Raw genomic sequence first — 72,089 nt, 5'->3', positions numbered from 1 at the left:
CTTTAGTAATGCTTTCCGAATTTTGTAAAATATCATCCTGGAGATGCAATGTTACGCAACCAGATTGAATGTGCATAGCGCACACCTTTAAAGGTGTGAAAAAGTTTACAGTGTAGCTTTGCCATCGAATTAAAAAAAGAAGAAGACGACCGAGAAACCAGTCACGGACGGCCGACACAATGCTCTTGTGACGTGGTGAAGGCTGCGTGCCTTGTTTATTCGTTGTCTTTTTTTTTCTTCGCAGCACATGCGCCGCTTATGCCTGTTTGAGCTGTGCCGCTGTACGTCACTGGTCACGTGAGGGGAATAGAATACGTCAAGACGTCCTCTCGTTCTGCGATGCGCTCTTTTTACAATGAGAGGGTTTTTCAAAGGCGTGCGGAACAGAGCCCTCGCCGTTGACTGTGACGCACTCTTTGCTTTCCTCTATGGAACAGGACTACTACATCGAGTGTGAGAAGGTGTAGAACGTGTTGGATGGTACATTGAAACACCATGAAGAAACGCGAAGGATACACGGACAGCGCTGTTCCTGTGTGTCATCTGTCCGTGTCTCCGTCGAGTTGCCTAATCATGTTTCAAAATAACATATCCAGAAGTAAATAATGCCACAATCGCTCATCACAGCGCTGCTAGTCCTGGACAGGAATACTTACTGGACAGGCATAAACTTTGTACTGGTCGTAAGTCTTCACTATGAGCCTGCAATAGTATTCCACTGTGTTGTATATACTCCCGGGTAGTAGCCTTAGGAATTTGTTGTTCACGGAAGACGTGAAGCTCCTGTTGAAGCAGTCTCCACTGTTGGAACAAGAGTTCAACGCATAAGACTACGATCAAATATTTATAATTTGCTGATGGCTTCTCCGGGAAGCGGAGTCCACATCAAATTCATAGTACATAAACTACTCAGCTGAATCGTAACTTACGCGAAGAGCCTCCATAAGTGTTCTTCCGGTTTATTTCTAGCAGTTGTCAGGTGGCATGTTATGATTGTGTAACTTACTTCAACTGGTAAACTGGCTTATAGCCTTCGTGCTACCTAGATAGTGAGGTATGGGAATACCGGGTGTATCATTTCCTGGAGTTCTCTTACTGGTGCGGGAGCACATTTGCGCTCTATAGCCGCCGGTTTTGTAAATACCTTCGGTACTTAGGCGGTGACAATTTTTTTTCGATCACACATCATAGTTAGGTATCAAAATAAGTAATATAAGTGCTCATGGTGTACTTATCGTAAGCAATCTCGTTTTCACGTCACCGCGATTTTGCAGAACTTGTCACCGCAGACGTTTTACCTGAATTTTGCGAGCAAATTAAAAGTATTAAGCATTCTCTGTCACCCTTGCGACGTGTTGCGCAGGGTTTAAATGCAACAAGTTCTTAAAATACATCTTCAACATCAGATCCCTGACTACTGCTCTACGGTACCTTTATACATTGATTTTCTATCGTGCAGTCTACTGGCGTTGCGGCGCCTCTATCAAAATTAAACTTTCGAAACGGCACCCTTCCATGGACGAGAAGACTATCACCAAAAAGTACTTCTTCATATCTCGCCGTTTCTCTCTGGAAACCGGCAGTCATACCTAGACCACGGAATTTGAGGCACGAAAGAAACTTGTTTAAGGCGCCTGTAAAGCGTTCTAAAAATACCGTTTCAGGTACTAAAAATGGCACTATAGTCACTATGCATTTTTCTTTTCTTTTTGATTTCCGCCTCTACCTCAGAGAGTGAAAGGACAAAGTGAACAAATCAGTTTCGTCTGCAAGAACAATACCGTAAATGGTAGTTTAATTGCTTTTCAAATCTCTTGGCTGCACGGAATGCAAAACTTATCCATCCTACTACGGTCAAAAGGCTATTGGCTTAGCCACCAATTGGAATTGGTGACACAATATGGAAGCTAAGTTTAACATTCCAACATGACACAAATTTAATTAATCAGTTTCTTTTTAAGTGAATAGCGCAGACATATGGAAATAATTCGAACCAACACGATCAACAGATACCATTAATATAGAACCAAACCGACATATCCTTCAACAATTGGATCTACGTTTATGTGTGACCTGTGCTGATCTGCTTATTATAATTAAGATAACATACCTTCCATTGTGTTTATGCATAATGCTCATCTTCATTGTACATTGGTTAAAGGGACCGAAAAGTGAAAAATAACCCCATATTTTCGCCCACTGTCGTGCACAACATCATTGTTTGATAAGACACAGAAAGCATTACTTCTCAATTCGGCATATTTTTTACGTATAAATATTTTGAACATTGCCGGAACATGGACGGTGCTGCCAACAAACGGCGAAAAAGAGAAACTTGGGTTTCGGCGGTTTCCGGTCCAGGGATCCCAGGGATTGGTCAATCCTTACCACGTGAGAGATAATTTTATAGAGAGCAAAGTTGACGCACAGGATCTTACAGCTAAACGACATTTTAAAAATGACGCTCACTTCCATGGTTTCTACGTTAATAAAGCATTCAGCTACTTCGCCGCTACGGGCTACGATCCACCGGGCCATCTGCAAGGCCGTCTGTGTTATCGCGTTTATTGTTTACGTCGTGGGTGGTCATGTTGGTCTCGCTAAATAGTAAGTGGAAGTGGATGACATGTTCGTGGCTGCCGTGTCACGTATTCAGGATATCTACATCTGCCTGGTGTAGTTTTGGTGTTCGGGGATGCTAAAATCATGTTCGTTCATCTTCGTTTTCTGCCACAAGAGGAGTGAGCGCGAGAACGAATGTGGTTCGAAACACTCGGCTATTAGACACAGCAGTCGTGTCGTGTGTGCTGAGCTTATTTTGCTGCCGATGACTACGACGAAGATGCCGTAGACGTCGAATTGCGAAGGCGTCCGAAGCAAACTGCCGTTCAGTAACCAGTGGTTTTGCTTCACCGAAGTGACGAGTTCAACACAACTCTTAGGTATGTACAGACGTCACACATGTATAAATTATAATATAACGATGACGTATTCCATTTAACTTATGTTATCCTACTTGTCCCGTACTCAATATTGTCGACATCAACAAATTTAATTTCCGGGGCCGTCCAGTGTTGAAGTGGCGCCAGAGTACTACGTATTGCGTGATCCAGGCACTCAAGTTGACATGACAGAAATAGCTGAAAGCAGGTATGCAAAGTCCAGATGTGGAAGCAGTAGATTTGTTAGGTGTTGCAGACTTTGTGACATTTATGGAGTCTTTGGACAGGTGCAGAACATTAGTACGACGTCAACAGTAGGAGAAGAAACTGATGAGAACTGCTAGCTTGTTTGAATGGTAGAAGAATACTTCCTGTGTGAAGAGGTGTAGTTATGCGACTAAGGAACGCGAATTAATTTTCTAGAGATGCATCCTCTCCGCTTGAATGACCATTGAAACAGTGAAAGTTCATTGTCTTTTAAGCCCCACTACTGGAATTGTTCAGTGTGTGTCACTGCTGTAGTGAGCCATGCAAGGTTACCACATCATATTGGTCCTAAATTTGTAGGATCTGCTGTGTAGTCACTGTTGGATCATTATTGTCCCTGTAATCTTTCACCAACAGAGATTACAAAACTGTACAAATGGTAAAATATAACTAGCTTGTTGAATTCAAAAGGGAAAGACGAAACTGTTTATACTTCTCTTGTTTATTTTGTTGCAGGTTTTACAACTCTATCAAGTACGTGAAAACATCAGAGGGCAGGAAGTCCTACTCTGTTTCCTAAATCCCTGGACAATAAAAAAGAGAGATATAGTTTGAGTTGTGACACAATGTTGCTTCTACTCTTATATTATGTTTCAATTAAATGTTACGATGCATTTGTAGTGTACACTGAAACCAGTTTCGCTGTCAAAAGTACTTTACAAAAGTACATCTCAATTACAGTAACAGAGAACTTATGCTATAAATTATTTAGCCATTTTGGAGTACTATGCACACCAATGGTGTATGATTAACTTTGAACCGAGATCAAGGGTTAATAATACTTGAAGTCAGCCCTCAAGTCCTTCTTTACAAATGTTAGTTGGTGACGTGATAATGAATCAGTTACTCCGTTTACCAAAACAGAGCTAATTAAGTGTTAAATCCCAATCTTGGTTTAAATATTAATTGACATTTGGAAACGTAGTCACTAAGAAGTATACTAAAAGGTTATGAGCACAGTTCAGCTGAATGACACTGATGAAAATTATCTTACTTACTCCTCACATATACAATTGAGACTTGAGTATAACCTACAAATACATCTATGCCCACAGGTTACTTAACCCTCCAGGAACAAACTAGTAATTATAATATGCTGTGACAGCAAAGAAAAAGCAATGAGAAAAGTCAGCGCACTGATGAGAAAGCATCCCTAATAGCATGAATGACGCAGATCGAGGTCCAGTGGAGTACTTTCTATTGTATTTTCTCGGAGCACCACATATCCATCTTGTGAATGGCCGACAGGTGGTATAACGGAATTTCCTGCAGAAATAAGGGTTTTCCGTCCAGTTTGCCGTTCAAGTAGCGCGTGAAGACCACACGGCGCTGCCGTGTATGTTGCCATGCTCTTCGGTTTCTCGGATGTATGTAAATGACACTTGCAGTACTTCGGTGTCAAGGCACAGTATTTCGAAATATACGGTAGTTCTGATGCAATTGTCTGTCTGCTTTTCACACGCATTCTCTACCTCTCGGCAGCAAAAACCGTAGTATCCGTCGGTTTGCATTTCACACATGAACACCTGCACGGCGAAAAAACAGCGCTTGCTGCGGCTTACACAAGTGCTTCTCCCTGATACATGGAAATTTCACAAAGCAGTCGATGTTCACGGCACGGTGAGCTACTGCTGAGGACGAATGTGACTCCGATTAATCTCTGGACGAGGAATCTTCTGCTGCGAAGAACACACTTTCCAGCACGTTAACGCACGAACCACAGTTCTGTGTGAGCGACAGTTCTCGAATGCGGAATTCCAGCGCACTCATGTTCAAGAGGCTCCACTTTCTCGACGTAGAAATTGGTCACAAATGCCCACCGCCATTTTCGTTTTCGCCGGATTAGTGCCCGGAAGTGCGCGTATTACATGCGTCCTTGACAGATGGCGTGGGGTCATGCAATTATGGAAAATTCGATTATAGAAAAACTAAAGCGATTTCAGCGGAGTTCTTTGATATTTGAATTTTTGAAGGTTCAAGCTTTTCGCTGAACATAAAGTTTCGATAGGTTTATATTCACTTTTCGGTCCCTTTAAGCATTTCTGATGACAGTTGTGTGATCCGCTTCTCCCAAAATCTGATTGCCACATAGAATTTATTTCATATACGTTTGTGTGCTGTATGTTACGAAAATTACGTGGTTAGAAATGTAGACTTCGCCTGCACATCATGCTTGTCAAATCCTCCATTTGCACCGCGGCACTCGATAATGGAATCCTTTCAACATATATTGTCAAAAGATGTTATAGCACAGTTTGAATTATACATTTGCCGTTTGCTCATGCATAAGAGGTCTAGTCCAGCTGTTTGAGAAATATACATGCGTTGTGGAATTTTATTCATGAAATATGATACGTTTTCACAAAATATTAGTGATCTTTTTGTTATCGTAGACTGATGTATCATGCCTCAAATTTCAATGACCGAGCCTTCTCCGGCAATTCTATCCTTCGGGAGTTCAAGTTGTACAGAGTGTAGTGGAGTAAAACCTATTTGATGGTCAGCTCTGATTCCATATGAGAATTGTTACACACAGTGTGGAGTATTCCGTTTCCTTAGCGATCATTGTTCTCAATCTAGCCATGCTAAATGCAAAGTGTTTTTAATTGTGATGCACTGATGACAAAGATTACATTTATTACAAATATTACATTAATTATTTCAGTTATATGCTTGTTTATTCCGATAAATTACAATTGTCCTATTCCAAACTCTGAAGCTTTCGTTTGTTGTCTTGATTGATGAAATTAAAATGCATTACATAATGATGTCTTATTATTGGTCGCTTGAATCCATCGTTGATTAATACAGTCGATACGCTGTCGCCGCCTTTGTATCGCTTCAGCAACTTGCACTTTGTTGCGACGAACTTGCACAATCTCTTATTGATGTTTCCTTTCGTTTTATGAAGATTCTTGAATGGCGTACAAGACAGTATTAGATGAAAATCGTCCGGTGGTCCACCGCACTTGATATGTTCGTTGAGTTTCAATAAGTGGCGATACATCAAACCTTGTACAACAATATTGAACTTCTGCTCATTCGACATCGTTGCAAGAACTGGTAGAAGAAAATAATTGCGTTGCCGAGGTAGTGGGACATATCATGTGATAAGATTTTTGTCTACTTTCCATCTCAATAGTTAGATGTAATTTCAACAAATCCGTGATGAATCGCGATATAGACCGCTTGTATATGATAATTTGATCTCGTTGCGTTCTTGATGAATGCAATACCCATTGCAATGATTACAATTACACCTGGTCTAGTGTATTTCAATTCTTCGTTAGCAAACCTCAAAAACTCCGCCATCAATCCCAGTGGTCCTTCCGACGTTGATGTGCAGATATTGTAGATTCGGCATACAAAAATTCTTGCACCTTCAATTCTGTAGTTTGTACCATATTGCCACGTATCATCTTTGGGGCGACCGCACGCAACAACAACAACAGGCAACGACGGCGACGAACGACGGGCTGGGGCCCGCGACACGTCGCGCTACATGGCAAGCGATCCTTCTGGAAGCATCTGCTCCTTCGCTCACATGAATCTCAAGGACGGGCCGACGACCTTGGAGAGGCTTCTGTATTTCCTTCTCTCCACCGACGCGCGCTTTCTACAATGTTCGCCGCTGTGCATAAAAGCTTGTAAGCTCCCAGTCGGAGCATTATTCCTTTACCTTAGTTCTGTCCTAAAGCTACCGTTGTTGTGTTAGCCAGCTAAGCAGCTGAATAAAGTGTTCGCCGATTATTCGCCGTCCCTCTGTTTTCATCCGTGACAATATCTCCGAATACGACAATGGCTAGGACGTATTGAAATGCGGCGATAATTGAATCGTTTCGAGGCTCTTCCTTTTCGAAGCAGTTTTTGATCACATCCTCCCAACACTTAAATTAATGAGTACAAAATCCGTCCATCTCTCCAATGTAGAACAATTGTCTGTTCTGTTTTCCATTGTGCCTCTACACTTAATTAAAAGCATATCTATGGTCATTTTATTGATTAAAAATTTATTATCTGGTTTAGAGTGCTGTTGAAAATCCACCTGTCGTGAGACTTATGGAAAATGATTTACAAAAGGACATGATGAGTAAGAAACAAGCGTGCGCTTTCAATAATTCTATGTACAAGACCACGCTAGAATCCTCCCTTCCATAACTTGATATTGGTGTTGGGGCTGTCGGCTTTCATCACTCACTTTATCGCTTGAACCCACTAGTTGATCTTGTTTATTCATTGAAATGACAAGTTTCTGTACAGATTCTGACACTCTTCTTCTCTCGTGCAACACGGACGTCCTTCGTTCTTCAGCTCCCTCAAATACAACCACAGAGCACTATCTGGGACGGGGTATTCTACCTCGTATGGCAGCGACCCAGAACCCCCTTCCCGCTGCCGGAAAGCAGGATACATCGCCGCCCCATCGCAGCCGGTCGCCGATAGCCCGTCGCCCCCAAGAGGGTGACGACGGGAAGGCTTCGCAGCGCCAGGACGACTGCCCTCCTGCTGACTGGGCTTCGGAGACAGTTATCCTGGACATGAACGATACGAACGAGGACAACGACATGAACGAGGACTACCTTGATGGCAACCCCTTCACCCTGGTGACATATAAGAAGAAGCGCTCGGAAGGTATTCCGGTCGTCTTCACACCCACGTCTCCTGGGGCATCCTTCTGGCGCGTTAATCCAAACGTCGTTGCGTGTGACATCTGCGCCGCTGCCCAGGAGCCTATACGAAAACATCGGTTCAATAAGGACGGAAGTATGTGTGTGTTCCTATCATCTGAGGGTGCTGTTGCCAAATTGCTTGGCCTGGTGACTGTCGCGGGTGTGGGTGTGCAAGTGAGCATCGCCAAGTCCTATGTTGAGAACATGGGGAAGATCAGCGACGTCCCTCTGCCTTATGCTAACGAAGAAATTGCCTCCTACCTAGAGGGCTTCGGGGTGGTGTCGGCTCGTCGGCAAGTCCGACGTATCTCCACGCAGGATGGTCAGGATAAGCTCATCCCCCTCAGGTCGGTCATTCTTACATTCAAGACCAACGTCAAACTGCTGCACAGTGTGACATTGGGTTTCACCGACTACGCTGTGCGCGAGTATGTTGGGGCTCCCGTCCAGTGCTTCAAGTGCCAGCGTGCCAAGTGGCCACATTGCTCGCAACTGCCGGGGTTCAACCACATGCAAGATATGTGCGGGGCCGCACATGCAGATGGACTGCACTGTGAAGCGACAACCCAAGTGTGCAAACTGCAGGGCCCTCATGTGGCTTCGGACTCGCGGTGTATCTAGAAGAACATAGCCACTCGGCGCTATCGAGACGCCGTTTTGCCAAAGTCTGGCAGCTCCGACAGAAACCAAGCGGGTTTTGGCGTCCCGCCTGCTCGTCCCGCACCTAAGCCTGCTAAGCCCGCCAAGCCTGCTAAGAGATCTTCGAGGTGTCCCCGTGCCCCCCAGGGCGTTACACTTCCTACGTGGCAATTCCCTCCAATGGTCAGCTGCGGCACAGCGGCGTCTGCCACAGACTCAACACACCCTTTGAAGGCGGACACTGATAATTTGCGGCCGGCTTCTCCAAAAGTTTCCTACGCGGATGCAGCCAGCCATCAACCGTAAAGGTCTCTGCGGCGGCCTGCAGTGTCGAGCGAGCTGAGACGTTCAAGCTCTATGGTTAAGAACCGGGATGACATGCTCAGTGCACTGTTGCCGCTGGTTTTTGTCGCTTTGAAGGCTGTCGTCGCCGCTTTCCCTGGTGCTTCCCAGTTGCCTGAAGTCAGGGGTCTTCTGGCAGCAGACAATCTCTTTTTGCCACACAATGCAGCAAGCGTGTAAATCTGCTGCCATATTGCAGTGGAATGCGCGTGGCCTTCGGAATAAGCTACCTGACTTGAAAGCATTCGTTCTTCGGCATCAGACACCAGTACTTGCTATTTGCGAAGCGAATGTCCCGCAAGACTTTCGACTTAGTGGATATATCACTTACACATTGGACAACACATTTCCGTCTCGAACCATCATCTGCGTAAGAAATGACCTGACCTCGACACTAATTCACTCTCGACATGACCCATTTGACTACATTGAGTGTAAAGTACGCATTGGGCCGTATCGTATTGACTGTTGTGACCTGTACATTCCCCGGTCGGCTACTGTCACAGCTCGCAGTATTAGGGATATATTTGCCTGTCTCCCAGCCCCGTTTGTTGTTGGTGATGTCAACGCACACCATCCCTTGTGGGGTAGCAGAAAGGTTGACACCCGCGGCAAAATGTGGGCGGACGTTATAGAGGATCTGCGACTGCATCTTCTCAATGATGTGTCATCTACGTTCCTCGGCCGGTGTTTTCGGTCAGACTCTCTAGACCTCTCTCTGTGCTCAAATGATGTATCCAGGTACCTGTCGTGCGCGGTTGGCTTGGACGGTCGGGGAAGTGACCATCTTCCCATTTTCATTGGTTTTCAAAAATTTATTCAGAAAGAACGGCATAAAGTTGTAACGATAATGGATTGGTCAGCATTTCGCGCATTGTGTTCCACCAGCACCCGACCTGACCTCTCAGCAGACGAGATGGCAGGATGCATCGAGGAGGCCCTTCGTTCATCAAGCAAGTATGTTAAAGTCGTTCCAGGACATCTCGGCTCAAACCCTAGGGTTGAGCAGCTGCGGGCATACCGTCGACGCGCCGAGCGCACAGCTCGTCGAACTGGGTTGCTCAAAGACATCCAAGAAGCCCGCCGCGCGTGCAAGGCAGTCACTAAGGAGCTGGCTGCGATTGAACGTAAGCGCTGGAGGCAGTTCTGCGGATCGTTGTCATCTTTTGACAGCCCTGCGAAGATCTGGCGAGTGGCAAGAAGTTTAAGCGAACCTCCCACGAACCAGCATCCTTTAGGATTTGGATTTGGATTAGGATTTGCGCTTGCGCTGTCCTCCTCAAAGTTCGAAGCAGAGGTGACTCAGGCCTTCTGCAACACCATTGCCGCTCCTTCGAAGGTTGCAAGTACAACGTGGTTTTTTTTTCCCATGTGACTACCTTAGTCGAATGGATTCAAGCTGCGCCCATAGTCACTGACCCGGACATGGATATGGATTTCTCACTGGCCGAGTTCAGAAGCGCGCTGCTGCTGTCTCGGGTTCGGTCCTGTCGTGGGCCGGATAACGTCTCCTATAGGGCCCTCCGCAACCTTGATCAGAAACGTGTGAGGTATCTGCTGGAGGTATTTAATAGAACATGGAGGTCAGGGAAAGTACCCGACAGTTGGAAGCGCGCACGTGTTATTCCGCTATTGAAGCCAGGCAAACCACCATCGCAGCTCTCGTCCTTTCGACCAGTGAGCCTGACTAGCTGCATTGGGAAGTTGATGGAGCGCATGGTACTCGCTAGACTGGAGTGGTGGCTCGAACATCGCCGCGTCTTCCCGGAAGAAATGTTAGGCTTTCGACAGCACAGAGCAGCAATAGACGCGGTACTCGATTTAATAACTTCTGTGGAAGACGCAAAGGTGCGCAAGAAGACTGTGCTGGCTGCCTTTCTCGATGTTAGGCGGGCGTACGATACTGTCAGCCACGCTTCTGTCCTCCATGACCTTGTTGATGCCGCCCTGCCTTTCAGAGCTCTCTCATGGCTTACTGATTTCCTTCATGGACGGGAACTGTTCGTCCGCACAAGCCTGGAGGATACAGACTTTGTCGAGTTGACCCATAGGGTGCCCCAGGGGAGTGTTCTGAGCCGCATCTTATTTAACATCGTTATGGCTGGCCTTCGAGGCTACGTCGGTAGGAAAGTGGCTATCTCCATCTATGCTGATGACATTTGTATCTGGACCAGCGGTAAATCCCGTCCTGCCTTCCAGCGACGCCTCCAACTCGCTCAGGATGCTATCCAGCAGTACCTATCACTGGCGGGCTCAGACATATCGACGGTGAGACTACGGTGAGACCTGCCGACTTTTCCTCCGCCTTTTATCCCATCATCGGCGGCACCCGCTCGTATCGAAGATCTTGAGGCGCAAGCACTGCAAGGTCCGCTCGGTGATGACTCAGCTGAAGCCTAGCGGCCCGCGTTTCGTAGTGAAGACAGTGGCTCCCAGTGCCCCTCCATGGTCTCTGTCAAGCCCAGTCACCTGCCTAACTGTTCCTGGCCCGCATGGAAGGAAAAGGGATACAGCCCCGTGTGTCACCAAGCAGCTTACCCTGGGCATGATGAACGGCAACTACACGGCGTCAACGGCAGTTTTCACTGACGGGTCATCTACTCGGGGTGGATCGTCCTCGCATTTGTCATTCCATCTCGGTCAGTCTCCTGTGGTCACCGTCTTTCTCACAGAACATCGTCTACGTGTGCCGAGCTTTACGCCATTCTATTTGCTATGCAAAAAATATCAGCCAGTCCAGCTCAGTCCTGGGTCGTCTTTACAGACTCAAGACCCGCGCTTCAGTGTGTGGCCAACTTGGGGATACGTGGACTCCTCGGTCCTGTTGTCTTTGACATCCTGCAAGCTTATAAGAAGGCGACCATTGTTGGGCACACTGTAGTATTGCAGTGGATCCTCGGACATGTCGGTATCAGCGGCAACGAAGAAGCAGACAGAGCCGCATTGAACGCCCATCAGCACGCAGCTTTTTCCCCGATAATGATGTCGTCGGGCGACCGAAGACACCTCCTCTCGACAGTCACCGGTCCCAAGATGCAGGCTCAGTGGGAACACGACATAGCTCACTCCCTTCTTTCTGAGGTAGACCCCACGCTTTCTCTCGTCCTTCCTCCGCGACTACCGCGTCCCTTAACTGCTCTCTTCCACCGCATGAGGCTCAACGTTGCCTTTACACCTGCCTTTCAACACCGTCTCGGCTCCACCTCGTCTTCCCTCTGCCCCACTTGTGGAGTGCACGGCGACCTCAGCCACGTCATCCTGGCTTGTGGGCAATACCACCACGAGCGTGCCCTAATGGAACTCTCTATGCAACGCATTGACAAGCGGCCGTTCAACCTAGCGAAGGTCCTCGGTCCGTGGTCGAACGCTGCCCAACAGACGCAGGGCCTTCGTCTTCTGGCGGAGTACTTGTGCTCCACCGGTCTGGCGACGGCTTCTGAAACCCCATCATCATCCCTTCATCCTCCCCCACCGCGAAATAGGGCAGTGTACCGCCTCAGCGGCGGTGAATCGCCCACTCCATCACCATCCAATGTATATATATGTGTGTGTGTGTGTGTGTGTGTGTGTGTGTGTGTGTGTACAGATCCTGTGGTGTATTCACGTTGCTTGTTTAAAAATGATTTGTCTGAATTCATTATTGTTTTGACTTTTTTCCAGGTTCGATTGATATTCTATGAGTTGGGCATTATGTATGAATGATGTATTAATTGTTTCTGTCGATTTCCTCTATAGGAAAATATTTCTCACTTGCTTAGAAACTTACTGCCTGAAATAATTATTGTCTTGTATTTGTTTCAATTGATCACTCCATTGACATCAGTAAAAATAATCTCTGAGTTGGGAATGCCTCATATCTCGGAGTTGCATTTCACATTTGATATTTCTGTGTGGTTCATCTATATACAACTTCTTTAGTTTCACGAGTCTGTTCAATGCCTTCCACATACCCGTCCACCCATATTGCACTTGACTTTCAGTACATTGTGCTGCTTGGGCGTGTTGAATGTAATCTACAAGAATAATCGGCTTATAACCCACTGGCGCAAGTGATCAGGGGGGTTTTGTTGCCGAACAGAAAGAGTTCAAGGACGAAAGGCTTTCGAAGCAAGAAGTACGCACGTGTCTTCTCTCCTTGGATTGTAAACAACGATCAGCATCAATGTGGCGTCTGCGACCGGTTGACGACTGGATAACAATAGAGTACGACGAGGCAGGTCGTTCGGCTGTGACGTCGCATGACGCGCTTTAAGTTAGGCTCCTCCCAATGGCCAAACTCTCTCTATAAACGGCTCTGGACAACCCTCCACCCGAGCGCTGCCCGCCGATAAGCGGGAAAAAATATGCGAGTGAAGTCTGCTCAGGGGTCAATAAACGCGCCTATACATCTCATGGCCACTTACGCCCAACATAATATTACTACTGAGGTAAGAGAGGGAACCCTCAGAAGTTTCGGTTTCGTTTTGAGCTTCCCAGCTCTTTTGGCAACTAACGAGCCCCCCGACTGCCAAACCAGCTTTATTTCTCATTTCAGAAGAGTGTGTCGAACTTATTTACGCAACCATTAGAATAGTTTCTGATTGTCCTGGAGTTTCCCTTTAAGAGGGGATCCCAGCAAGAGGGGAAGCGACATTGTCAATGCACGGTTTTTTCGCATACAGATGGCGCTGGACCAGCGACGCATATAAAAGCTGGTACCCGTAGCTGAACCAGCATTGCAACGAAAACATCTGGTATCACTAACACAATCCTCCACGCAAGTGTTTCACCCATGTGACCTCTTTGTATTCACTATTCAGTGCTCTCAAAGCACGTCTGACAATTTTTGAACACCGCAGGACTTCGGTCCTTAGAAAAGTCCAGGGGAAAGCAACTGAAAATAACATGGTATCAAAATTGTATCACTGTTCGAATTTTACAGTGCAGCACTGGGATGCGTTTCTTTATTGAATCGCCGTACAAAAAGCTAGAAGCAAACCAAGAAGGAAAGAAAACGGGAACACCAAAAAACTCTTCAATACAGAGCTGCTCGTTTTGTCCCATTCCCAGAGGAAGCCTAGTGTTCTTTGCTTTTTCGATCTTCTCGAATATCCGGAAGGCTAGGTGACCGTTCTTAGAACGAATAATGGGTGATTTTAGTACTCTAACTGGCATCCATGTGCCCCTAATTCTACTTTGACTGCTCAAATAGATTTTGCCCGTCTTATCGTCAATTGAAGTTTATTTTTAGCGCCATGTAGCATGGCAGGGATTGTTGCAGTGATTCTTGCGGCTGCGCATTAAAATATGTTGGCCAAATAGACGAACAATTTCTGGGGTCGGCAACACATCATGATTAGTACAATGATGAATCCACCTGCCACCAATGTGGACACCACAATTAAAAAGAGCAAAAACCGTGTAACCCCAAACTCATATCCCGGCCGCAATTTACTACTTCAACATGTCTCTTCTTCGAATAACCGAGTCTGGAGCTAAGTTGTTATCCATGAAATAAAGGTCCCTACGTCATAACCTGTCTACCTACCTATACAGGGTGTCCCAGAAAACGTGTCATTGAATTATAATGAAAAAACTACACCACCTAGAGTCATGCGGTCAATGGCATTTGTTCTTCCTGGGTTTTTGCCACCTCCTCATGTGAATGTCGTGTAACTTAAGTTTAATTATGTAAATTTTTGCGAGCTTAAGTCGGAAATTTGCCTAGTACAGGTCACTTTTTTACCCCACCAATGTGAAGAGTGTGTCTAATTTAGTTAAATTAATGATAATTGACAGGGATATTCAGGAGCTATCCCATCGGAAAAAATAGCCCAACATCATGCTTTACGGAGGTCGCACAGAATAGCGCACGATGAATTAGTCAGCGCAATCTTTGCTAGTCCGACGAAAGGAGGTTGGAAACCCAGCCCTCCCCGACATCGCAGAAAGAGATAAAACAAGCACGGCTTATCACGTCCGACTTTCGCTGGAATAATGCTTTCCTTCTCCCAATTTTAGGAACTGTTACTTTTTCTACTATCACTCTGTAGGCTGGCTTCGGAACCTCCTTTCGTCGCACTGCGAGCGATTGCGCTCAAAAAGTCATCGCGTACTATGGTCCTGTGCTCCGAAAAGCATGATATTCGGCTATTTTTTGAGATGGGATAGCTCGTAAATATCACTGTGAATTATCGTGAATTTGTGTGAATTCGGCACGTTCTTCGCATTGTGGGGTAAAAAAGGGACCTTTACTTGGCAAATTTCCGAATTCAGTTCGCAAATATTGACAAAATTAAACTTGGAGTACATGACATTCACCTTAGGAGGTGGCAAAAACCTAATAAGAACAAATGCTGTTGACCGCATTATTCTAGGTGGCGTAGTTTTTTTTATTATAATTCAATGACACGTTTTCTGGGACACCCTGTATACCTAGAGTATCTCTATGCCATACGAAGAATTTGCTGGACACTGCATTACTGACACTGTACTGTTCACTACATCAGTGACGCTTTAAGACAATGGGATACTCCTAGTGGAACTCGATGTCGGAGAATCTCCAGCAGTGCCCTTGTTGAGTAGGATAAAGAGTAGAGACGGTGGTTCGAACAGCATGGTGTAGAATACTCGCAGAAACAGTTGCAGCCTTTTCTCTCAACATATTTGGTAGCGTCAGGTAGAGAAAGTACTTCCTTACATTACGCCAAGCACAATGGCATCATGTAACCGATGCTTGAAAGTAAAATATTTACGGATCAACTATTTTTTTTACAATTTTTTCCTACCCCTTGATAACACCCCTACGGCAGCGGACAACTGCTCATCGGACATTTGCTCAACCCGTATTAGCTACCATGAGCCCAACCTGGCCGTTTCATAATTTATTTTCACTTTTCTCCTTGTGTATTGCAGTGAATAATAAAGCGTAGTTTTTCAAAATCTATTTTTTTATTTTTAGAACTTTTTAGATGCGAATGCATCGTCCGACACCTGCTCGAAAACCAGCTTCCGCCTTGCTTTGATGGGGTTAATTGTTGGGTTATGACAGACTGTTGACTTTCATATCTTGCGTTATCGAAGTCATTATAATGACTTCCATAACGCAAGATACGAAAAGTAAACAGTTGTTTTTGCCCTTTATAGCCGTGGAGACATCTCACTTTTCTTTGTTGTTTGAGGGCATTGAACCTAAAGTTTTTAGTCGTTCTGTGGTACTGATTTTACAAGAAAACAGGAAGTAAAGCTGGGGACAAAAACCTTTCAGTGCTCGTTATCTGTACAGAAGAACACCACCTTCTAGGCGATCACCACGAGGCAACACCACTCCCTAAGATCTGAAGTACAAAAAGACATTCTGGAGGTTCACCTACCCTGGGAATTTCCACCCTTTGAATATCCGGATAACCTTCCAAGTGTCTCGCCATATACTAGCTGATGAAGCATACACACACAAGAAAAAAAAAGGAATTCGTGGCACCAAGTTTTCACGAAACGACCACATGGCTTATTATTTTTATACAACGTTTGATACGCTTTTGCGCTTGTCAGGCATGTAAAATTTTCAGTAGTTAAATCAGTCTGCTTTGCAACTATTAAAGATATTCTTAGAAGTCAATATAATTAAACGACCAATAAATGCCCTCCATTATTGAACTCATGCTCCACCTTCACCGACATAACCCATTACCACGTGAGTCCCACCATGCTTCTGTGCTTGTGCACATGTATGAATTATTTTACTATTCATGGGCTAGAGTCATGCGCGTGGTTGAAAACATGACGCAGAAATTTGATGTTTCCCACCAGTCATTTTCCCAGCCACGACAAAGTAGGTTCTCCTGCAACAAACATTTTATACTGTGTCACAAAACACAACACAAAACTTGCGAAAGAAACAGGCACGTCAAAAAACTTGGTAAGGATTTTTCCGCCTTGAGCTTTCAGCCGGTGAGCAAACGTCCTGGATCCCACCCCTCCCTGTACCTTAGACAGTTAGATGGCAATTAGTTCTGATTAAACTATTTATTACCAGACTACACAAAATACTCGGGTATTTAAAAAAAAGTCTGAAGTCTATGGTGTAAGATGTTGAATAACGTTGATTATTATAAATACTCTGGTGTCATTATTAGAAACAATCCAATATTTATGAGCCATATTAAACATAGGTGTTCTGAAGCCACTCGACGACTCTGAATGTGACAAAGAAAATTTTTAGCTTTGGAGCAATGAAAGAAATTAACAGCATATATATTATTATGTCTTCCTCGGAATCTATATGTATCAGCGGTCTGGGATACACATTATAGCGCGCTTTCTGGAAATACAAGGTCTACAGCACGATGCCGAAGGAATCCAGGACAGCAATTGCTCACCGTCTCTTCCACTCCAGTTATGTATGATTTTATTTCGCGTTTGTGGCGCATATATGCTTGACTTTTTTATGTTAGGTGAACTTGTTTCTTCATGTTTCCCGACAACACGCTTCCCGAGGGACACGGGACACGAGAGCGAGGACAAGGTCACTTGTGAAAACTGTGCACTCTTTATTCGTCGGCTATGATTTCTCTCAGATGTCATAATAACATGAACTTGTGAACACCAGCATAGTCCGCAACGTCCGTCTCCAGGAAAGGAGGTGAGGTGGTTACACGCTTTGCGCCCCTGGAAGCACTTTGCTCCCCCTTTCGAAGAAAAAGAGGGACTATAGGAACGCCCTGTGGACGCAGGTTGTCCTGGCTAAGACGCTTCAGGAATGCCTACAAGTGAACGACCTCTCCCCTTACACTCTTCACTGGTGGATTTCCTAGATGTATTCGAAGTAGCTTAGAAAGCCAGAGAAGAAGTGAACGCGATAAACGCGAAATAAAATCACTATATAAGTGCGGTGAAGGAGGCGGCGATCAATTGTGCGGCTCAGCAGTTTTCCTTTTTTTTAGCAGTTGTCTGCGCCCCGCAGAAGGGCTCCCTCTTTAACATCTATACGGTAAATACGTTGCAATATTACAGATGACTAAGTTGTGTGAGAGCCAAACTGCTCAATTCGGCCTCACCGTCATCGTCATATGCCAGCAGTGGCGCCGCTACATGCTTATAAGCGCGCGCCACGTGCTGTTCTGAGTTCTTTCATTGTACGACGTTCATCACCATACGTCGTTAGTCTGTTGGATCCTCGCTTTAGCTCATTCGGCCCTTCATCACCCAAATTGCTAGGTATATCTTTATTGTATTTCATTCAATCCCAAAATTCGCGGTCACCCCCCCCCCCCCCGCCGGCGCACTCCGCCACTATACTCAGCCGATATGCGGGAAGCTGCCTTACAGGATGTTAATTCAATGGGAGACATCGTTTATGCCAATTAACAGCAAAACAGAATAAAAATTTTAAGATGTCATCGCCTAGTAGAGAAGAACACCATGTAAAGAACCCCTGGAGACATGAAAGGCACCAGCAGAATATAAGCCTAGTGCACCCTGGCCAAATGAATTTTAATGCATTGCGCCTATGGGGATTCCGTCGATTTTTGCACATCGCCCATGTTTTGACTACGATTTTTCGACAAAGGCAGACAAATTCTGCAAATGTCATCGCCTATTTTCGTTCAGTACGTCCTCCAGGCCACATACCAACCACGGCACGATGTGTGAGTGTTAATCCTGATGCACCCAGGGCCTTCAAAGTTGCGACTCAGACAGGGTTCCCCTCCTAGGCGTAAGTCCCAGTATTATCGTAATACGCATGCGCTGAGACTGTACGGCCGGTCTGAAGGAGTTCGAAACGTGAACGGTCATTTTTTCCAGAACTCGAAGTAGCTGGCAGAACAGACAACTTTATTTTCAGTGAGTAATATACAAACAATACCGTTTTGTATTTTATATCGCTTTTATATTAAACTATACAGCTTGATAAAACTGTCCATTTCGAGTGCCGTTTTGGAAGTGATTTTGTCAAACGCGACCTTTCAGGGTGCAACAGGAGAACAAGGTACGGGGTTCAAACCCCGTGGTCGTACTTTACATATACATACACTACATGCATACATTACATTACATAATCAGCTTAGGATATCTTTATTATCATCGTTATATCAAATGATATTAAGCCCCGAAGTTGACGAAATTGGCCACTTGGCCATTTCGAGTGCCGCTTTGGAAACGATTTTGTCAAACGTGACCTCTCAGGGTGCAACAGGGGAACAACGTACGGGTTTAAATACCGTGATCATACTTTCACGTATACATATTACAAAATTAGTTTAGGACATCTTTAATATTATTTTTATATCGAATGATATTAAGCCCCGAAGTTGACGAAACTAGCCATTTGGCCATTTCGAGTGCCGGTTTGGAAGCCATTTTGTCAAACCCGACCTCCCAGGGTGCAACAGGGGAACAAGATACGGGGTTCAGACCCCATGATCTTACTTTCACATATACATATTACGCAATTAGCTTAGGACATCTTTAATATTATTTTTATATCAAATGATATAAAGCCCCGAATTTGACGAAATTGGCCATTTGGTCATTTCGAGTGCCGGTTTGGAAGCCATTTTGTCAAATCCGACCTCTCAGGGTGCAACAGGGGACTAAGATACGGGCTTCAAAGCCCGTGATCTTACTTTCACATATACATATTACAAAATTAGCTTAGGACATCTTTAATATTATTGTGATATCGAATGATATTAAGTCCCGAAGTTGACGAAATTGGCCATTTGGTCATTTCGAGTGCCGGTTTGGAAGCCATTTTGTCAAACCCGACCTCTCAGGGTGCAGCAGGGGAACAAGATAAGGGGTTCAAACCCCGTGATCTTACTTTCACATATACATATTACGAAATTAGCTTAGGACATCTTTAATATTATTTTTATATCAAATGATATTTAGCCCCGAAGTTGACGAAACTAGCCATTTCGAGTGCCGGTTTGAAAGCCATTTTGTCAAACCCGACCTCTCAGGGTGCAACAGGGGAACAAGATACGGGGTTCAGACCCCATGATCTTACTTTCACATATACATATTACGCAATTAGCTTAGGACATCTTTAATATTATTTTTATATCAAATGATATTAAGTCCCAAAATTGACGAAATTCGCCACTTGGCCATTTCGAGTGCCGTTTTGCAAGCGATTTTGTCAAACCCGACCTCTCAGGGTGCAACAGGGGAACAAGATAGGGGTTCAAACCCCGTGATCTTACTTCCACATATACATATTACAACATCAGTTAGGACATCTTTAATATTATTTTTATATCAAATGATATTAAGCCCCGAAGTTGACGAAATTGGCCATTTGGCTATTTCGAGTGCCAGTTTGGAAGCCATTTTGTGAAACCCGACCTCTCAGGGTACAACAGGGGAACAAGATACGGGGTTCAAACCCAGTGATCTTCCTGTCACATATACATATTACAACATCAGCTTAGGACATCTTTAATATTATTTTTATATCAAATAATATTAAGTCTCGAAGTTCACGAAATCTGCCACGGGGTTCAAACCCCGTGATCTTTCTTTCACATATACATATTACAAAATTAGCTTAGGACATCTTTAATATTATTTTCATATCAAATGATATTAAGTCCCAAAGTTGACGAAATTCGCCACTTGGCCATTTCGAGTGCCGTTTTGGAAGCGATTTTGTCAAACCCGACCTCTCAGGGTGCAACAGGGGAACAAGATACGGGGTTCAAACCCCGTGATCTTACTTCCACATATACATATTACAACATCAGCTTAGGACATCTTTAATATTATTTTTATATCAAATGATATTAAGCCCCGAAGTTGACGAAATTGGCCATTTGGCTATTTCGAGTGCCAGTTTGGAAGCCATTTTGTGAAACCCGACCTCTCAGGGTGCAACAGGGGAACAAGATACGGGGTTCAAACCCAGTGATCTTACTTTCACATATACATATTACGAAATTAGCTTAGGACATCTTTAATATTATTTTTATATCAAATGATATTAAGCCCCGAAGTTGACGAAATTCGCCACTTGGCCATTTCGAGTGCTGTTTTGGAAGCGATTTTGTCAAACCCTACCTCTCAGGGTGCAACGGGGGAACAAGATACGGGGTTCAAACCCCGTGGCCTTACGTTCACATATACATATTACAAAATCAGCTTAGGACATCTTTAATATTATTTTCATATCAAATGATATTAAGTCCCAAAGTTGACGAAATTCGCCACTTGGCCATTTCGAGTGCCGTTTTGGAAGCGATTTTGTCAAACCCGACCTCTCAGGGTGCAACAGGGGAACAAGATACGGGGTTCAAACCCCGTGATCTTACTTCCACATATACATATTACAACATCAGCTTAGGACATCTTTAATATTATTTTTATATCAAATGATATTAAGCCCCGAAGTTGACGAAATTGGCCATTTGGCTATTTCGAGTGCCAGTTTGGAAGCCATTTTGTGAAACCCGACCTCTCAGGGTGCAACAGGGGAACAAGATACGGGGTTCAAACCCAGTGATCTTCCTGTCACATATACATACTACAAAATCAGCTTAGGACATCTTTAATATTATTTTTATATCAAATAATATTAACCCACGAAGTTCACGAAATCTGCCACGGGGTTCAAACCCCGTGATCTTTCTTTCACATATACATATTACAAAATTAGCTTAGGACATCTTTAATATTATTGTTATATCGAATGATATTAAGCCCCGAAGTTGACGAAATTCGCCACTTGGCCATTTCGAGTGCTGTTTTGGAAGCGATTTTGTCAAATCCGACCTCTCAGGGTGCAACAGGGGAACAAGGTACGGGGTTTAAACACCGTGATCTTACTTTCACATATACATATTACAAAATTAGCTTAGGACATCTTTAATATTATTGTTATATAGAATGATATTAAGTCCCGAAGTTGACGAAATTGGCTATTTGGTCATTTCGAGTGCCGGTTTGGAAGCCATTTTGTCAAACCCGACCTCTCAGGGTGCAACAGGGGAACAAGATAAGGGGTTCAAACCCCGTGATCTTACTTTCACATATACATATTACGAAATTAGCTTAGGACATCTTTAATATTATTTTTATATCAAATGATATTAAGCCCCGAAGTTGACGAAATTCGCCACTTGGCCATTTCGAGTGCTGTTTTGGAAGCGATTTTGTCAAACCCTACCTCTCAGGGTGCAACGGGAACAAGATACGGGGTTCAAACCCCGTGGCCTTACGTTCACATATACATATTACAAAATCAGCTTAGGACATCTTTAATATTATTTTTATATCAAATAATATTAAGCCTCGAAGTTGTCGAAATTTGTCACTTGGCCATTTCGAGTGCCGTTTTGGAAGCGATTTTGTCAAACGCGACCTCTCAGGGTGCAACAGGGGAACAAGGTACGGGGTTCAAACCCCGTGATCTTTCTTTGACATATACATATTACAAAATTAGCTTAGGACATCTTTAATATTATTGTTATATCGAATGATATTAAGTCCCGAAGTTGATTAAATTGGCCAATGGCCATTTCGAGCGCCGGTTTGGAAGCGATTTTGTTAAACTCGACCTGTCATGGTGCAACAGGGAAACAAGGTAGGTGGTTCAAACCCCATGATCTTAGTTTGAGATATACACATTAGAAAATCAGCTTGGGACATCTTTAATATTATTGTTATATCAAAATATATTAAGCCCCGAAGTTGTTGAAATAGGCCATTTGGCCATTTCGAGTGCCATTTTGGAAGCGATTTTTAAAACGCGCCCTCTCAGGGTGCAACAGGGGAACAAGATACGGGGTTCAAACCCCGTGATCTTACTTTCTCATATACATACTACAAATCAGCTTAGGACGCTTTTTGCTTAGGGAGTGTCGTTTCGGAAGCAGTTTCTTCAAACGCGACCTCTTCATGTACGGCCTGGCACCAGGATTAAAGGGGCTTCGCACGTTTTAAAGGGCTCGATCTGCTGGCGAACGTTGCGGTATACTCTGTTACAATCCCAGTACAAGCCGTTCATAGTATCTTTTTGGCACAATGATACAAGTCATATGAGTCATTGTAAAGGGCCCTGCTGCCGCCTTTTCCAAATTTTTGCGGTGCATGGTTTCCGATGCAATCACAGTCTGAGAGGGGCATAACATAAGCCGTCGCGTCTTTATAGGTGTGTAAAATGTCTGCCACCATGATTAAGGGGGTTTTTGTCCGTTTTAAAGGGCTCTGCTGTAGCCTTTTATGGAGTTTGCGGCTGCATCCGTTATAATTCCAGTAGAACGGCAATAGCATGCATAACCCGTTGCGTATACTTATATGACTTTGGAACTATGATGCAAGGGGCATCGACCGTTTTAAAGGGCTCTGCTGCCGCATTTTCCGTATTTTGCGGTAGTCTCTGTTACAATCCCAGTAGAACGGCATTGCACAAGCCATTGATGACATGTCATCGGCAGCATGATACAAGGGGTCTCGCCCATTCTGAAGGGCTATGCTGCATCCTTTTCCCGATATTTGCGGTCGCCTGTATTATGATCTCGGTAGAATGACATAGTATAAGTTGTTGATAATATGACTCACAGCATGACACAAGGGATTTTGCTCGTTTAAGAGGGCTCTGCTGTCACGTTTGCCGAATTTGGCGATCGCTTGTGTTATAACTCCAGCAGAATAGGATTGCACAAGACACTGGCAACTTTCTTTCTTTCGCTCCATGATACAGGGAGTCTCGCCCGTTTTAAAAGGCCTTGCTGCCGCCGTATCCACATTATGCGGTCTCCTCTTGCGCAATTCCGGTAGAAAGGCACAGGGTAAGCCGTCATTAATATGCCTTTGGTACCATGATACAAGGGGTTTCGTGTGTTTTAAAGGACTCTGTTGCTGCCTTTTCCGCATTTGGTGGTCGCTTCTGTTGCGATCCCTGTAGAAGAGCATCATAAGCCGTTGATAATATCTGTTTGGAACCATGATTAAAGAGGTTTTGCACGTTCTAAAGGGCTCTGCTGCGGTCTTTTACGGATTTTGCGGTCGCCTCCGTTACAATCCCAGTGGGAAGGGCAATAGCATAAGCCGTCTCGAATATGCCTTTGACACCATGATACAAAGGGTTTTGCCCGTTTTAGAGGGCTCTTCCGCGCCTCTTCCAAACTTTGCGGTCACCACTGCCAAAATCCCAGTACAAGGGCCTAGTATAAGTCGTTGATAATGGCTTCGCTATGCAGAATACACCAGTGACTCTTTATGGTGTATTCCTTGGATGCCCCTGCCATCATCGGGGTTGCAGAAAGGTTACTTTTTACTTTTCTCAAAGAAGTTGGCAAGTGATGCAATGTTTCAGAAGGATACTGTGGTGGTGGTAGTGATGGTGAAAGGGCTTGCCATTGTCGGCCTCACGTATATGGGCAACGTCACGACTGACGCCCTGGGGAAATGTGCGTCCTGGGCAGACTTCTAGGGTCACTGTGGGTCATTTCTTGCAGGTCGAGGTGTAAGCAAACCATGGACTTGTTTATGCGTGCTGCACTTCGAGAAAAATTGGTTGATTACCATGAACAGTGAAATTCAAACGGCTTCGTAACGGATATGCTCTCAAGCGGTGAACCACCCCAGGCCATAGTCATGAACTATTTGTTGTTGTTGTTGTAACGGATATGTATTTTCATCTATGATGTCTTTTCCTCAGACTTTAGCACCAGTGCTCGTAGGTGTCTGTTGCCGTGTAAATGTTCGGACTGCCGGCGATTTGCTGTGCAAGTTCACTTTTGTGCCCCGTATCTTGGCAAGTTTTTTTCCTTGCCGGCGCGGCTCTCTCACGCTGAATTCAAACGGAAGGTATCAGCCTTTGGTCCGTTGCGCAACTCGTATCAGCAGCGAAGAGGAACGACAATTTCTTCTTTGTCATTGTTGTTGCGGCTGGCACTATCATCAATGCGCATAGAAGCCAAGACGCGGTACCCGGCGTGATAAGATGTCTGCGTGATTTCGAGTGGAGAGAACCATAGGGTGGTATATCTATATGGATACATATGTATGCGTATATGCATTGGTGGCCAAGGTGTATCGGGAAATCTCATGAATTACAGGGGAGTGGTTGGAAAAATTCAGGGGGAGTGTACACCTCCCTGGGGGGTGGGGGTAATGACCCTGGAAAGGACCGCAATTATAGCAAAGTACCTTAGCGTAAATAGCTGAGCGGTATAGTTATTAGGCATTCGCATATACAATTCGTCAATGAGAAACTTTACTTGACACACCAGCAGAGACAAATGAGCTTCTTTTCCAAATTAGACATTGAAAATTTGAAATACGTTGCAAGTTCTTCGTACATAGTTCTTCACGAACGATTATCCCAACGTTCAGGAGCACTGAAATTGTCGGTTTACACACTGTATTGCTGATTTTGCTTGCATTTTCAAAGTGAAAAAGAAAAAGGAAATCATGGAAAGAGAAATAATTAAAAATATTCACACAATGACCCTCGAACATAACTACTCCATCTATTTTTTTTCCTTTTTTTTTCACTGCGCCTCTCTGTGCTCAGTATACAGTTTTTCGCGCATGATATCCGGAGAGGCTGCTGCTATGCTGTAAGCCCATAAACTTAGTGTAATAATTAAGATGATGTCATTCTCTGCACTTGTCTCCACTATAACTTCTCAATTATCATATTACTTACAGTGTAGTTTATCAAAATGCACGTTCAGACCAGATCGCTAATCGCTATAACTACTAGCTGAGATTCATGAGTCACAAGAACTGCTCGAATGTGAATGTCCTTCCTAACGTCGACAGGAGCAGCACTACATCGAGCAAGGGTAAAAACAATGCCTGAAAACCTGGTTTCATTCCGAATTCTTCATTATTGGTGTACGCCTGTGGGTGTGTGTGTGTGGGGGGGGGGGGGGGGAGCAGCTTTATTCTATTTAGTGGTCAAGAGCCCTCGGGACACAGAATAGCTGACTGCAAGCCATGCACATGCGGCCCGCGTGTGTGAGAGCCCAGATTGCCCTGATCTAAGCATTACTTCATCTTAAGCGAGAAATAAATATTGTACTCGAGGGCGCGTAGCACTTGTTTAGCGTTATCTCCAAATCTGGTATTTAGTTCTGCTCCAAAATATCTGGTCCAAAGAAGTCGCGTTTGATCAAATTATTGCCACTCGCATCGCCACAGCACTCGCAGACGCCAAACTGTCCGTATCTTCCATTTCATTTAGAAATAACTCTGGATATAAACGTGATATCGAAGATGTCATCACTTAATTACGTAGTCTGTTTATCCATGCTTAATAGCTATGAGTCCGCGGCCCATACCTGGTTCCCTTGCCAGAGCCTGCGAAGTAGCGTTTGGTCAAATCATTCATTTTCAAGCGACCAAAGAACAAACAGGAGACAAGATCAGACACAAGTCGCTCTGTTGTTGTTTCGTGTTTGTTCTTTGGTCGCTTGTGGATTTACACCAACCAGCCCAATCTATATACTTCAGACATTTTGCCAAATCGTCGCCCAAGTGGCACTCACTGGCACCGATTTGTCAGTTTCCTCTATTTTAGCTCGTAATAACTCTTGATACCAATTTGATACTGACGGTATCATCATAAAATTACGTAGTCTGTGTATCGTCTGCGGACCGTAGCTGCTGTCCTTGCTGCACTCTTAAGGCCTGTTCCGACATATAGCTGCGCGCTAATATAGAGCTACAAAAGAGCACGCAAAAACAGCGCTCACTGTTATCGGACGGTTCACACTTGCAAAGCGGCGCAAGCGCTATAATTTAGTGGAAGTTATCGTTTCCGGTCTCTCCCAGCATGACGCCTCCAGAGTTCGACAGCGACGGAAAAATTCGATCAACTGACTGAACACCTTTTCAAGAAGGACAATCAGAAAAATTATCAGACATTTGGGATGACACACTCGCCGGTTCCAATGCGGTCGCCATGCTGTGAAATGCGGAAGCAAAACAGCTCCACGACTTTCGCGACGTCACCACTGAAGGGCCTCCTCATTGTCCAACACGAATGTAGTGCTAATATTAGCGCTGAAAAAGTTGACTGAAGCTCAACTCCGGCAAGCACTAATTTTTAGCGTTTTCGAGCACTACGAGGAGGAAAATATCGCCCTATTTTGTAGCGCTATATATCAAATCGCTATATGTCGGAACAGGCCTTTAGAACTCGCATTTAGTGAATTTGTCGTCCAGAAGGCTATCACAGGCGCCAACCTGCCAATTTCATCCGGCAATCTCCCGATATCTGGAAAGTCTCATGCTCGTTCCCACAGTTATACATCACGTCTTATTCTTTATCTTACGCGAATGCTCCCGGGCGTGTTATCGGTGTTGTTATCAGGTCTGGGCGCGAAAAGGGAATTGTTCGCCTCAGATATGTCCTCCCTCTTCCTGCCCAGATCTGTTCCTCCTCCCGTACTCACGCACCACCCTGTAAACTTAGCTTCCTTGCGTAGTCCTCTGCTATCAGGTCAAGCCGGGTTCCAGAGGGGGTGTTCCTGAATGCTGCTCTTGGTATGTATCATACCAGAGTGTCAGTAAACTGTCTGTGTGTTATCCAAATGACGTATTCCTGAATCTTATTTTGAGTTTGGCAGATAGCCAGGGACATCGGGTCCATCACCAGCGTTAACACCTTTCTTTACCCCTTTCCCTTGGTCTATCTTGCCTCACATGGCGCAGTCGACAGGATAAAAAAAACAAAAGAGAACATGATTCATGCCAGGGCCCTTGGCAGAAACATGCAGCATCTTTTGTCCTGAAATGTAGAACAACCTAGATGTAAGAGAGTTTGATAATCCACCCTCAAACGAAGTAGTAGAATCTCCTGATTCTAAACACATTGTGAATTTGATAACATTGAAGAAGAAAGTTCGTAGTTCAAAGTTCGTAGTACATGATATAGCACAGCATAGCATGAGTAGCATTGTGACATGCAGTACATACACAGTACATGCAGTGATACGAAAATGAAGAGAACTAGTGTGAAGTAGTGACTAAATTCGAAACACTAAATTCGAAATGCAGAAAGTTGATCTGAAGAGGTCAGTAGAAGGGAAATGCTAAACAGCAACAATGTAAGTGTGTGTTTGAGTGTGGCTGTGTGCGTGAGTAACTAAGAAATGTGGAAGTAACCCAAAGCGAAAAACAAAGCAAAAATGACCGCAAAAATTCATATTGCAGACACTGGATACATTTAAAGCAATGCAGTACAAAGTCATTTATGGACCAGAGCGTCCCCTGTCCATGAATGAGCGACATTCACCAAGGCGTCCCTATGGAATGTGTGTACTTTGAAACAGTCAAACAAGGTCGTACGCATGTAATGGTACCCTTTGTTTGGTGACGCGTCCATACCTTGTCGTGTAAGGTGGACTAAGTGTTTCTTCGGATTCTGAAGAACTGTCTTGATTAACAGAGACATTCTCGTCACTGTCTATATCATGAAACGTAATGTTAGGATCCCAATCTGGTTGATCCTTGAACAGTTTCATTTGTGAAACATGAAATGTTTTTGTTATTCCTTCATCCAGACTTTGAACAGTACAAATGTCATGGGGATGTGTAGAAATAACTTTGAATACCTTGTCCTTGTACTTAGGATCAAAAGGTGAAGTTGAAAAGGATTCTATCCAAACTAAGTCACCCGCAGAGAACTGCGATGGGTTTCGACCGTAGTCGTAACGTCTCTTCTGAGAGGATAGAGCTTTTCCTAGGTTTTCCCGTGCTTCTGCACGTATGTCGTGTAGCATTTCAATGCTCTGAAGTCGCGACATGTCGTCAACGATTACACCAACCTGAATCTCGTTTTCAATACGAGGTTCAAATCCAAAGAGAAGGAAATGTGGTGAAAATCTAGTAGAACCTTGTCTTGAAGTGTTTATGAAAGAAGTGGTGTTTGCAATGTATTGGTCCCATTTTGAAGGATTCTCAAAGCAATATTTTTTTAGAATATTCTTTATGGTGGCTACAGATCTTTCCACGAGACCATTTGCCTGATGGAAATAAGGACAAGAAGTTGTGTGTTCAATTCCTGTTGTGGTTAGGAATTTTTCCATGTTCTGACTCATGAAACCTGAACCTTGGTCAGAAACAATTGTCATAGGAATACCAAAAGTTGTGTTGATCTTTTCCTTAATGAACTGTATGATATGTGACGATGCTGTTGATTTCACAGCCTGTGTTACTACAAAGCGTGTAGTGTGGTCAACACATACAATGATGTACTTGTTTCCATTTCCTGTTTCCGGAAGTGGACCAATGTGATCGAGGGATATTGTGGTGAAAGGTTGTGTGGGAATTGGTCGAGGATGTAAGTATCCCACGGGCTTCGATGTTTGTCTGTTGAAGCGCTGACAAATGTTACAACCCTGGACGTACTCTTTGACGTCCTTATTAATGGACGACCACCAGTATTTACTCAGAATACTGCTTTTGGTCTTGAATTTGTCCATGTGACCACGTTTATCGTGAAACTTAAGCAATATCTCTTTCCTAAGAGATTCTGGTATGACAATCCTTGTTTTTGTCAGTCCGTTTTGTTGAGTGGTTTTGTGGTTGTGTGGTGTGGTTTGTGTGTGTCTGTGTGTTATCCAAATGCCGTATTCCTGAATCTTATTTTGAGTTTGGCAGATAGCCAGGGACATCGGGTCCATCACCAGCGTTAACACCTTTCTTTACCCCTTTCCCTTGGTCTATCTTGCCTCACATGGCGCAGTCGACAGGATAAAAAAAAACAAAAGAGAACATGATTCATGCCAGGGCCCTTGGCAGAAGCATGCAGCATCTTTTGTTTTTTTTTTATCCTGTTTCAGAACAGCTTCGATTTTAAACTGTTAATTTCTGCATTAACGCTATTGTAACGTTTCATTTTTCCTCAGTGTAATAACGAAATGAGGACATTTCATCTTTTTGTTAGAGGTGGGCGTGTGAGAGCCAAACTGTTCAATTCGGCCTCACCGTCATCGTCATAAGCCAGCAGTGGCGCCGCTACATGCTTATAAGCGCGCGCCACGTGCTGTTCTGAGTTCTTTCATTGTACGACGTTCATCACCATACGTCGTTAGTCTGTTGGATCCTCGCTTTAGCTCATTCGGCCCTTCATCACCCAAATTGCTAGGTATATCTTTATTGTATTTCATTGTATGTATCATACCAGAGTGTCAGTAAACTGTCTGTGTGTTATCCAAATGCCGTATTCCTGAATCTTATTTTGAGTTTGGCAGATAGCCAGGGACATCGGGTCCATCACCAGCGTTAACACCATTCTTTACCCCTTTCCCTTGGTCTATCTTGCCTCACAGTTGCGAAATCTTAGTTTTACTTTGAGGGTGATTGCCCGAATGGATGGTCTCCGATGGTGTCCCAGCTTCAACGGTTCTATTATCATCCGTTGTTGAGTGAACAAATTTGTGGATCCCATTTTTTCTGTCACACGTATCATTGTGACACCTCCACGTCAATAATCGCGCACTTTACATCGCTAGACAGGGGAGTGACACCTCGACTGTCCACCGTACCCCTAATTTCCGTGTAATTTCGTAGGCAAATTGAGGCTTTGTATGTGTTTGTCTCTACTATGTTGTTCCAGCCTCAGAGCATCAGTTCTCTCATGCACTATCATGTAAGTCCCGCTGAAATCTGTTCGTTATTTGCTGAGAAAAACGGGATTGTTTTTCCTATGGAAAATACATGGCGCCGAAAGAAGTATGATCACCTCTTAAAGGAGCATTAAAGTGGTATCCAACATGGCCAAAAACTGCTGTCATGTTGTAAAGCAACATGTGAAAAGTATTCCCACAAAATATTTCTGCCCAAAGTTGTTTCACCGCGGCGCAATTAATTTGCAAATCCGCTGCCGCAATCACAGGTCGGAGCGCTCCAACTGGATGCCACACCCCCTCTAGTGTGACGTTCGTGGTGGACAGCTCCCTCATTCGCTGGCAGAAAAAATCGTCTGTTAGCTAGAAAATATTCTATGGCGAGTCGTTCCTTTTGCGTGATATCATGTTTTCTGAAAAATAAGGCATAAAAGCAGCCACCCAAAATAGTACTTCGATCAATAGAGTAGTTTTCGTGGCTTCTGTTCAATTCTTTTCGTTGCGCGTCTCCAACTGGGGACCGGCGTCTTGGGTCTTGTGACCTTGTGATGCGCGGCGTTCAAAGCGAGAATACTTTCCGAAGCGTTTCCTCTTGTGCGTGTCTCCGTTGTATTCGCTAGTTCCCAGACACGGAAAAGTCTGTTTGATCTCTTGTGTCTCCACATCAGCTAAGTGTGTTGCCGAACAGCTCACCGTGACCACCAGTCATGCAGTGCGGTGTTCGGGGCTGCGTGAATGAGAAAGGCAAAGTAACCCCTGACTGTCGTTTTCACAAGGTCCCGCCGAATGAGCCAGAAAGAAGCAAATGGCTCGCTTTAATTCTGCGTCAGGACACCCAGCCTGATGCATTGCTTCGAATATGTAGTTTGCACTTCAACGAAAGTGATTATCGATCAAATCCAAGCGTCGTGAAATCCGTCGGTTTCGAGTTTCGATTATATCTGAAGCGCGGTGCTACTCCCTCGCAAAACTTACCCCGCGCTACCCAACAAAACAAGCGTCAACGATTATGCTCCGCAACACGAACTGCTGACGAGGACGGCGCTAAAAGCACGGTAGGTATTGTACTTAATGCCACAAAAGACCAGCTCACCCCAACAAGTTCAATTTCTACAGCGAGAACAGTCCCCTCAGCACGTTGTGTGTGTTCAGCCAGGCACTGCCGAGCCCGTAGAGATGGTAAGTTTTGCATACACATATACTAGGTTCCTATACTGTACATTAATGAACTTTACAGGTTGAATTATGTATTCCGACCGCTTCGTGTGATGATATCCTCACATCTGAGAGTGAGTCAGGAGTACATGTATGTCCTATACTTCTTTCCACGGTTGTTTTGCCTATCGTTCCGAAGACCTACTTTCTAATTAACGTGTGGAAATTGCAGGTTGAACCTGTGTCAGCAACTGCTGAATGTCCAAGTATTGGTCCAAGCGTGGTAAGCCTGTACTGCAACGTGTATACAACTTTAGAGCTAGACATGATGCAATTGGATTTAATTGTACAGGCAGACACCCATGTTCAAAACTTGTGCTCCACAGATAAAGCTGCTGCAATTCCACAGGTAAGAAATACATATGTGCACACTACAACTGCCTGCAGCTGCAAAAATGACTGTACGAGATATGGCTTTAGTTTGCAGCATGGTATGGCAAATACTTCATTACAAAAAAAAAGTATCCATCTGCTGATAACGAGGTATCAGTGTAGACAGGAGTGTCCTAAATTGAGTCTACTGTGCACAGTCTTTGTATAGCTAATTGCACTTTCCAGAATTTTTGTTCTTATTCCACGATAGCTCCATGAAGGCTATGAGTGGAATGCAGATGGTGACAGATAAAGTGAGGACAACAGGAAGGAGCGGGGAACGGACAGTTTTTTTTTTAAATGCTATATTTTGGCATAAGCAAAACATGCATTTTACGTGAAGGAAGGACTAGAATGACTGCTTATGCAGATGCTACTTTTGATTAAAGAAAAAATTGTGCACTTTAGGGTCATCAAGCACCACACAAGCCTGCTGCAACACAAACATGGGAGCCCATGAAAAGAACCATTGGTGTGCAGACTGCTAAACTGAAGCAGCATGTGAAGGGTATGCTATTGAGTTTGCTTGATTGTGAGCTCATGACACATTTTTCGATTCAGGCTGTCAAGTCCATATGCATGCAAAACCAATGCGGAGCATCGGAATACAGACAGACCTCACAACCAGCCCATCTAATGAACAGGAGCATGGAAGGTCAATGTCGCCAATTCATTGTTCTACACCAGTGCATGACAGCTCCGAGACTGTATTGGACATATCTAGAGGAGACACTACAGTGAATTCAGATGACACCTCGTACATGCCAACCCTTGACAGCACAATCAGGTTCGTATGGGACAGATGGGTCTCGACATATCCTTAGACCTCTCCTTATTCTATTATCAGGAGCACCGACTGCGAATCCTCTCCACAGGACGACAACAAATACATTGTCTTCGAGAGCCAGTTGAGGAAACTTTTCGAGACATGTAAAGTCTGCCTGAAGATATGTGATGCAAGGTTCTTTTCTAAAGGCACGCTCCTATGTGTTCAATGCTCCTGTCCCGATGTCCATGATTTCATGTGGGAAAGTCAGCCTTATATCGGCAATAAGCCGGCAGGAAATTTGCTTCTGTCCGCTTCCATCCTGTTCAGTGGATCTAGTCCTGTGCTGACACTAAGGATGTTGGAGCTGATGAACGTCAAAGTAGGTGAAAACACAATATCCCTACAATATATGACCCTCTTCATGTCTTCTGGTATTTAGGGGTTCTGAGCTCTAATTAGAGGAAAATATATTCATACTATGCATATGATAAGATAATAAGTAAGGGAAATACATATACATTAGTCTGTGTGTCCTTTTGAACACAATGCTGTCGTCGAAATGGTGACCACTGTCCCATGTACACTGGCACTTGTCTCCCTTGTACCTTAGGTACCAGTCATGGAATGTAATTACTTCTTTTGTAATCTTCCTCCAGCCTGCGGAATGCCTTATGTATTTCTTGCATGTTAAGTAGCGTGTACACCTGCACCTAAGTAACTGTAATCCATATCCATGCTATGTGTAAAAATAGGCTACTCTCGTACAAAAGATGTGAGACCAAACTCCCTTCATAATTTTGCAGGTCTTTTGTAAACAAACTTACTTCAATTACCAGAAAGGTTATCTACTACCATCAATTGAACAAGTAAGTGCAGTCCCTCCAACATGTCCTCCTCCTCCTGACAGTCTCGTGTAAAAATACTATCAAGTAGAATAACCTCACACTTGTACCCCTGTCACACAGGCCCTACTAGTGCACACGTCATAATCACATCCTTTTTTCTAGGTTTGGACAAGGCATCAGGCGCAACTGATGACGGAAATCCACGGGGAAAAGTCTTCACTTGCAGGGGATGGACAATGCGATTCGCCTGGTCACAACTCAAAGTATATGACTTATAGCTTCTACCATGAAGGCTTGAAGAAAATCATTCATCCTGTTCAAGTGCAGGTGAAGTATGCTAGCATTTAATTTGACAAAGATAACATTAGCTTTGCATAATAACTCAGCATCCAACAAATATTCTACCAGGCCAATGAAGTAGCCTCAAGCAATCATATGGAACTCGAGGCAGTGCGCCGAGGACTTGATGAGTTGGCTGACCTGAACGTCTTGCTGCAGTCCTTCACCACGGACCGCCACCCCAGTGTGCGGAAGTACATGCGAACTACATATCCTGATGTCAAGCATCAGTTTGATGTATGGCATGTGTCAAAAGGTACTCACAAACATTACCGTAGCTCTAGCTAACAACAAACATTTACGTTTAGCCACAGCAATGTATAATTTTTATACTATTGAATGAATGCAGAGTGTCAAGTACTGCATTGAACGAATGAAGGTGGGATACCCAGCAATGATTGCTGTATTTGATTACTGTGGTCTTGTGGCATTTCTTTTCTTAACCGAGTAGCGTTTCATAAAATCTCTTCAGCACCGCTGAGGACATGGGTTATGTTAGTGTTGTTAATGTTGTGTTAGTTGTTGTAGTGTTCGTTCTCGAATTAGGAGGCAACATAGGCGACATGGTAGACAATATCACGCCACTTAACCTTAAATGCCCTATTTGTAATGAACGGCAAAATGTGAAAATGAAGCAGATGAGATGCTATGCCCTGCCCACTGTCAAAATGTGCGGTTACAATTTATCTGAAAGCCTCTCCTGTTGATCACTTCCAAACACAATCAGGGGTTATTTGACCCATTAGTCCCTAGTTTAATATTCAGACTGATATGCAGGAAACAGAGAAACACATTGCATATCGCTGGGGATTTTAGTGCATATTTAAAAGATATTAGTGCCTGGCTGCATGTTATTTCTACAGCCTTCATCTGCACTCTAGTGCTGAAGCTGTATATGTTCCCACGCACAATGCCTGAAAGCTGCTGCGACATAATTCAGCATTGCCTTATGACCTGTCGTACTTTGTACAAGGCAGCTCCTCTTTACTCTAACAGGTATTCGGAAAAGGATGCTAGCAGCTAGCAAAGAGAAGAACTGCGAGGCTATTGAACTATGGGTGAAACCAGTGATCAACCACCTGTACCACTGTGTCACACATAGTGAAGGGAACGCTGTACGAGTCATCTCAATGTGGCGGAGTTTCAATGATCATGTCTCAAATATTCATGACGGTCACGAAGGACCATACTCACGGTGCCTTCACCCTCCTCTCGATGACAAAAAACGACCATGGCTCCTCCCAGGTAAGATAATTAAGGACATCTAGGGAATGCTTGAAGCTATGCTCGTGCCAATCAAGCTTCCTCATATTGTAGATTCTCGTCCAAAGACAAAGCTGACTACTATCACTGAGGCGAAGCACCTACTCAAGGACCTCCAGCACCTTTCACCAGATGTTCAAACATCCGGATTAGAAGCATTCCACAGCTTGTTAATCAGGTTTACTCCAAAGTCCGTGGCCTTTAGTGCCAGGACAATGCGGAACAGGTGTTTAACGTTCTATACTATTTTATTGAGTTTGTTGAAAAACTTGTCAGCACTCGTGCAGGACGATGCTAATCAGCAATGGTTGGTTTAGAGTCCACCTGGCGATCCTGCACTTCAATGAGAATTCATGCAGGCAGCATGCCATGACTGAGGATGGAGAGTATAGGTACAGGGTGAGGGCATCAAAAATCTACAAGCAGGAGCACGTTGCGCTGCCTATCAAAGACGAACCAACATTTCGTAAGGAACACCGTCTACGTCTGAGCCTACCAATCTACTAACCTGGTCTCTTTATATTTCAGACTACTGTGATGAGCTCATGGAGAAATGCATCGAATTGTGCAACACATGCCCATCTTTCAATGACGCTTTCAAGGCTTTTCCCAGCTATGACCCGCCCTTCCTCACAGAAGCAAATCCTGCACCAAACAAAAAGGAGCTAGTTGCTGTGAGAGAGCACCGCTTGGGCCCTTGCAGCTGCGCTCAGTGCACTGGTTAAAGTAGAGATGGTGAGCACCTGGACATGTGCCAGTACTAAAATATATTTGTGAAGTTATATTTGTACTCTTTGACACATTGCATTTACATATGAAAGCCTTATGAGTAACATAGAATTCAATGAAAGGGGTATATATCTAAGGGGGAAAGTCAAAAGGAATTGTGCACATAGTTGACAGCAGTAAAGGTAACACACACCTTTTGTTATTTCTACTATGTAGTGCAGTAGTCAGTAGATTTGTCTGTAGTGAGGCATCAGAGTGTTGGACATATGTTACAGAGCACTGGGGCAGGGTATTTCTTCATGGGAACTGTGCAGTGCATGCGAACTTTGTTTGTTTTTTTTTGTTTTTTCTCGCACAAACCTGTAATGCCACTTTTGTAGTCTACTTGTACGATTGACCTACCGAGATATTTGAGCATCATGGGATTACTGGACTCATATGAAGAGTGCCCTGTCAGCATATGAACTCATGTCAGACTGTAATGAGATGTAGAATGTCAGACTGTAAACATGACTGGAAGAGCAAATAGCAGAATGTCGCAGCAGCCACCGTATGGTGCTTGATTTTGATAGTTGTGAAAGCAAAGCTACAGCAGCCATTTTCTGGTCACAAAGGGACTTTATTGTGCCAGGGAATGAATTATTTGAATTACTGAAAATTGCAGCATGAATTAACAAGCCTTGTGATACATTGAAAACATAGCATGCTATAATACATCTCCAGTTAATCAAAATTGTGATTTATTCGGGTTTTACAAGATTTATCAACACTGCACAGCATCATGGCTATACAGTTCTTCAGTATGCAGGTCGGAAACCAGTGTACTCCCCCGAAGATGATGGGAACCTTGCACGTATGGATGTCACAACACATGCAGACAGCACACGCCTTTCTTCTACAGGAAGGAGCCCCCATATCCATGATGTAAAGTTGCGATATGCAATGTGACGCCAAATCCTGAAACATAGAAAGAATATGATGGGAATTGATGTTGTGATGCTGGAACACATAGAAAGGACAAATACATACAAAACCTCAAGTGCCTAAGTAATTAATGATAAAAGAAGGAAGTCACTGAAAAGGTTAGCCAGCTGTAGCACTCGAACCCACATCTTCTGGATTACTGGTCCAGGGCTCTTACTAATTGAGCTAAGCTAACATGCCTATCCGGTGGCTTCCAAGGTCCGTCTTCCAACACAGAATGTTGTGATCTTTGAAATTTTCATAACTGCGTGTGCTGTAAGCATGGGTGCTCTGTTGCTATAAGTGATCATTAACAGTGATCAGGGATTGTGTCAAAGCTTCGGTGGAAACCAGACTTCTGCCTGTTGCTAAAACATGGTAACTGGTTACTGCTAAAAATTTCTGAACACAATGCTATTGAGTAATGACTATAGGAAAGTGATGCAGCATTTGCACCATTATGTTAATGCACCATTTTGTGTTTCTCTGTCCTGCACAAGGGAAAATGAAAAGAAAAGGAAGGTTAAACACTCATGTCTTTGCAAAACCAGAAATATTTCGAAACATTGACACATGTGAAGTATGCGATTATCTTTCGTGTGCCAAAAAGCAGCAACTGAGCCAAACAATGTTACTATTTAGTATTTACACACTAACAGTCACTGCTTCGAAATACCAGAGTAGTCAAGCTTCAAGAGCATAACTGCCTGGATTTTATTTTTATTTATCTGTTTTTAGTGTTTGTGTACAGATCTATGCAGAATTACACTGTTTGTATGTGTGTCGAAGCAGATTTTATTTATTTGGGACCAGTGACACAGTAGTAGCTACAGATTCATGTTGACAGGATAGGTTCTGCATGTGGTTAATAATGTGCTTGCCTATGTTTCTACTGAACTAGTCAAAGTAGCTTGAAGAGGTTCCATGATGCTGTGTAATGTTATGCTTCTGGATTTTTGTCAAGTTTTTGTACAGTTGCTCGGCTTTGCACGAAGCCGTAAAGCATAGTACATTGAACATTGTACATGTTTGCACATTTTGTACTAGTCATCAGAAAAATGTACAGGAGTGCAATAACCAGATGACATCTTTCCATCTCACTGTGGAAAGCTTTATATATGATGAAATAAACAGCTTGCATGCTACTGGTATGTTCTTCAAAATAAACAGATGTGCAGGTCTGGTCTTCGATGGGCACAATGCTTCTCTCTATATATATACTCACTCACTCTCAAACATCAGTGGTACAAAAACAGGTGATGTAGACCCAGTTTCACCAACCTTGGTAAATTTTAATCTAGATCAAGGGTCGCAAAAATTTAATGTAACACACAATTCTTTTTTAGCAAGGTTAATTAGTCACATGGTGAATGTTTCAGTAACTCTTGGTTAAGCAGGGTTAAGGGGCTAATTAGAGTTGAGGCACTGCTGATGTCGGTTCAAATGTTGGTGAAACCGATACACATAGATAGCGTCCAGTGAGAAGGGTTCCAATGTAGTTAATTATACTTGCGCACGAGAGCGTGCACGTCGAGCGAGGTCGCACACGCGGCATTATTGCTGGCCTATCATGGCGAGACAAACGCGGATAACGCTTTATTTACTTGATGGCAATACACACTTACTCGTTCTGCTCCTTGCCTAGGAGCAGCCCGCACTTTTGGTACTCGATCCCTATCACTCTCATGGCGACAGTGGTCAGGCAAAGAGTTTGGAAGTCGGGATTTTCAGTCACACAACCTCCTGAGCGCTTCCGTCGTACTTCAACCAATGGAAGAGCAGCAAATATTCTCCCTCTCAGTTGGCATGGCGATGCAGTTGCCACACGTACACCTAGCAAACACATATCCTTATAATTCGAGTCCACACTGTCCGGTCCACACTTACCAGTTGTCACGTCCTGGTGCAGCAGTCACCGAAGCCCTTTCTGATGCGACAACTCCGACTCCATGGAACCGCACACCGTCTGGTAGAACTGGGGTGTCACTGTATAACACACAGTTATATTCGCGACAACGCTGCACTACTCGTTCTTCCCATGGTGTCAGCGGCCCCAAAAAATCGAGATCGTTGGCAGTCTCCGGATCCGTCATTTCGTAAAACGAAGATCGTCAAGCGTCTCGAAAGCGGTAGCAGACGCTCGGTCCTCAGCTCTGACGGATGGTGGCCGACGTCACTTTGATCATGTGATCCCAGAACCAAAGAGGAGCGTTTTACCACACACGTCACATAGTGACGTGCGTCTCGGCGCTCATCACGTGTCTAGAGTGGAGGCGGGGGAGGGTGTTTCGCGCACGGGAGATTCGGGGGGCTATTGTAGGCGTCGAAAGTTCACTGCGGTTGTACTAATTGTGGGAAAATGGTTTTCGGACGCCTAACATTCCATGCCGACCAAAAACAGAAAAAAAGTTGTGTGCCTCTAGACTGCTCCTTTAAAGGCTGGTTCACACTGTCACGTTTACGCTTGCGACTACGGGTTACGGGCGCTTACGGTGGGGGTTGCCATGACGACGAAGAGACGGCGCCCGCAAGATCTTTTCCGCAAGGAGTTGAGGCAACTTCAACTTTTCTCCCGCCAGATCCGTAACCGTAAGCGCAGTGGCCAATAGGATGGCCGAAAAGTTCGGATGCCGCGCATGCGTTTTGTCTCGCGCGTCTCCTTGCAAAAATTGCGGAAACATTGGATGTCTTAGAAGCTCTTATTCTCCAAGTTGAGAAGTTTCCCTAGCTATACAATAGCAAAAGAAGCGACTACAGGGATGCCACAAAAAAAAAAGAAAACTCATGGATGACAATTAGCATAGCAGTGGGTCTGTCAGGTGATATCTTCACTCAATGAATCTGTCCGAAGTAGCGAGTTGTACGTTGCACTGTCGACGATGGCGTTAAGTTAAGAACATTAACAGTTAACAGTTCAGAACATCGTCAAGGAATGTCTGATTGTCTTCCAAAGCAGCCGGCACCGGGGTGCTGGAGGCTGGACGCCATGCTACTCTGCGGCTCTATTTCACTTTTCTTCGGAAGGATGGCGCTCTAGGAGGCCGCTCCTCATTGGAGGAACGGAGCGTCGAAACGTAGTAATGTGAACGATGGAGGAACGGGGGGAGGGGGGTGCAGCCGGCAACGAGATGGGTACTACATAAGCGTAGCCCGTAAGCGCGAACGTGGCAGTGTGAACCAGCCTTTAGGGGATCAGTGTCGTAAAGATCCTGTCCAGCAAATCGCATCGCCGAAACCCCTCTGCCTTTGCTCAAGATGTAGCGAGATAATAATGGCACCGTTCTCGGCCGGAATCCAACCCGAGATCTTGATTTCCACGTGTGGTACCAAGTGACTTTGCGTTGCAGACGGTACCCCAATTTGCGAAGACGCGGTGTATTGTATCAGTATATGTTCTCCAGCAACTGCCAAATTCTCGCACGTTTTTTGTGACATGGCGAATCTGCACGAGCTTTATTGTGCTCTTCGCACCCATGCGTTATGCATATGAGTTTGCGTGAGACTATGTGTGCGTCCGTGTCCAAGTGTTTCGTTCCTCTTTTTCCTCCACGTCGTGATTGTTATTACAGTGCAGATTGTTCTAGTCCCTCTTGTTTTGAAGTTGTTGCAACCATGAGTGGAATGCCACCGCTCTGAATCACGCTGAAATAAATCGAATCGGGCTTTCCGAAATTATACCAGAACGGTCTAAAATATACCCACTAGAGCAGCGCTTCCCAAACAACTCGTTCTCTCGGGACCTTATAACCACTGAGAATCCATTCGAGGACCCCGTTAAGTATGATTCATGTTGACATGAATAAGGGACGTGAAGAAAGAAAAGGGAAAACAAACAAATAAAGCACCGCCATGCAGGAAATGAGAAGCTAATATATTTCTGTCTTCTTTAGTGTTATATATCGTCATATATCAATATCGTCCCCCTCAGAGATGACGTGACCAGCACGCGCCATGAGGGTCTTCGGGCTGTCTTCGATTGTCGCGGACCCCGACGTACGCTCTCGGGGACCGCCGAGTGTTCACAGACTACTCTTTAGGAACCAGATCCCTAGAGCGCATACATTTATATCCTGTGGTGCAAATAATACACACCTAGAGAGCTATAAACCTACTACACCTAGAGGAAGGTATACCGCTTATACCTCAAAATGTATGCGCCTTGGGACAAGTGGTTTATACCCTAAAACGTATACATTGTTGTAAAAGTATACATGCAAACCTGATGTTTAATAAATGTTGTTTCATCGCCTGTAAACTGCATTCCGAAAACTTATAATGGTTCCTCCCCTCGGTCCAAAAGTTGCCCATCAGATATCCTGCGAAGTAATGACATTCCCGTGATGTCATCTTCTTATCAAATGTGGCACCTATCCTGCCAAGAGAAACAGCACACCATAAATTTAATTTTACGAGCTTATTATTTACGCTTGATAAACGCTTTAATAGGTAAACGAAGGACATGGAGAACACAGGCAGCGTTCACGAGCAGCATGTTACAAATGTGATGCTTGCTCCTATACAAACTCTCAATCATAACCCCTTCCATCGATTGCCTTGTGGGACAGGACCGTGCTAGCGGAAACGCGGCACCGAGTTCGTGTCTTGCACGACCCTCGACGACGGTAGCGTCTTCTTGAGCTTGATAAGTACCGGAACAAGGACGAAATGGACAAAGGAACAGGCAACAAAACGAACAACGCTACCGGAATGCTGCCGCCATAGCAATTACCAGTACCAGTACGCAGGTACCAGTACACCATTACTTGTGTACACGAGCTAGCTTGTATGCTCCTACTATGTTCTACACTCGTTAAAAAAAGGTGATTGCATTTAGTACTCTGGTACTTAGATACCTTTTCAGCAGTAATGGGCAAAGTACCTCAAAATTGTACTTAAAGTACCAGATTCCAGGTACCATACATACTCTAAGCACATATGAAAGTAGCATATTTGAAACTTAAAGTAAAGTACAAGTCCGCGCACTTTAAAGTATTCCTGAAGGTTCCACTGGTTCCATTTGCTGGCGTAGAACGCTTTGGAGCGACGTTTCATCTTCGACTGGTCGAAAGAGAACAGACTCACTGCATTCGAGTGGTTCATTTGGAGCTCTTTCCTCCAACTCGGAGCACTCGAGGGTGCTCTCACTAACGCCTTCGGAGTGGTTGCGAAATGTGGTTGGGTTCCGGTCACGTGACTGCGCCAGCTTCCGCTGAGTAATGCTTCTGTTGCGCCATGCCTGCCATGTTGTGCATTTTGTCTCGTCGTCGTTTTCACTGTCAGGGAAACACTGAAAGTCACATGAGTTCACATTCCATCTCCGCTCCTCTGCTGGAACCAGCCGCGTTCGGTTCCTGCACGATTCCTCCGGTAAGGGGACGGAGTGAGATGCGGTCTGACGCGCTCCAGCTCGGGGTATCGGGACGACCAGTCGCAGACATCATTAGTTGGTATTGCCTGATATTTATGCAGACACGGGTCCACGATGTTTCTGAGCGGGGGAGGGGGGCTGCTGCCTTGGACAACATGCTGTTACACTACCAAAGGTCCCTTAAAACTCCATGTAACGACATAACTTGAGGCGGGTACAGGACATGCGCACTTCCCCTAGATCCGCCCCTGTATTTATGTGTTGATTTTATTACTCTATAGTTTTGGGAAGCTCCTATGCTAAGCGCTAATTAAGAAACCTAGATAATATGCAACTGACCCATGAATGTACCAGCAAAGTTCACACATGAGCGTGCTAACTCCTGTTCGGTGTGGGAAAAGAGCGGATGATGAGTCAGCAAACGTAGAGCTGAGCAAGGGTTGAGGGAGCCTGACTGACAAAAAGAAGAGTGCAGAGAGATGGAGGAAGTGTGCGTCAGCAAACAGGGAGATGAGCGGGAGATGAGTGAGCAAAACTAACTCGTGAGCATGAATGATCAAACAAGGAGATCAACCATGAATAAATTTCACTCACGTGCATGAGTGAACAAACGAGCAGATGAGGATGAACAAACCTCACTCATGAGTACGCCTATTCATGTTCGGTGAGGCGACAAAACGGAAATGTTACTCAAAGTGGCTAAACTGAGTTTGAGCGAACCTGAATAACGCCTATGCACTGTCCCATTTGATGACTCAGTGCGTAGCGGGGGAGGGGGTAACCTATAGTTTTGATGATTCAATCACGGATCCACCACGGATCGTAACCTACATGGTTTAATGTTTGCTCCACTTTAACTTACTCCCTTTTCCTGACCTCATTCCACACTCATGCAATCCCCATCACATGAGCTAAACTCTCCGCCATTCATGCTCTTCACACTCTTGACAACCTACAGATCTGTGAGATGAGACGGCAAACGGGCAATCGAAGGAAAGTGTGCGAGCGAGCGTGAGCACCCAGAGCGCTCAGCCTGAGACGGTAAGCTGAACCAAGGATGTTAGTACAAAGTATTTCTTGGGTTATGCGCCTGCTCTGTGTGCAGTGTTCCCATGATAAAATCTGAGTATAGCAAGAAAGCATGAAAGCTCAAAGAAGAAAGCATGGTTTCTGGGAAAAGAAGCGTCGGCCAATAATAGTAATAATAATTCTTTATTGACAGTGTGCCTGCAAACAGACATACCTCAGTAGCAGTGCGCATTCAGGCTGAGGTGACGAAACACCTCCTGTCTAAAACATTAAAAGCTTGATAAGAAAGGTCAAGTTGATCTGATATAAGGTTAAAAGCAATCTGAATCCGTCTAGTAGGGGATTCACGCGCTGCAACACCAATCACATAAAATAAGGTAGGACGACGAATAGAGCGAGTCGGAGCATGGAAGCGACGTGGTTCGATCACAGATGGGGCATCGAAGACATTAGGGGCATCGCGACTGGCCCTACGATTTGGCAGGAGTGGCATAGCTGTGTCGTGGACAGTGACTAGTGGAAACCTACGTTTCACAACATTTAAATAGCGCTTGAGGAGCTATGAGCACTGTACAGACGTGTCACGTTCGTTGGCCCAATACAGTTCCATGCAATTGACCCAAACTCAATCACAGGCAAAAGAACAGACACAAAGAGAGCGTCTAGGCAGTCTCAGCAGGCCGTCTATGTCTTTAGAGACACGATAAATGAGGCCATGTATGCGATAAGCCTTTTTGCCAGCATAATCAACATGTAATTTCAAAGGAATGCGTCCCACACGATCTTTGCCACGATCTTTGACGTCAGTCAGCTTACACAGCTCGCAGTTGTACAATTCACACGTAAAATGTACCGGCTTCAGCTTATTGGTAAGCGACATTATTTTAATCTTACCATTATTCAGCACTAAACCGTTACGTAAGCACCACATAGCAGTAGCATTTACATCCTGTTGAAGCGAAACGCAGTCTGACAAGTTTGTTACACCAAGAAATAGCTTGAAATCATCAGCGAACATGAAAACTCGAGCGGAGTCTACAACATCGTCAATGTCATTAATAAATATATTGTGAGGCGACGGAAGCGTAAGAACAGAGGTTTATTGTGCGCGGGCCGTAGCGAGCGCCTAGGAAGAAGAAGCAGATGAGTACGATGGCAATGCGGATTCTGTCTCACAATATTAAAAAGTAGTGGCCCAGGACAGAGCCCTGAGGAACACCCGAGCATGCTGTATAACAAGCAGAGAAGGCATCACCTACTTTCACAGCATTTTGTCTACTCCCAAGTAACCTGATATCCAGTTAGCAAATTGACTGGAAAAATCATGCCAAAGTTTACGTACAAGCAAGGAGTAATTTACCAAATCAATGGCCTTACTGCAGTCAAAATAGACACTGTCCATCTGACCCTGGTCGTGTAAATAAGGGGCTACATATTCCAAAAAACACACAAGGTTGGTTTCAACAGACGTCCCAGGTAAGAAGCCATGCTGTGAATCACGCAAAAAGTTTTTGACATTAGATAATAAAAATCTGTGTACAACTTTCTCAAAGGCCTTGGAAAAGGTCGGCAATAAAGACACTGGTCTATAATTTGACACAAAATTGGCATTTCCCCCCTTAAAAATTGTCACCACAACGGAAAGCTTCCAAGGGTAAGGAAAGCGACACTGTGCCAACAATGGTACTTAGATATCACTGCAACCCTTGACGATAAACGCTGGTATAAAGTCATTACCGACAAACTTTCCAGAAGAAACTGCACGTATGGCTGTCACAACGTCATCACCTGTGACGAACAGTACATGAAAGACATTACCCGATTAGAGCAACAAAGTCAGGATCTGGGAGGTCAGCTACCGTAAAGACACTCCAAAAATGTTGAGCGAAGGTATCATTTATGGCCTCACAGTTGTTAATGTATACACCGTTGACACAAAGACATAGTGGGCTTGTATCGGTCTGTTTTGGTGTTCGGTTTTCGGTATCGGTTTTGCCCAAGAGGGACATTTTCGATCATTACCCGTTGTTGTTCTGCATAACGCACGCTCTAGTAGCAAACGAAACGCAGTACAATGGATAATTTACTTAATCATTTGGGCTTTTTGTTCAAACAAAATAAAATTACTGAATCAGTATATAAAAACTGGGCAGGCAGGAGCCCCCTCTTGGGCTTCGCGGGGTCATCAACCACTCCCTCTATACATTAACATACTACTGTTTTAGAAATTGTGTTACTTGCTGCAACTGCTGTTACATTCTAGAAGCTGGCAGCAAATGTACACTGAGAGCCGCAAATACCGAGCCCAGTGTCTACTGAGAACTACAAGAATACATTGTGTGCGAGGAGGTGACAAGTCTACTTCATTTTACCATTTCACTAGGTCCGTTAGTAGCTACAGCAGCTACAATATGATCGCGTTCGATCTGTTTGTAAATGCAGAAAAAAAGAAATCAGTGGCGATTTAGCGGTAAATGCGAGCCTGTCCCAGTCCATACATGACTTCCGAGTACTCACTTCCGGTCTAACCAGACTTCCGGTTCTCTACCATCGATTTATACTTGACTTCCAGTTCGACACTTTCGATTGCTATATGTAAGTCTATTTAATTAACCTTTGATTAGCTTCAATTACTTTCAATTACTCTGTAAGTACCCTTTAATTTTCAAAGGTAACCGCGGGTGACCTGAGATAATTTTGAATTTCATACATTTCATTTAATACCCTTTAGTTATGTTTACTTGCTTGAACCGGAAGTCAGGTTAGACCGGAAGAGTCAAGTATAGACGGGAAGTGGACAATCGGAAGTCTCGTTTAGACCGGAAGTGGATACCCGGAAGTCAAGTACGGACCGGAAGAAGAGCTTAACGCTAACGCATTTCTCTGGCATTTACTGCCACTGTATTTTTTAACAATGTAGTTTATTGCACCTCTGTCTTCTGTGTAATGTCTCTGTGATCGCCTTCGTCAGCTCATATACCAAGTCGAGAACGGCACGCGCTCGCCCTAACCATAATTTTAAATTTGAGAGCATTTATGAGCGAGCCCACTGCGTTTTCTTGAGGCAAGGTATGTCGCAGCGTAAGAAGTGCGCTCATGGTTGCTGCTTGGAGACCACATCGTCCTTATAACGCAGAAATGTTCCAAGGCGATAAATGTGTCCAAGAAACGTGGGCACTAACGGCAGTAAGAATCACAGGGAAAAAGGAGACGCAAGAGGAAGCTGAAAGAGTGGTCCATTCACAACAGCAGCATTGCACAGAGCAGACAGAGGACAGTACACAGCTCAAGCACGACATAATTGCATATCAGCAAATAACGGTATTTGCTGTTCTTAACTTGTATACTGTTCTCTCTCTTGTCGTGTACTCTCGGGCAGCGACGATGTTGGTGACGTATGCGTCTTAGAGACGGAGGTCGCGAATGATGTTTGAAGGAGGTGCAGTCAGCCTGGTCGAGGGTTGCGGCTCCGTCCAGCCAGGCAAGGGAGTAGTGGGAAGGGTTAAAAAAAGGAAATTTGGTGCTGGTACAGGAGAGGGAGAGGCGTGCATGTGTAATGCTGTTTACTTTTATATCATCGCAAAAGGCGATGATGTGTTTTGGGGTTTGGGACAACGACGACCGGGACGGTGCGTGCATGGGTGGAACAGTTTTCTGGAATAAACGGCATGGAGCATGGTGATGGAGCATGGGTTCTAACCCGAATATCTCAAGGCTTTTCTGCGCACGATAAACCAAAGCAAACGACAACCACGTAGACAGTCGTCACAAGAGCAGCACCGAGCTTATGGAGACACTTCTACCTCCGTTCCCACACTTTGACCCACACAGCAACGCACCATCGCTTGCACAGAGTTGGATAAAATGGCAAGCACACTTCGACAATTTTCTTCTGGCAGCAAACGTTACAGACGCATCTCGCAAACGTGCCACGTTCCTTCATAATGCCGGTGAAGAAGTATACGATATTTTTAATACGCTCTCCAACACCGAGTCAGACTATGACACAGCTGTTGCTTGTCTGAAGCAACACTTTGCCGCAAAGAAGAATGTGTACGAACGCCTCGTGTTCCGCCATGCACAGCACAACCCAGGAGAAACACTGGACCAGTTCGACGTCATACTCAGAAAGCTCAGTACAACGTGTGAATTCACAGACGTAGACAAGCAGCTCATCGACACAGGCTGCCTTCATGGTCTTCATAAGATTCTTTATGAATCGCTCTAGCTCACCATTCGCTTGCGGCCACAGAGGTATTACTCTCTGGTGACGAAAACCATTGTGCTTCATAAAGTCGGCGAATGTTTTTCCCCGAAAAACGGGGGATCATTCTCTGTCTTTACAACTTTAGGGGTGCCATGTACGGTGAACATGTCGTTCAACTTGGTGATCACTATTCTTTCGTTCAGATATGATAACGTCGCAATCATGGGGAACCGTGAGTATTCGTCTATGACGACAAGCTTGTACTTGTTACCAGGTAGAGGACCAGGAAAGTCTGCTGCGAGTGGTAGCCATGGTCCGTCCGGAAATTGTGTCATTACTAACGGCAGGTTCTTCTCCTCTACTATCCATTGACATGCCTCACAGCTTCTGACCACAGCTTCCGCCATCTTATCGATCCCAGGAAACCATGCCTTATCTCTGATTAGCTGCTTGGTCTTTACCATGCCCTGGTGTCCCCGATCGGCTAACTGCGCTACCTCCATCTGAGCCTTCTCGGGAATTACCAAGCGCGGTCCTCGCAAGACTAAGTTGCTCTCTGTTAATGTTAGTTCTTCTTTCATCTGGTTGAAAGGCTTTAACTTTTCCTGCTTCCATAGATGTCTGCAAACCTTCTTGTCACGTATTCGGAGAGCTGCAATCAGCAAATCCATTTGTTCGTCACCCTTGTACGCCTTTTCAACGTCTTGCAGCGTCATAGCCTTCGGCGTCGCACACTTCACTAAGAAGGACACATACTCTTCGGCGGCAACGGCTCGTGGGGCTCGCCTATTTCGTTGAACGTGGATGTCTCGACAAGTAATCCGTCGGGTTCGTTTTACCTGGGATGTGTTCTACGTCAAAAATATAATGTTGTAGCCTGAGGCTAAGGCGTTCCAGGCGTTGATTGTGAATCTTCCTCCCGCCAAGTGGACACGAATACGTTCGGACATCGACACTATGGCCAGCATTTCTTTGTCGATTTGCGGATACCTCTTTTCCGTTGGCGTCAGTGGTCTGCTGCGGTACGCCAAGATGCTGTGATCCCTTATGTCCTTGGCTTCCTGGACTAGAATGCCAGCACTTCCATCTGGCCCAGCGTCTGTGATGACGCACGTAATCTTTCTGTCATTGAAGTACGCCAGTGTCGGAGCATGAGACATCTCTTGTCGGAGCCTTTGAGGGCTTTTTCGTGCTCTTGATTTCATGAGAACTCAACATCCGTGTGTGTAAGTATCTTCAAGGGCTCAATAATTTCTGCTAATCGGGGGATAAACCGACTGCAATAGTTCACCATCTCCAGCAAGCTTTTTACTTCAGCTGCATTTCTTGGCGAAGTCATCTCTGCCACTGCTCTCGCTTTTTCAGGGTCAATGGTGACTCCCTGGGCAGAAAAGACATAGCCGAGGAATTTCACACTCCGAGAGCCCAACACGCATTTTTTCAAGTTTAGTGTGACTCCTGCTTCTGCAAATTTCTTTAGGACCAAACGCAATCTTCGATCATGCTCTTCTATTAATCGACCGCATACCAAGATATCATCACTGATGTGGATGATTCCGACTTCATCTGGTAGAACTTGTCTGATGGCGTCCTGAAATATCTCAGCTGCTGCATCGACTCCAAACAAGAGCCTCTTGTATCTTCTTAGACAGCAGTGGGTACAGAAAGTCGTTATTATCCGTGACGACTCATCTAGTTACAGCTGATGATACCCTTCGTTCAGGTCCAACTTCGAGAAATATGCTGCGCCATTCCGTGTATTGATAATATCTCCAACCGTGGGCGTCACGTGCCTCTCTCAGCGATAGCCCTTTAGCTTCTCGCATATCAATACACATTCTTAGCGCTCCTTCTGTGTGTGGTTTGGGAACCACAACAACCGGTGACACCCAAGGGGTAGGCCCTGTGACGCGCTCAATGATGTCCATGTCTTCTAATCGTGTCAGATCGGCCTCCAATGCTTTCCTCATTCTGAAAGGAATTCTGCGATGTCGTTGTGCGACCGCCTTGCAGACCTTCCAACTCTCCCGATTCATCCGGGAGAATTCCGGATTCAGACCGGTGTGTACGATTGTACGACCTTGAAGCAAATCTCCTGGAAAACGCAGTTTCCCCCTCAATATCTCAAACGCCTGCTTTTTCTCTGGCAACACAGACGTAAACGTCAATTCGATACCAGTCCGATTGTCATCGGCATCGCTGCCTCTTTCCAGAGTCTTTATGCCTCCATGTTATGGAGTTCAAGCTTTCTGGTCATGGTTCAAGTTCTGGGACGCGTGATCGCGTTCACGAAGGGCACCATGTGTTATGTTTTCCTTCGTATGTGCTTCCACCTATGTGTTATGTTATGTGTTAGTTTACGGCTGCGACATCAACATTCTGCGTGGGGGGTGGACATACATTGTTACCCATGTTACGTCGAACCACCTTAAATGCCAAGACAAGCAATGCTAGCCAGGTCAGTCTTTCCGAAAGCAAGACAAGGAATACGATGCTGTCCGCGTGGGCCCTCGTCCTCCGTGTTCCCAACTCCCGACGATGCAAAACTCTTTGCAGTGTCGGGAGTTGACAACACTGAGAAGGATTGTGCTTTAACTAAGTCGAATGCAATTGTCGGTGAAATGGGAAACCGCGCACAAGAGCTTATGATACGCGCGCTGAACGCGCTGAACTGACTACAGCGATGTACAACTGCGACTGATGGTCGTGACGTATTGTGCAAATTACTTTTTAATACACTAGTTAACAAATTTATTCAACAACTATTCTGTTTAAGCTCTCCTGGGAAGTCCAGATGGGCTTTTGTACTTCAGACGCATTACTGACGTAGTGCTGAACGAGTAGTGTTGAACGATGAGAGGGCAGTTCAGCATTGCAGAGAGAACAGAGACAGTGTTGAATGAGAGGCAGTTAAGCATTGCGTAGAGAGCAGAGACATAGTTTTATGTCTTCACGCTATTTTGAGAAAGTGTCATAGCCTTGTCGCAGCTTGACACCGAGATAGTTCCGTGGAAAGGGCAAAGTCTGGTGCTGCACAAACTTGTGCCTGATGTGCCTACTGGGGTCCACTGTGCTCACATAATAAAATAAAAGCCAAATAAAAGCCTCCCAAATAAAAGCCTCCCAACATCGGCTTTTTCCTACCCCCCCCCCCCCCCCCCCACACACACACACTTTTGAAAACTCCCTAATTTGGATGTTCCATAGTTGGCAGGTATGGGCTTGACATCGCTTGATATTGTCAACTTAACTTAAAATTATTTAGTTTTCCAAGTCCTCCAAACAGCTTCGGAAACTCTCTCCTTGCATCTATCGATGTTTCCTGGCCGACCGGCTGTACGATGTTGATGAGGTTGAGCTCAGTGGCTGTTTGGTAACTCAGCAATGCTGCTTGTGGCCCTTTTACTAGTAATACTGCTGCTCGTGCAGATTTTCCTTGGGTATTCAAGGTTGCTGTGAATGTTCCCATGACAGGGATTTCTTGCTTCAGTCCATACGGAACTTATCGTGTGCTTGTTTCTTCCAGCGTTTCTTGGAAGTCCTCGCTCCAGGTCTGCTCTCCTACGAAGTTTACTCCTGACCCAGTGTCCAAGAAAAAGTCCACGGGCATTTTGTTCACTATTACTGCGATTACGGGGAGTTTGTTTGTGACACTTTGTACTCTAAGAAAAGAAGCAGTACTCTTACTCCTTTTGGGGAGAAAATGCATTGCCACAAAAATTGTTCCCTTTCGGGAGTAAACGAATGTCAGAGAGTAGAGACTGCATTTCACGCGCTGTTGTAAGAGTCCCAGGTACATAACTCGTGTGCATGCATGAAAATACGTGGAAGCAAACCGTCAACCGTGATATATCGAGTTATATAAGATCTTGCGCCATACATAAGCCACAATTTGCGAATAAAGATGCGCTAACTGTTTCTTACTCTGTGTGACCGGAAAATTGCTACGTTGGCTGAGTTATAAAGAGTTGTGCCATCAAATTGACCAAGGGTACACATTTACGTAGACTGTTGCATTGAGGAGACCATTCGCGAAGTTCAGTGACAATTTGCGGTCCTGGGGAGTAGATGTCGGGACTCAATGTCGGGTTAGGGGACTAAAATGGGGAGTAATTGCAGTCCAGAGGAGTAGAAGCTGCAATTACTCCCAGTTTTACTCCTTTTTTTCTTAGAGTGTGTACGTGGAACACAGACTCCTCTGAACTTGCTTGTCGGAGAGAGGAGTGAGGTTTCGACGACGTAATCAGAGACCGTATCGCTGCTGTGCCCTCTGCTGTGCTTCGGCACCACTTCGCGAAGTGGTTTCTCTTGTGACACTTGAGGCATGTCGCCCCCCATGCTGGACATGTCGTTTTGCCGTTCGGGTGGGGCCAGCTTCCTCCACATACTGTACACCTTTCAGTCTTTCTGTGGTCTCGTCCTTTATTGTTCGGACGAGTCCTATGCGTCCCTTCTTGGTTTCTATCTTCAGCACTTCAGGCTTATCTTCAGGCTTAGACTTCAGCATTCTCAAGGCTGCGGCCAGTCGCTAAAAGTTCATCCAGCGTAACGTCAGTCTCTCGTAGTGCTATGCGACGTAGTCTCTGTGATATGGTGCCCTCTATAACTTGAGAGATGAGCTCCTTGTCTACGTCTCTGAATTCACACGTTGTACCGAGCTTTCCGAGTCTGACGTGGAACTGGTCCAGTGTTTCTCCAGGGTTTCGCCGTGCATGGCGGAACATGTGGCGTTTGTATAGAACATTCTTCTTTGGAGCAAAGTGCTGCTTCAGACAAGCAACAGCAGTGTTATACTCTGACCCGGTGTTGGAGAACGTAGTAAAAATATCGTATACTTCTTCACCGGCATAATGAAGCAACGTGGCACGTTTGCAAGATGCGTCTGTAACGTTTGCTGCCAGAAGAAAATTGTCGAAGTGCAAGCGATGCTGCGTCGCTATGTCGGTCAAAGAGCGGGAACGGAGGTAGAAGTGTCTCCATGTGCTCGATACTGTTCTTCTGACGAGTCTGTATGCGGTTGACGTTTGCTGTGGCTTATCTTGCACAGGAAACTCTTGAGATCTTCGGGTTAGAACACTCGTCGCCGGTTTTGTAGTGTCTCCGTCCCGGTTGAGTCAAAGGTACGACCAAACGACGGTCCCAAGATCACCATCCTCCATGCCGTTTATTCCAGAAAAACTTCTTCTTCTTCTTCTACCAATGAGATAATGGCCGTGAGCCACTAAGGGAGATTGGCCAGGACAACTATTTCATTCACGCGCCGTCTCCGTCGTCGTCGTTCTCCGAAACCCCAAAACATATCATTGTCTTTTCCGAGGATGTAAAAGTAAACAACACTACACCTCCTGCTTTGGGAATAGGGTAGTCTCGAAGTACTCACGGCGGAAAACACACGAACATCCCTCAGTAGCCTCATTGGGATGCTCTCTGTACCACAGTAGCCGGCTATTCGTCTAGAAGAGGAATACTGGATGCCCCTATCCTCATCGTGCTGTACACTACGCCGTGATCCCCTAAAGGCAAGATCAAGAAGTTCCGTCTGGCCGTCTTCAATTACTGTGCAAGCAACGCTTTCGTAGAAAGCTTGAAGGAACACAACATGCCCATGAGTGTCATGGGATGTTTCAATACGGACATTAACAAGCCCCAGAACAACTGGTTCGCCGACGTTGACTAGACAGTCATACTAGTCATACTTGGAAAAATATTATACTTGGACAAATTGATATTGATTGTGTCTTCGTCAGGGGCATAGACAAGGTAGTGGTGCGCCTAGTACGTCAGCTACTTGAGTCTCCACAGTCCTCTACTGTTCATCATCGGGGAGTGCCGCGTTGAGCCTACTCTACACACATTCCCTGAGCTCATACACATCAATGCAAGTCACAGGTAAGTGAGGATTTGCTCAGCAGAGGTCGCTTTTAAGGTCAGGCGTCTGCCAGTTGTCGAGGTTTTTGTTTATAGTGATAGCGCCGATAGGGCATTCGTGGCCGGGAGATAACGGGCCCTGTAGGCACGTGTTTTGGCCAAAGCCGTGAGGGCTCCCTTGAAAGAGCTTAAAAAGGGACCCAGACAGTACAGTGCGAGTGTGTCTCATCAATCTTGCCGGAATCTTGACGTGTTGCAACGACGTTCCCAGATTCATCGTTGTAGCGATATATTTGTTTCATTGTTGATACTTTGCTTCAAAGGTTGCGTAAAGCTAACATTGCGATGGTGTTACTGAACCAATGCTGAATACGTTACACTGAGGTAATGTGGCGCTTACATTGTTGATGCAGTGTTGTGCAAGCAATGTCAATACTATGTTGACGTTGCATTTGTTCCAAAACGCTTCATCAGCAACGTAAGTTCACCCTTCACGCAATATCTTTATTTCAATGTTTCTGCTGCGTTTCGAAAGATGCGTTGAGCTAACAGTGTGATTGTATTGCCGAAGCAATGTTGTGTGCTACACAGAAAAAATGTCGCAGTTACATTGCTGATGTGTTGTTTGGCAAGCAATTTGAATACATTTTGCAACAGCATTGCTCACAAAACACTGCATCGGCAACCTAATGTTAACGTTGAAGGACCACCGTTGTATCAATGTCTGTTCTATTTCAAAGGATGCGTAGATCTAACGTTGTCATTCTGTTGCGAGAGCAATGTTGCACATGGTACATTCCGGAAACGTCGCAGTTACAATGTCTAATAGAAATGTTACCTCTAGGCAACATTGCAGCAACATTGAAACAAACATATTGCTGCAATGTTGCAATTTTGCATGCAACATTGCCCAGGCGTTTCAGTGTTTAAGTAATACAATGGTTGCACCGTCTTGTTCTATATGTGATTCCCACCAATAAACAATGAAATGAAATTCCCGTCCTTTATCTGTTTGTTTTTGACGGTGTGTTCAAATGTTGTAATGTTACCGCAGTGCTTCTAGTTCAATGTAGGTGCAACGTTTGAGATGTTGCATTTTAGAAACATTACGCCTATGTTGCTGAGGCAAGGCTTCACGTGCTGCAGTGAGGGAACTTTACAGTTAGATTTCTGATGCAATGGCATTGAAGCGATATCGTAGCAACGCTATAGGGCAACGACAGACCTTCAGTGGGAACTGAAAACTAAATAAAAGAGTAAATGAAGGCAATATGCCGAAGAAACAAAAAATATAAGATATGTGGAAATGTTTAGTGTGACCATCTTGGGCAGAATTAATGCAGACAGTGAGAGACATTATATTGTGGGACAACACTACCGACGCGCGATGGATGACGACTATGGACGGAACTCGCGAGCACGTTGCGGCGAAGCCTATGTTCAAGGACACGCGCAACCACAGGTTTGGGAAATGGCTCAGCGCAGAAGAGACTACAAGAGAAGACAAACAAGAAATAACAATACGGAGAGCAAAGATTTGTGTGTAACATGGTAAGGGTATAGGATACAGAAAACTACAAACTTGACAGCTGTTAGGATAACTAACATCGTTGAGGTTGTTATAAAGAGCAAACGTGTGTACATTATGGCTGTTACGAAGTCTGTTGGTATCTGCTAAACTGTGAGCAATCAAACAAAACATAAAATAAAGGTGTGGTCGGAGTGAACGGCACAACAACAACAACCATAAATGATGGCGATGAGATGGGGTGTTTCACCGCGGAGGTGCGTACCCTACACCACTGCCCGTGGAACGTTATGTGAAGATGATGAAGGAAGGATGCAAATACAAGAAATAACTAGAATGAACGGCAGGAAATAGACCAACGACAGCTTAAGACGACATGTACTACTTTGCACAGGAAAATGTGATATCTGAGGTTCTACGACGTGCTAAGGTTGTCCAACCAAGTTTATCGAGGATAGGTTCATAATTATAGACACCAATGTGTCGGTTATAGAGAGTGTACAATGACTCCACGGGCTTCGATGCTGTCATTGGGTCAATCTTTGAAAATTAGTGAAGCTAATTAAGTATACCATTTTAGTTAGCCATCGAACACTGATGCGACCGGCTAGGAGAGATATCCGAGAGGCTTCGTTTTCGTTTCCTCTTTCTCGCTCTCTCCTTTTTTCTTTTTTTTTGGGGGGGAGCTTATTAATACCTGAAGACAATTTATGATACAGCTATAGGATGTCACGCTTCCTCACGAACGCAGGAGCCTCTCTAGCGAGGAAGACGCAATTGTAAAAGGCGGTCACTTGGCCCATTTGTATTATAACGCATTACTCTGCTCTCTTTTGATCACAATAATGCTCGTTGCCTTGTCAATGTCATCTGCATTTTTTAGATACTGTAGATTTGTCGTTCACCTCGAAACTACAAAAAAAAAAGTTTAGAGATCACGATTTTCTGTTGTTTGAGTTTGATTTGCGATTTTCTGGCGACTTTCTGTTGCTGTCATCTCTCAAAATGTATCTATCAAAATCCATCAAAATAAGCGCAATTTCAGACAACAACAAAAAAAAGGAAAATATTGTTCTGCGTTCCTGTCTTTTATTTTCCATACTTAATACAGCTAACGCCGTAGTGGATCAAATCTATCCCTACTGCAGCCTAATGCAGCGTGTTTTTCGACAGCCGTACTCTTGGCTTTTCTTTTCGTCTGTGGAGAGGGTGCTAGCAGGTGTGCTGTCTTATCAGCGTTCTTCTGAAGATTTACAATCTTGATCCAGCCGTACATGCTCGCGCTTTCAGCATTACTGCTTGGGACTGTGTTGTTCGCTATCGCGTCTTTTTTCATTCGTACATCTTTGTTTCTGTAGGTGTGAAGAAAAGTTTATTGACTGGTTGATAAGCAACTGCGTGCACCACGTAAAAGTCAGTCGTGTAGCACCGATTGCTAGTACGTATGAGTCTAATAAATACGAATGAAGCACGATGAACATTTGATTTACACATCAGAGTCTTCATGTTGGGAAAAACTTCGTATGGCTGCATATGCGATCACAATGTCCTCCTGTTAACGTTGAAGCCAAAATAAACGGGGGCACTTCAAACCACCTCACTCAAACTGTGACGCAACATTTGCGTCAGCTGGATTGGGTCGTCTGGATCTTTGGACGTATTTCCCGATTTCCGTTCTTAGCTCACCTCGCGTCATAGAGTCCACATCTAACACGCGTGACACGCGCTGTTCCAGTTCGAGTTCGACACTTAAACGTGGCCTCTTTCCTGTTGTCTCTGTGATGCAACCTTCTTCCCAGTACATGACGTCACGTTTCTGATATCTCCTAGCCTGTAGCGCTGATGAATTTTCTTCTACCCTTTAACATATATTTTAGCCCATCCCATGTTGCGTCCCATTTGTTTGTTCGCCGAGGTTCGCCGTTGTAGGTTCTCTAAGGCACACTTTTTCTTTTCTAGTCCTTGGTAGAAAACCATCCTAGTCAGCGCTGCTGCATGTGGCTCATCGCGGCGTGATGCGAAAAAAAAACATGTATATACGCGGTCACGCTCTCCTGTCCGTACCCCTTGCGTTTGGTTCCCAGATCTAGAAACATAGTTAGGACGTTTAACATCTCCTGACGCAGATCTTTCCCTGCAGTATCTTGCTCAAATTCTTTTACCACACCTCTGAAAAGATCCCATAACTGTGCTCGATCATCTCTGGTGTCCGAGGACAGGACTAGGGTCACAAGGCGTGGTAGATTCTCAAGAAGTTGATGATGATGATGATTGGAGTTTTAATGGCGCATCGACAACAAAGATCATTCTCAAGAAGTAAATCGACATTCTTTCCTGTTAATGATGTGAATTTAGCAACTTCCGTTTTTCTGTCAGTGAGCAGTATGACGTTCGCACAAGATCCCTTTATAATGTCCACCAGTTTTCTCACGGATGTGTAATATATTCCTTGCATATTCTCATACAGATTATGGATTACCGTTCTAGCAATTATTCGTTCTACGGCGTACAGGCAGTCTGAAGACATATAGGAAAGCCCATCTGTTCGTACTCCCGCCGCAGACTCCCAGAATACTTAGCCGCAGAGCTATACGGGCACAAAAGCTCTTGCATACAAGAACAATAGCAAGAACGCGCGCAGAGCGAATAAGCTTTGGCAACGTCCTAGCATACTTCCTACTCAAGACAAGACCGCAGTGCTATCAGCTCCAGTAGATATCTTGATGAACAAGGAATGACTTCATTGGATGAAGTATGGAAGGAAAAAGAAAAGTCACTAAAATCAAACAAAACAATAAGTCAGTCGTTACTTTTGTGCACGGGTTTCGTTGATAGCTGCTGTAATCGCCCTCGCCTTTACTGTCTGTCATGTGGTTAACGCGGAAGCCGTGATGAAGCGGGCAACTCTACAAGATACAGATAAAATAATAATTCCGCGCTTGATGCCCCGGTACAAGTACATCATGAGCTGTGCAGCAGTGGCCGGTCTGCGGCCGCTGTAAGAAGAGAAAAAAAAGGGAAACAGAGAGAGAGAGAAACTTCAGTAGTTGCGTGGCATTGGCGAGTCCCGCAAAAGAAGCTGATTTATCGCGCTCAAAGAATTTGTACTCGGAAGATGGACGGTTGTTCTGCTGTGAGACCTACAGACTAATTTATTTATTTACCCTCGCGGCCATGAGGCAATACAAACGGGAGGTTAACATTTGGTAGAATAATGTTAACAAAGCAGCATACAAGACTTACAACCGCATGAAAAAATTGCGGAGATACGTGGAGGTCAATAAACAAGTACATGAAACATTTTGGTCAACTGGAGCAATGACAACACGTACGACGTGGAAATTGAAAAATGACTATGTAGCGCAACGGTCAAGTCAGCCAGACGCGTGAGCCTTCCACTTCATCTCCCCCTCTTCGTCCCTTCACCAAGCAAAGTGCCGCCAGTCACCCCCTCCCCCCCCCATAGCGGTCGCATAAACATTTCTTAAATCGTTTGGCATCGGTAATGGAATGCATATAAGCTCTTGGATTAACGATCCTCTTAGGAATTATTATGATAATCAATTTTGTGAAACAAACACCCACAAGTTATTATTCGGCGAGTGGAAAGCAGACGCAGATTGAGGTTATGGTAACATGAAAAACTCAGTGCGGCATCCCCCATTGTTCTCCATACAAACCCCGCTTCATTGTCCCTGATGTTTTGCTCATGAAGATACGAATAGTCGAGCGGCTTCTTTAAAACCTGCTCTTGGAAATGCAGGACGTATACACTGCTAATAAGTGCACCAGCCGAAAGGAAAAGACACGTCCGTGAGAAAGCTGGTGGACATTATAAAGGGATCTGGTGCGAATGTCAGACTGCTCACTGAGAGCAAAACGGAAGTTGCTAAATTCACATCATTAACAGGAAAGAATCAACGATGAAAGATGAAAGTCACCAGCCTCAGAACATCAGTTTATCTCTTGTTCAGGAAAGAATGCCGATTTACTTCTTGAGAATCTACCACGCCTTGTGTCCTCTCCTCGGACACCAGAGATGAACGAGCACGGTTGTTATGGGATCTTTTCAGAGGTGTGGTAAAAGAATTTGAGCAAGATACTGCAGGGAAAGATCCGCGTCAGGGGACATTAAACGTCCTAACTATGTTTCTGGGTCTGGGGAACAAATGCAATGGGTATGGACAGGAGAGCCCGTGACCCCGTATATACATGTTTTTTCGCATCACGCCGCGATGAACCACATGCAGCAGCGCTGACTAGGATGGCTTTCTAGCCAAGGACTAGAAAAGAAAAATTGCGCCTTAGAGAACCTACATCATCGGCGAACGAAACAGAAGGGACGCAGCATGGGATGGGCTAAAATATGTTAAAGGATAGAAGAAAATTCATCTGCGCTACAGGCTAGGAGATATCAGAAACGTGACGTCACGTACTCCGAAGAAGGCGGCATCCAAGAGGAAAGAGGCAAGGTTTAAGTGTGGAACTCGAACTCGAACAGCGCGTGTCACGCATGTTTGATGTGGACTCTATGACGCGAGGTGAGCCAAGAACGGCAATCGGGAACGACGTCCAAAGATCCAGATGACGGCAAGCTGAGGCAAATGCTGCGTAACAGTTTGAGTAACGTGGTTTGAAGTGCCCCCGTTTATTTTGGCTTGAAAGCTAAAGGAGGACATTATGATCGCATATGCAGCCATGCGAAGTTTTTCCCAACATGAAGAGGACACTAACTCTGATGTGTAAATCAATGTTCATCGTGCTTCATTCGTATTTATTCGACTCATACGTACTAGCAATCGATGCTACACAACTGACTTTTACGTGGTGCACGCAGTTGCTTATCAACCAGACAATAAACTTTTCTTCACACCTACAGAAACAAAGATGTACGAAAGAAAAAAGACGCGATAGCGAACAACACAGTCCCAAGCAGTAATGCTGAAAGCGCGAGCATGTACGGCTGGATCAAGATTGTAAATCTTCAGAAGAACGCTGATAAGACAGCACACCTGCTAGCACCCTCTCCACAGACGAAAAAAAAAAGCCAGGAGTACGGCTGTCGAGAAACACGCGGCATTAGGCTGCAATCGGGATAGATTTGATCCACTACGGCGTTAGCTGTATTAGGTACGGAAAATAAAAGACAGGAACGCAGAAACGATATTTTCCTTTTTTTCGTTGTCTGAAATTGTGCTTATTTTGATGGATTTTGATAGATACATCTTGAGAGATGACAGCAACAGAAAGTCGCCATAAAATCGCAAATCAAACTCAAACTCAAACAACAGAAAGTCGTGATCTCTTAACTTTGTTTGTTGTAGTTTCCAGGTGAACGGCAAATCTACAGTATCTAAAAAATGCAGATGACATTGACAAGGCAACGAGCATTATTGTGATCAAAAGAGAGCAGAGTAATGCGTTATAATACAAATGGGCCAAGTGACCGCCTTTTACACTCGCGTTTTCCTTGCTAGAGAGGCTCCTGCGTTCGCGAGGAAGCGTGACATCCTACAGCTGTATCATAAATTGTCTTCAGGTATTAATAAGCCTCCTCCCCCCAACAAAAAAGAAAAAGGAAAAAGGAGAGAGCGAGAAAGAAGAAACGAAAACTAAGCCTCTCAGATATCTTTCCTAGCCGGTCGCATCAGTGTTCGATGGCTAACTAAAATGGTATACTTAATTAGCTTCACTAATTTTCAAAGATTGATCCAATGACAGCATCGAAGCCCTTGGAGTCATTGTACATTCCCTATGACCGACACGTTGGTGTCTATAATTATGAACCTATCCTCGATAAACTTGGTTTGACAACCTTAGCACATCGTAGAACCTCAGATATCACATTTTCCTGTGCAAAGTAGTACATGTTGTCTTAAGCTGTCGTTGATCTATTTTCTGCCGTTCATTTTAGTTCTTTCTTGTATTTGCATCGTTCCTTCATCATCTTCACATAACGTTCCACGTGCAGTGGTGTAGGGTACGCACCTCCGCGGTGAAACACCCCATCTCATCGTCATCATTTCTTGTTGTTGTTGTTGTGCCCATCACTCCGACCACACCTTTATTTTAGGTTTTGTTTGATTGCTCACAGTTTAGCAGATACCAACAGACAACCAGCCATAACAGCCAGATTAACAGCCATAATGTACACACGTTTGCTTTTTATAACAACCTCAACGATGTTAGTTCTCCTAACAGCTGTCAAGTTTTTAGTTTTTTATATCCTATACCCTTACCACGTGACGTTACACACAAATCTGGGCGCCCCGTGTTGTTATTTCTTGTTGGTCTTCTCTTGTATTCTCTTCTGCGCTGAACGATTTCCTAAACTTGTGGTAGCGCATGGCCTTGAACGTGGGCTTCGCCGCAACGTGCTCGTGCGGCGATGGAAGGCTCCTTTACAGGTTCAAAATTTGGAACCCGAATGGAACCTTGAAGATGCCACTATTCATGCCCCAAAAACTGCTCAAAAGTTTTGTCCTGGCAGAGGCAAGATGCCATTAGAGAACGAATGCAAAGCGCTGCAAGCAGAATATGTAGCACGCGCTTTTCGTTCCAGAATACACAGTCTCTATGGGAGCCGTTTTAGGTGAAGCCTGCTTCACGTTTTGTCCCTAATTCTTGGGCATGTATTACTCTATAGTTTTGGGAAGCTCCTATGCTAAGCGCTAATTAAGAAACCTAGATAATATGCAACTGACCCATGAATGTACCAGCAAAGTTCACACATGAGCGTGCTAACTCCTGTTCGGTGTGGGAAAAGAGCGGATGATGAGTCAGCAAACGTAGAGCTGAGCAAGGGTTGAGGGAGCCTGACTGACAAAAAGAAGAGTGCGGAGAGATGGAGGAAGTGTGCGTCAGCAAACAGGGAGATGAGCGGGAGATGAGTGAGCAAAACTAACTCGTGAGCATGAATGATCAAACAAGGAGATCAACCATGAATAAATTTCACTCACGTGCATGAGTGAACAAACGAGCAGATGAGGATGAACAAACCTCACTCATGAGTACGCCTATTCGTGTTCGGTGAGGCGACAAAACGGAAATGTTACTCAAAGTGGCTAAACTGAGTTTGAGCGAACCTGAATAACGCTTATGCACTGTCCCATTTGATGACTCAGTGCGTAGCGGGCGAGGGGGTAACCTATAGTTTTGATGATTCAATCACGGATCCACCACGGATCGTAACCTACATGGTTTAATGTTTGCTCCACTTTAACTTACTCCCTTTTCCTGACCTCATTCCACACTCATGCAATCCCCATCACATGAGCTAAACTCTCCGCCATTCATGCTCTTCACACTCTTGACAACCTACAGATCTGTGAGATGAGACGGCAAACGGGCAATCGAAGGAAAGTGTGCGAGCGAGCGTGAGCACCCAGAGCGCTCAGCCTGAGACGGTAAGCTGAACCAAGGATGTTAGTACAAAGTATTTCTTGGGTTATGCGCCTGCTCTGTGTGCAGTGTTCCCATGATAAAATCTGAGTATAGCAAGAAAGCATGAAAGCTCAAAGAAGAAAGCATGGTTTCTGGGAAAAGAAGCGTCGGCCAATAATAGTAATAATAATTCTTTATTGACAGTGTGCCTGCAAACAGACATACCTCAGTAGCAGTGCGCATTCAGGCTGAGGTGACGAAACACCTCCTGTCTAAAACATTAAAAGCGTGATAAGAAAGGTCAAGTTGATCTGATATAAGGTTAAAAGCAATCTGAATCCGTCTAGTAGGGGATTCACGCGCTGCAACATCAATCACATAAAATAAGGTAGGACGACGAATAGAGCGAGTCGGAGCATGGAAGCGACGTGGTTCGATCACAGATGGGGCATCGAAGACATTAGGGGCATCGCGACTGGCCCTACGATTTGGCAGGAGTGGCATAGCTGTGTCGTGGACAGTGACTAGTGGAAACCTACGTTTCACAACATTTAAATAGCGCTTGAGGAGCTATGAGCACTGTACAGACGTGTCACGTTCGTTGGCCCAATACAGTTCCATGCAATTGACCCAAACTCAATCACAGGCAAAAGAACAGACACAAAGAGAGCGTCTAAGCAGTCTCAGCAGGCCGTCTATGTCTTTAGAGACACGATAAATGAGGCCATGTATACGATAAGCCTTTTTGCCAGCATAATCAACATGTAATTTCAAAGAAATGCGTCCCACACGATCTTTGCCACGATCTTTGACGTCAGTCAGCTTACACAACTCGCAGTTGTACAATTCACACGTAAAATGTACCGGCTTCAGCTTATTGGTAAGCGACATTATTTTAATCTTACCATTATTCAGCACTAAACCGTTACGTAAGCACCACATAGCAGTAGCATTTACATCCTGTTGAAGCGAAACGCAGTCTGACAAGTTTGTCACACCAAGAAATAGCTTGAAATCATCAGCGAACATGAAAACTCGAGCGGAGTCTACAACATCGTCAATGTCATTAATAAATATATTGTTAGGCGACGGAAGCGTAAGAACAGAGGTTTATTGTGCGCGGGCCGTAGCGAGCGCCTAGGAAGAAGAAGCAGATGAGTACGATGGCAATGCGGATTCTGTCTCACAATATTAAAAAGTAGTGGCCCAGGACAGAGCCCTGAGGAACACCCGAGCATGCTGTATAACAAGCAGAGAAGGCATCACCTACTTTCACAGCATTTTGTCTACTCCCAAGTAACCTGATATCCAGTTAGCAAATTGACTGGAAAAATCATGCCAAAGTTTACGTACAAGCAAGGAGTAATTTACCAAATCAATGGCCTTACTGCAGTCAAAATAGACACTGTCCATCTGACCCTGGTCGTGTAAATAAGGGGCTACATATTCCAAAAAACACACAAGGTTGGTTTCAACAGACGTCCCAGGTAAGAAGCCATGCTGTGAATCACGTAAAAAGTTTTTGACACTAGAGAATAAAAATCTGTGTACAACTTTCTCAAAGGCCTTGGAAAAGGTCGGCAATAAAGACACTGGTCTATAATTTGACACAAAATTGGCATTTCCCCCCTTAAAAATTGTCACCACAACGGAAAGCTTCCAAGGGTAAGGAAAGCGACACTGTGCCAACAATGGTACTTAGATATCACTGCAACCCTTGACGATAAACGCTGGTATAAAGTCATTACCGACAAACTTTCCAGAAGAAACTGCACGTATGGCTGTCACAACGTCATCACCTGTGACGAACAGTACATGAAAGACATTACCCGATTAGAGCAACAAAGTCAGGATCTGGGAGGTCAGCTACCGTAAAGACACTCCAAAAATGTTGAGCGAAGGTATCATTTATGGCCTCACAGTTGTTAATGTATACACCGTTGACACAAAGACATAGTGGGCTTGTATCGGTCTGTTTTGGTGTTCGGTTTTCGGTATCGGTTTTGCCCAAGAGGGACATTTTCGATCATTACCCGTTGTTGTTCTGCATAACGCACGCTCTAGTAGCAAACGAAACGCAGTACAATGGATAATTTACTTAATCATTTGGGCTTTTTGTTCAAACAAAATAAAATTACTGAATCAGTATATAAAAACTGGGCAGGCAGGAGCCCCCTCTTGGGCTTCGCGGGGTCATCAACCACTCCCTCTATACATTAACATACTACTGTTTTAGAAATTGTGTTACTTGCTGCAACTGCTGTTACATTCTAGAAGCTGGCAGCAAATGTACACTGAGAGCCGCAAATACCGAGCCCAGTGTCTACTGAGAACTACAAGAATACATTGTGTGCGAGGAGGTGACAAGTCTACTTCATTTTACCATTTCACTAGGTCCGTTAGTAGCTACAGCAGCTACAATATGGTCGCGCTCGATCTGTTTGTAAATGCAGAAAAAAAGAAATCAGTGGCGATTTAGCGGTAAATGCGAGCCTGTCCCAGTCCATACATGACTTCCGAGTACTCACTTCCGGTCTAACCTGACTTCCGGTTCTCTACCATCGATTTATACTTGACTTCCAGTTCGACACTTTCGATTGCTATATGTAAGTCTATTTAATTAACCTTTGATTAGCTTCAATTACTTTCAATTACTCTGTAAGTACCCTTTAATTTTCAAAGGTAACCGCAGGTGACCTGAGATAATTTTGAATTTCATACATTTCATTTAATACCCTTTAGTTATGTTTACTTGCTTGAACCGGAAGTCAGGTTAGACCGGAAGAGTCAAGTATAGACGGGAAGTGGACAATCGGAAGTCTCGTTTAGACCGGAAGTGGATACCCGGAAGTCAAGTATGGACCGGAAGAAGAGCTTAACGCTAACGCATTTCTCTGGCATTTACTGCCACTGAATTTTTTAACAATGTAGTTTATTGCACCTCTGTCTTCTGTGTAATGTCTCTGTGATCGCCTTCGTCAGCTCATATACCAAGTCGAGAACGGCACGCGCTCGCCCTAACCATAATTTTAAATTTGAGAGCATTTATGAGCGAGCCCACTGCGTTTTCTTGAGGCAAGGTATGTCGCAGCGTAAGAAGTGCGCTCATGGTTGCTGCTTGGAGACCACATCGTCCTTATAACGCCGAAATGTTCCAAGGCGATAAATGTTGCCAAGAAACGTGGGCACTAACGGCAGTAAGAATCACAGGGAAAAAGGAGACGCAAGAGGAAGCTGAAAGAGTGGTCCATTCACAACAGCAGCATTGCACAGAGCAGACAGAGGACAGTACACAGCTCAAGCACAACATAATTGCATATCAGCAAATAACGGTATTTGCTGTTCTTAACTTGTATACTGTTCTCTCTCTTGTCGTGTACTCTCGGGCAGCGACGATGTTGGTGACGTATGCGTCTTAGAGACGGAGGTTGCGAATGATGTTTGAAGGAGGTGCAGTCAGCCTGGTCGAGGGTTGCGGCTCCGTCCAGCCAGGCAAGGGAGTAGTGGGAAGGGTTAAAAAAAGGAAATTTGGTGCTGGTACAGGAGAGGGAGAGGCGTGCATGTGTAATGCTGTTTACTTTTATATCATCGCAAAAGGCGATGATGTGTTTTGGGGTTTGGGACAACGACGACCGGGACGGTGCGTGCATGGGTGGAACAGTTTTCTGGAATAAACGGCATGCAGCATGGTGATGGAGCATGGGTTCTAACCCGAATATCTCAAGGCTTTTCTGCGCACGATAAACCAAAGCAAACGACAACCACGTAGACAGTCGTCACAAGAGCAGCACCGAGCTTATGGAGACACTTCTACCTCCGTTCCCACACTTTGACCCACACAGCAACGCACCATCGCTTGCACAGAGTTGGATAAAATGGCAAGCACACTTCGACAATTTTCTTCTGGCAGCAAACGTTACAGACGCATCTCGCAAACGTACCACGTTCCTTCATAATGCCGGTGAAGAAGTATACGATATTTTTAATACGCTCTCCAACACCGAGTCAGACTATGACACAGCTGTTGCTTGTCTGAAGCAACACTTTGCCGCAAAGAAGAATGTGTACGAACGCCTCGTGTTCCGCCATGCACAGCACAACCCAGGAGAAACACTGGACCAGTTCGACGTCATACTCAGAAAGCTCAGTACAACGTGTGAATTCACAGACGTAGACAAGCAGCTCATCGACACAGGCTGCCTTCATGGTCTTCATCAGATTCTTTATGAATCGCTCTAGCTCACCATTCGCTTGCGGCCACAGAGGTATTACTCTCTGGTGACGAAAACCATTGTGCTTCATAAAGTCGGCGAATGTTTTTCCCCGAAAAACGGGGGATCATTCTCTGTCTTTACAACTTTAGGGGTGCCATGTACGGTGAACATGTCGTTCAACTTGGTGATCACTATTCTTTCGTTCAGATATGATAACGTCGCAATCATGGGGAACCGTGAGTATTCGTCTATGACGACAAGCTTGTACTTGTTACCAGGTAGAGGACCAGGAAAGTCTGCTGCGAGTGGTAGCCATGGTCCGTCCGGAAATTGTGTCATTACTAACGGCAAGTTCTTCTCCTCTACTATCCATTGACATGCCTCACAGCTTCTGACCACAGCTTCCGCCATCTTATCGATCCCAGGAAACCATGCCTTCTCTCTGATTAGCTGCTTGGTCTTTACCATGCCCTGGTGTCCCCGATCGGCTAACTGCGCTACCTCCATCTGAGCCTTCTCGGGAATTACCAAGCGCGGTCCTCGCAAGACTAAGTTGCTCTCTGTTAATGTTAGTTAACTTTTCCTGCTTCCATAGATGTCTGCAAACCTTCTTGTCACGTATTCGGAGAGCTGCAATCAGCAAATCCATTTGTTCGTCACCCTTGTACGCCTTTTCAACGTCTTGCAGCGTCATAGCCTTCGGCGTCGCACACTTCACTAAGAAGGACACATACTCTTCGGCGGCAACGGCTCGTGGGGCTCGCCTATTTCGTTGAACGTGGATATCTCGACAAGTAATCCGTCGGGTTCGTTTTACCTGGGATGTGTTCTACGTCAAAAATATAATGTTGTAGCCTGAGGCTAAGGCGTTCCAGGCGTTGATTGTGAATCTTCCTCCCGCCAAGTGGACACGAATACGCTCGGACATCGACACTATGGCCAGCATTTCTTTGTCGATTTGCGGATACCTCTTTTCCGTTGGCGTCAGTGGTCTGCTGCGGTACGCCAAGATGCTGTGATCCCTTATGTCCTTGGCTTCCTGGACTAGAATGCCAGCACTTCCATCTGGCCCAGCGTCTGTGATGACGTACGTAATCTTTCTGTCATTGAAGTACGCCAGTGTCGGAGCATGAGACATCTCTTGTCGGAGCCTTTGAGGGCTTTTCGTGCTCTTGATTTCATGAGAACTCAACATCCGTGTGTGTAAGTATCTTCAAGGGCTCAATAATTTCTGCTAATCGGGGGATAAACCGACTGCAATAGTTCACCATCTCCAGCAAGCTTTTTACTTCAGCTGCATTTCTTGGCGAAGTCATCTCTGCCACTGCTCTCGCTTTTTCAGGGTCAATGGTGACTCCCTGGGCAGAAAAGACATAGCCGAGGAATTTCACACTCCGAGAGCCCAACACGCATTTTTTCAAGTTTAGTGTGAGTCCTGCTTCTGCAAATTTCTTTAGGACCAAACGCAATCTTCGATCATGCTCTTCTATTAATCGACCGCATACCAAGATATCATCACTGATGTAGATGATTCCGACTTCATCTGGTAGAACTTGTCTGATGGCGTCCTGAAATATCTCAGCTGCTGCATCGACTCCAAACAAGAGCCTCTTGTATCTTCTTAGACAGCAGTGGGTACAGAAAGTCGTTATTATCCGTGACGACTCATCAAGTTACAGCTGATGATACCCTTCGTTCAGGTCCAACTTCGAGAAATATGCTGCGCCATTCCGTGTATTGATAATATCTCCAACCGTGGGCGTCACGTGCCTCTCTCAGCGATAGCCCTTTAGCTTCTCGCATATCAATACACATTCTTAGCGCTCCTTCTGTGTGTGGTTTGGGAACCACAACAACCGGTGACACCCAAGGGGTAGGCCCTGTGACGCGCTCAATGATGTCCATGTCTTCTAATCGTGTCAGATCGGCCTCCAATGCTTTCCTCATTCTGAAAGGAATTCTGCGATGTCGTTGTGCGACCGCCTTGCAGACCTTCCAACTCTCCCGATTCATCCGGGAGAGTTCCGGATTCAGACCGGTGTGTACGATTGTACGACCTTGAAGCAAATCTCCTGGAAAACGCAGTTTCCCCCTCAATATCTCAAACGCCTGCTTTTTCTCTGGCAACACAGACGTAAACGTCAATTCGATACCAGTCCGATTGTCATCGGCATCGCTGCCTCTTTCCAGAGTCTTTATGCCTCCATGTTATGGAGTTCAAGCTTTCTGGTCATGGTTCAAGTTCTGGGACGCGTGATCGCGTTCACGAAGGGCACCATGTGTTATGTTTTCCTTCGTATGTGCTTCCACCTATGTGTTATGTTATGTGTTAGTTTACGGCTGCGACATCAACATTCTGCGTGGGGGGTGGACATACATTGTTACCCATGTTACGTCGAACCACCTTAAATGCCAAGACAAGCAATGCTAGCCAGGTCAGTCTTTCCGAAAGCAAGACAAGGAATACGATGCTGTCCGCGTGGGCCCCCGTCCTCCGTGTTCCCAACTCCCGACGATGCAAAACTGTTTGCAGTGTCGGGAGTTGACAACACTGAGAAGGATTGTGCTTTAACTAAGTCGAATGCAATTGTCGGTGAAATGGGAAACCGCGCACAAGAGCTTATGATACGCGCGCTGAACGCGCTGAACTGACTACAGCGATGTACAACTGCGACTGATGGTCGTGACGTATTGTGCAAATTACTTTTTAATACACTAGTTAACAAACTTATTCAACAACTATTCTGTTTAAGCTCTCCTGGGAAGTCCAGATGGGCTTTTGTACTTCAGACGCATTACTGACGTAGTGCTGAACGAGTAGTGTTGAACGATGAGAGGGCAATTCAGCATTGCAGAGAGAACAGAGACAGTGTTGAATGAGAGGCAGTTAAGCATTGCGTAGAGAGCAGAGACATAGTTTTATGTCTTCACGCTATTTTGAGAAAGTGTCATAGCCTTGTCGCAGCTTGACACCGAGATAGTTCCGTGGAAAGGGCAAAGTCTGGTGCTGCACAAACTTGTGCCTGATGTGCCTACTGGGGTCCACTGTGCTCACATAATAAAATAAAAGCCTCCCAACATCGACTTTTTCCTACCCCCCCCCCACACACACACACACTTTTGAAAACTCCCTAATTTGGATGTTCCATAGTTGGCAGGTATGGGCTTGACATCGCTTGATATTGTCAACTTAACTTAAAATTATTTAGTTTTCCAAGTCCTCCAAACAGCTTCGGAAACTCTCTCCTTGCATCTATCGATGTTTCCTGGCCGACCGGCTGTACAATGTTGATGAGGTTGAGCTCAGTGGCTGTTTGGTAACTCAGCAATGCTGCTTGTGGCCCTTTTACTAGTAATACTGCTGCTCGTGCAGATTTTCCTTGGGTATTCAAGGTTGCTGTGAATGTTCCCATGACAGGGATTTCTTGCTTCAGTCCATACGGAACTTATCGTGTGCTTGTTTCTTCCAGCGTTTCTTGGAAGTCCTCGCTCCAGGTCTGCTCTCCTACGAAGTTTTAGTTCCATCTCAAATCGAACAATCCGGTACACTTGATGTCTCGAATGAACGGGAAAAAAATATATGTTGAAGCCATCGGTGAGTTAGGAGAAATAAACGCTTTCCGAATTCTCTGCGCTGCGCGGTTCGGGAAGTAGGAGAGGAGGAAAAAACTGCCTCTCGTAAGACGATGTCGTCGCGCGCGGGTTTGAGCGTTCGCTACAAGGTTATTTCTTGTCACATTATAGAAATTTCTTGATCTGGCTTTAGACCACTTAGGGCACAATAGGATCCTGCGTTGGCAGTGCTGTACCGGTTTTTGTTTGTCTGCAAAAAAATATCAAAGTTGACTCAAAGTGCCGAAAAACACCATATTCACTGCAGCTTTGCGGACGATGTACAAAACGGGTAAGACTGAGCTTTATGCCGTTTAATTTGTCATTCATAGGGCTATCGAATTATGTATAATTTGTTGCTCTACTCTGTAAGGAACATAAGCGATACCTCTTTTAGTAGCACCATACCACCGAAAAATGACGAATTTCGGAAGCCTTTATCTAAAAAACCCCACCAAAAACTTACCTCGAAAACTTTATATGTTGTAGGTAGTTCCTTAGACCATGCACAGAAGCAAAATCAAAATTCGGACTTGATCGGTAGGCGCACTGTGAATTTTTTGCCAGCCCTATACGCGGAGCGCATTCAAGCGGAGGCACCGTGTCCCGCGTGTTGCAAAATCGAATTTTCCAGGGACTTTCAACTTCTGTCTTCATATAAAAAGTAATTGCTGTCATTCGAAACCATTCTGAGGTTTCAAAGTTTCCTTTTCAAGATTCTGAGCGCTTGCGTTCATAACAATGTTGTAATCTCTGAATCTAGATTGTGGAGCAACCAGATGTGCTCGCATTTTTTGCGGGATGTCACACATGTATTGCAAGTACTGGGAGCAAGGGAAGAACATAATGATTTTACATCTTTGTAAGAGGCATATCTGTTCAAGGTTATTCTAAACAAGCATGTTTACTGTACGCATTATGGCAGGAGGGACGCAGTGACTTCCAGTATTCTTTGAAACATTTCCTTTCCTACGGCCTCATGACCTCGGAGGGGGGAAACTGCACTGAGGAAAATGTTGTAGTGTCATACACACACACTCAAGGCTAATTCATGGTGCCTTTTGTTAACCTTGCCGAAACAGCCCGACCGGCGCCGCTGTCCAGTATGTCATTCGGTTCAATATACTGCGACCATGGGAAGGTCCTGATCGCATTTACTCCCTGAAGACACCTTGCGCAAAGTTTCGCCTACACACAGAAGACGCTTCACTCACTTCTCGACTACAGAAGTGCACGGAGTGCCCTTATACAGAGTGTGCAACGACATCTGCATTACTGTAGTGTGTCGTCCTGGTATCACACCTACCTCAGTGACCTCTTCGTTGTACAGTGCTGATCGTGTGGATTTCGCCAACTACCGCCTCATACACAAGAAAAAAGTGCTATAGACAAAGGATTTTCGCTTTCCTTCGGAGATCGGCGTAGCTGCCATAAAGACTGTGGTTCCAGCTGATCAAGCCGAAGGCGTAACAGAAGTGGGTCAGCTATGCAGAAGCTGCTTCAAGTACTTCACAGCAAAGGTGGCTGAATCATAACATGCAGCAATGTTGCCCACATTTGAAAGAAAATCTAACAAGAACCTGCCATCAAAAGTAACATTAAGGAAAGTGGCTTCCACAACGGCCTAAAGCAGTTCATGACACGAGCATCCACCCAGAATGCTCTGCATAACTTACGTTACCTTCTCACCTTCGTCACCTTGTCTTCTTCGCTGTCAAGTTCTTGTTATTCTGTGTACTGTAAATATGCTTCGATATGATCACCGTGGACAAACATACCTCTTATAAGTGCTAATTCATTCTGAGTGCTTGCGTTCATAATAGTGTTGTAATCGCTGAATGTAGATTGTGGAGCAACCACATGTGCTCACATTCTTTGCGGGATGACACACATGCATTGCAGGTGCTGGGAGCCCGTCAAGAACAGAATGCTTTAGAATGCTTTTGCGTCTTTATAAGAGGT

At 44.8% G+C, this 72,089-nt stretch overlaps 1 protein-coding gene and 3 long non-coding RNA genes across 4 annotated transcripts; 3 read left to right on the top strand and 1 right to left on the bottom strand.

Annotated features, from left to right (window-relative positions):
- The first annotated feature begins 31,712 nt into the window (after positions 1 to 31,712).
- On the top strand, positions 31,713 to 31,962 carry LOC135386971 (uncharacterized). The gene is made up of 3 exons (XR_010420747.1): positions 31,713 to 31,729; positions 31,811 to 31,861; positions 31,931 to 31,962. It is a non-coding gene; the product is annotated as an uncharacterized LOC135386971 (long non-coding RNA).
- A 513-nt stretch (positions 31,963 to 32,475) lies between these two features.
- On the top strand, positions 32,476 to 32,914 carry LOC135386969 (uncharacterized). The gene is made up of 3 exons (XR_010420746.1): positions 32,476 to 32,518; positions 32,572 to 32,797; positions 32,858 to 32,914. It is a non-coding gene; the product is annotated as an uncharacterized LOC135386969 (long non-coding RNA).
- A 97-nt stretch (positions 32,915 to 33,011) lies between these two features.
- Positions 33,012 to 33,872, top strand: LOC135386968 (uncharacterized). The gene is made up of 3 exons (XR_010420745.1): positions 33,012 to 33,158; positions 33,583 to 33,645; positions 33,787 to 33,872. It is a non-coding gene; the product is annotated as an uncharacterized LOC135386968 (long non-coding RNA).
- A 32,727-nt stretch (positions 33,873 to 66,599) lies between these two features.
- LOC135389411 (uncharacterized protein K02A2.6-like) lies at positions 66,600 to 67,022 on the bottom strand. Its single transcript, XM_064619463.1, has one exon. It carries the CDS (start codon positions 67,020 to 67,022, stop codon positions 66,600 to 66,602), a length of 423 nt encoding a protein of 140 aa, XP_064475533.1.
- Positions 67,023 to 72,089: the final 5,067 nt, after the last annotated feature.

The sequence above is a fragment of the Ornithodoros turicata genome, chromosome 3, assembly GCF_037126465.1.
Source record: "Ornithodoros turicata isolate Travis chromosome 3, ASM3712646v1, whole genome shotgun sequence".
Classification (NCBI taxonomy): domain Eukaryota; kingdom Metazoa; phylum Arthropoda; class Arachnida; order Ixodida; family Argasidae; genus Ornithodoros; species Ornithodoros turicata.
Note: the sequence above shows the minus strand (reverse complement) of the source record. Positions and strands in the feature narration are given on the sequence as shown.

What these genes read in the sequence shown, in the direction of transcription:
- LOC135389411 (XM_064619463.1), bottom strand. Translation starts at nt 67,022, where the DNA reads ATGGAGGTAGCGCAGTTAGCCGATCGGGGACACCAGGGCATGGTAAAG.